At 43.5% G+C, this 60948-nt stretch overlaps 1 protein-coding gene across 3 annotated transcripts; it reads right to left on the bottom strand.

Annotated features, from left to right (window-relative positions):
• Window positions 1-291: 291 nt before the first annotated feature.
• On the bottom strand, window positions 292-41509 carry pmepa1 (prostate transmembrane protein, androgen induced 1). Of its 3 annotated transcripts, none has more exons than XM_010904506.5 (4): window positions 41111-41509; window positions 6990-7144; window positions 5528-5581; window positions 292-5083 (listed from the first exon to the last, which is right to left on the bottom strand). In XM_010904506.5, exons 1-4 carry the CDS (start codon window positions 41214-41216, stop codon window positions 4487-4489), a joined length of 912 nt encoding a protein of 303 aa, XP_010902808.1. In that variant the 5' UTR covers window positions 41217-41509; the 3' UTR covers window positions 292-4486. The 3 variants fall into 3 exon arrangements, with proteins under 3 accessions (XP_010902808.1, XP_010902809.1, XP_010902811.1); XM_010904507.4 differs by having other exon boundaries at window positions 292-5080; window positions 41111-41508; XM_010904509.5 differs by lacking the exon at window positions 41111-41509 and adding an exon at window positions 9641-9905.
• Window positions 41510-60948: the final 19439 nt, after the last annotated feature.

The raw sequence follows: 60948 nt of genomic DNA, 5'->3' as shown, positions 1-60948 counted from the left end.
TAGGATGATTCCTTCTTTGGAAATGCCTTTTTTCACACTGAAACCCTCAACAGTAGGACATATCAGAATTAGCAGATGATTTACAAATCAGCAAAATATGAACTTTGCATGTGATGCAGTAGAGGGACATAATATGGTGTACTTGGACAGGTTCTGTTTGCAATGTTCTATGTGTATTCATAAAACCGGGCCCTTACGAACATGTCCATCCCAAGCTTCATTGTTTTGGTTTACTTCAAGTTTGACATTTACTCTTATTGGTATGCATGCTGTGAAGTCTGAAATGATCTGATAATAAAACATGGACTCAATTCTCAATTGTATGTTTTTTTTTTGGTTTTGCAATAAAGAGGGTGATTGGTTTCATGTGAAAAAGGCAACAGAATCCAGAACAAAAGAAATTGCACTATAACACATTACAAAAAAAATAAATCAACCATAGAATCCTCAAAGGCACACATCTAAGAACTGAGCATAAGGTGGAGAAGGGAATCTATAGTCTATACTGATTTGGGTATGTAGACTGGTAATATGGCAGATTAGAACCTATTCAGGTCCAATATACTGTGTCCTTATACAATAGCCTTAATCTCAGATTTCTTAATGTGGACACTGTACGAATTACACTGATCAAGAAGATTGTAGTTGGGAGAGTGGAGGAAGGTCAAAAGGTTTCTTACCCAGGGTGATGCCTTTGAACCTGGCCCCATTCATGTCTTCAAAATGGCGCTCCCAAAAGCTAGAGGCACATATTCCGCGCAGAAAATTACAGGACATATCAAAGACTACTAATGGGTTGTCTATTAGTGAACAGGAACAAAGGCATAATTCTGGCACCTATTCACCTTATAGTAATACCAATCCAATCTACCAGTTTGACTTGCAGCAATATACGGCCCTGGATGCATTGAAACAGCCTTGTTTGGGGCATTGGTCTCCAAAATATCGCTAGTGAAGACACCTGGTGGTCAAACCATGGAATGAATAAATGTTCTGTTATTCATATGTGAGTTACACAGCAAAACCCTTTATACGTATGTAAAATGACCTTTTAAAAGTAAAGAAACAACAACAATGAAAAAAAAAAATACATTTCTCTAAGTTAAACAATGACTACATTATCAAAAGGCAAATAGTAGGTATATTGCAACGCTCTCTGCGACACCTCTATCAACATTATCATCATTATTATCATCCATACGTCTCGGTCACTATGTGAGTCAGTCTACGGCCAGTCTAGGCCAACTGACAGCGCAGACGGAGCCCAATCTGTCAACGCAGGCAGGCACATACAAACACTGAACATTTCCAAGGGGACTGAAAGCCAGCCAATGGCAGCACAAGCTGTGTGCACAAGTCTGTGTGGAACTCCCTTTCATTGGACACAGGCATCTCTATGGAATAGGAAGAGCTCATTTCAGACAGGGGTGTGGGTGGTGACATAGCCTACCCTAAAGGCACACCATTTGGAATCTTCTGGATTATTTGCTTGGCTTTCATCAGTGTGCCCAGTCTAGACGGTACAGTTCATTAGTGGGGCCAGGCTGTGTACATTAACCATACTTGGCAGGGGAGCATGAGAAGCACTAGAACTCGCTATGCTTTCAATTTCACTATGACATGCATTGTATTAAGAGATATGTTTAAAAGTGAAGCAGTTCTGAGGAGAAAGTAGTATTTTTACTTGATTCAACTTGACATGATACTCACTTTATGCATTTCAAGTATCAACAAATGTTTTATGTAACGTGAAGTCAGAACATTTTCCGACAGACTTAACGCTATGCTAATGACAGCCTCATGGACTGTCATATCAACTATATCGGTTACGCAGTGGTATAGTTCGATATGGTATGCCTTTTAGGGTCCTCTATTTCAGTTCCTTATGTGCCACTCCCCACCCTGTCTGCAAAGTAATCAGTCAGCAATGGTTTCCCTGAAGCAAAGACTGGAATCGAACCAGGAAACCTACCCAAGCTACCCTCTGAGGACATCAAACTGCATAATGGTATGTCACCAGGAGTGATAAACGGACATGCCCCTCAGAACAATCCTTTGCAGGGGTTAGACCTTTTAGCTTCAATTCAGTTATTTGTCCTCAAAATTAAAATGTAAACATATGAAATAGAGCAGACGAATGGGGCAATTGGACAGCCTTGTCTGGTGTTTTTTCTTTTTCTTTTGTGGACTTGTCCTCCCTTCCTTTCCACCCTTATTTGCTGTGATACCAGCGTTGTTTAGGGCAATTTGAGTTTCGCCTCAGAGGGAGCAGTTGCATAATATCAATAGGGAAGCGAGACCAATGCTGACTGAGGGAGATTGTCGCTCTCCTTTGTCATTAAAGTGCTAAGAGATGCCTGTTGGAGAGAAGCCCAGACGGTAGGAGGATTTGGGCATCGTAGTTGCCTGCTAAGCGCTCGGTCATGCTATAATGTACACAGAGCGCACTCTTTCTCTGTCCCACCAGGCCAACTCAAAGGCCTGATGATCAGATACAAGGCCAAGAGGGATTAATTGCTTTACTTTCTAAACCTAGATATGGCAAGGTCCGTGCTTTAAGAACCAACTATCTGTGAGTCAAAATGTAATATGGGCACTAAATTTGAAAATGTCTAAATAGGTGGATGACGCTATGTGCTTGATGACGACTGAGGTAGTTTGTCAAAATGAAATATTTGACAAATACGTTTTGAGCTAATATTTTATAGAGGTCAGCTGGGTTTTCAATTGCCTTTTGTAAAGGACCAGAAAAGTGAAAGAAAGTGAAGCCTATGACAATAATCCTGAATTGATATATGCACATCTGATGTTGGCCAAAAGTAAATGGAAGACCAATTATAAAGTAGTGAATTGGCCCTTAATGATTCAGCCCTACTTTACTGCTGTGTTGTGCAGTAGGCGTCTGTGCGCTGATCTCCTGTGGTGATCAGACGAGGGGCAAATATCCCCCTAGGTACAGATCTTGGATCAGCTTCCACTCCGACGATCATAACTAACTGGAGGAAATATTTAAAACTGACCCTGAATCAGCATCTAGGTGGAACCTCCCCCAACTTCTGGTCAGGCCATCTGAGCTCTCTGCAGAGAAAGGACTTGAGCTGGAGCTCAAGAGGTTGAGAGCTTTGTCACTCATGATACCACATGCACACAAAAACCAAGTCTCCTCCACAACAGAGGTGTTTTTTCTCTCGTTCCATTTCGTTATATTAAAAAATAGTGCAATTCTTTTCAACAATTATATAAATAACTCTAAAATCGTGCTTTTTAGTTTCGTTTTTCCATTTCCATATACGCGTATATATGCCGTATACACACATACATCGACACATACATACAGACGTACATGTATGGAGAGCACAATGTTAACATGTTTGAGTTGGCACCCCGACAGATCGCCGCTTTCATTTTTTATAGAGCAGACAAACAAAATGAAAAAAATCTCTTTAGAATCCATTTGTATAGAAAAATACCCCCATCTTACACTCATCTCTCGTGACACATGTTAAAGATGAATTTTTGTTTTCTCCCGATAAACAGTCTTGAATCTTGTGCAAACATCTCTTTTAAAAAGATTTAAAGAAAAAAAGAGAGAAGAAAAAAAAGAAAGACAATTTGCCAAAGATGGTACTGAAAGAACTGACTGGACAAAGACTCAAAGTACAGGATTAATCTCTAATGGGCCCGGATAGTAGTCCACAAAGGTGGATGTCAACTCAGTGGGTGCAGTAGTTACCTGAACTGATCTCGACCCAGTACTTGTTACATTGACACATGCAGCCTGACATTACAGGCCTACTCAGCTGTCAGTCATGTGTTTCCATGGACACCGACTCTGACCACCGCATCGCTAAGCTGACTAACCCTCTGATGCGGATTGATGAGGAGCGATGGGGGTCTGTCTGGCGCTAGGGCTAACTGGGTCATGAGCTAAGAGGCTAACTGGAGCTCAAGTTTGAGCCTCAATCTGGCATCCCATGAGAGCCTGAACCTGTTAGAAGAGCGCTATCAATGCCCTGTACAAGCCTGTACACGGACAGTCCTCAAAGCCAGAAGGGGGTTTCGGCTCACTAAAATAATCCTGCATCAAAAAAATCTAAGTAAAAAGGAAGACCTGGCCAATCTAAAAGACTCTCGGATCAACAGGAAGCTATAAGGAATTAGAAACGCAGCTTTTAGTAAAACCCAATGCAAAAGGATATAAAAAACAAAATAAACTGAAATAAACTTTTTCTGTTTTTGTCAGTATAGAAAAAAAGCTGTTAGCACAGAGACGACATAGAACACGTAAATATTTATACAAAGTAAGTCGGGGGGGACGGGTTTTAGTAAAGATAGCGACTGCGGGGTAAAGTTAAGAAGGGAGCGCGGCTCTGTTCCTTTTGGGTGCCTGTCTCCCACCCCTGCCACCCCAAAACAATCTAGCCATGACACCAACTGTTCAGATGAAGCACGGCCTTTGGGGAATAAACGGCGTCCAACACCGTCATCACACTGACTGAGGGTTTTGCTTCTCCTTGTTGTTGCGTGCATTCCTGCTCTCCAGGCTGCCCAGGTGGGCCTGCTGGAGTATTCCGTGGAGCAGAGAGGGTGGCGGCGAGGGACCTGGGCCCCCTATACCGCCTCCACGTCCTGTGCCCCCGCTAGGAGTCTGGTGGTGGTGTCTGGGCATCGAAGACGGGTGATAGTAATGCCCGATCACCTCGCTGTATGTCGGCGGAGCTCCCTCCACCCGGCTGGAGTACGTCTGGGCGGCCGTGGCTACAGTTGTGGCACTGACCCCCGGGTTGAGGCTGGGCGGCGGGCACAGGGAGGTGTCGAGGAGGTGGCTGTCGTAGACCGTGCGGTTGGGGGGCGCTCGCACCGACTCCCTGTTGAGCTCTAATTGCTGCTCGGGGTCACGAAGCTGAAGGGTACATAGCCCCTGGTATGGTGGGGGCTCCTCGCCATCAGACAGCGAGATGGTGGGTGGAAGGTCGATGATGGCGTGGGGTAGATAGGGGTAGGTGGGCTGGAAGCGGGCCAGGTGATCCCTCTGCAGGTAGGAGGGGACACGGTCTGGGGGCCGGGGGGTGTACACCTGCTGCTGGGAAAGGTGATGAAAGGGAGAGTCAGCACACACATTTACATTTGGGTCACTGTTTCAAAATTGCACGCAGAACTTTTAAACATCCCTAATTGTTCAGACCCCCCCCCCCGTGGCTGGACAGTATATTGAATGAACTGTTGTTGTATTGAAAGAGAGCTGAGCTACTATACAACAAGATACAGCATTGTACCTCTCTTCTTTATTTTGGAAGACAAATCCATAATTAATTTCCAGACAATTGCAATTAGGTGTTCCTGGGTAGGATCTTCTGGACAAGGAAATCCTAAAATGCGCCCTGGTCCCTATATAGTGCACTACTTTTCACTACTTTTTACTTGTCAAAAGGGACCTGTGCAGGTCCTTGCACTTTGTGATGATCCTTATATACCTAAAGTCTTAAGGGGTTAATGGCTAAACAAGATTACCCATAATCCACCTTACCTCGCTTATTCCACTGGAGGGCCCGGGGCCATCTGAGGACCACAGACTCCCGTCCTGAGAGGGGGACAAAACATGGGGGGGTAGAGAGAGCCGGGTAAGCAATTGTAATTTCATCAGATGTTGCGTTGTGCCACTAGGTGGAGTACTTTCCTATCCGTACAACCCAGTCAGAGCACAGGGGGAGTTGATGACATCCACCCCAGAGCCAGACAGACGATAAAATACCCATGTGGGTGATTCCAAATGGCTTCTACTGGAGGGGGTATTTGTAAACTTCCTTCTGTCCTAGCACTCGCAACCCCCCCCCCCCCCCCCCCCCAGATGGACTACGGGTATGACAATAGCTACCTGTAATACACAAGGGCTCTACACAACCCCAGACAGGCACATGGAAAGACACAGTGACTGAGGGAGGGAGGTGAAACAGAAAGACAGAGAGGCGGAAGGGGGGGGGGGGGGGGCGCTCTGTCATCTCTGACTCATACCCCCTCATGCAGAGTACACAGCCGTCTGCGTTGCCCAAATAAACACACACACGCGCACGCACGACATCATGCCCCACATTTCCAAAAGGATTAATCACGGAGCTGTGTGTGTGTGTGTAGATGATTCAGAAAGCAGCAGTGCAGTCATATGGTTCTAGAATCTTCTGATTGCTGCACTGTGTGATGTGGCAGAAGTGTGGCAGACAACCGGTCTCCCGTGAGCCTATGACTGTCTCACCAAGAGACAGAGAAAGAAACTTCAGACATTTAAATACACCTTGTATCAACATTTTGACATTCCAGGGGCAAAAATCAGTATTACAAAAGAATGAATGTATCATTTGAATACCATTGTCTTTGATCATATTTGTTTGCATTGAAGGTGGGGGGGGGGGGGGGGGGGGGGGGTTGCCAGCTCACCTAGTTTGGGCATGTATGGACCTTGGCTTGACTCTTTTGGAAGTACTTTATAGGTACATTTAAGCCCATATACAGTGTAGAAGCTGTCAAGTCCATTTTTACAATTTTATTTTAGTTTATTAGCGGGCATGATAACCCACAGAATTTAGAGGAACACTGTTTTGCCCAAGGACTGACCTTTTTTTTCACCGTGCTAGCCCTGGGATGTGATACAGCAACAACTACTTCTGAAAGTTGTTAAGTAGTTTATGTCCTACTCTACACCCTGGTTGGTAAGGAGCACTTATGAAAGTTGTTAAGTAGTTTATTTCCTACTCTACACCCTGGTTGGTCAGGAGCACTTATGAAAGTTGTTAAGTAGTTTATTTCCTACTCTACACCCTGGTTGGTAAGGAGCACTTATGAAAGTTGTTACGTAGTCCACTGTTTTGGGTGAAGGCTTGTGGTGGTCAATAACCTGGTGCGTTGTGATTAAAATTAACTTGGAGATATGCAACTTAGACCATAGTCTTTCTTAAAAACTACCTGTCAAGTGGACTGGGTGTGAAAGTACTTACCGAAGCCAGTGGTAGGTGGCGCCTGCGGGCCTGGTTGTGCCTGGAGATGAAGGAGCGTGCCGACAGGCGGTAATGGTTAAGCAGGCAGGTGATCACCACCACCATGACCATCATCACCACCACAATCACCAGAATCTGCACAAACTCCAACTGGGCTGTAGAAAGAGGGGGGGGTTGTATCATGAAACCAGAGGCGTCGTTAGGCCTGGGTGTCCGGGGCTATAGCCCTGCATCTTTTATGAATAGCCCCGGATGTCAAATTGACAAAAAACTAAAGTTAGGGGCGTCTTTAAGCTGTATTGTGATCCTAGCAATGCCTCAGCAAAAATTCTCTTCAAAATATTACCATTTTACAGTTTAGGTTTCCCTTGTTTTTATATTGAATGCATACTTTTATCTGACTGCACGATCTAGGAAACAAGACATGAACCCCTCCACAATAACCTATGCTAATGTCTATGCAACCAAGATCAAACATGAAACATTTGCAACTTTTGAAAACATACTGTCATCCTGACTGGCAAATTCCAGTGAAAAATGTAATCATGGTAGAAAAAAAAAACTAGGAGAATGATTACAATGCTTAAGAAAACAAGATTCCTGTATTCCAGGAATAGAGGGAAATCATGTCCCATTCCAACAGAATCACTTACATTTTGTTGACAATATGTTTGAATATCAGTAGTGATTATTTGCAAAGTGTCTGTGTACTGTGCCTTCAGAAAGTACTGAGGCACCTTTAGTTTCTCCACATATTGTTCGGTTATAGACCTAATTTGTAATTGATACCCAATACCCAATAATGCCAATTTATTGAAAATGAAAAACTGAAATATCTTATGTACATTTTGTCAGTCTCTCCCATCCTTGCAGATCCTCTCAAACATAATCCTATTTGATGGGGCGACATCAGGGAACTGCAGTCTTAAGATTCCCCCATAGATGTTCAATGGGTTTCTGAGCTATGGCTGGGCCACTCAAGGACATTCGCAGACTGTTCCCTGAAGCCACTCCATCTGAATGCTATGGGTTGTTGTTGTGCTGAAAGACTTATCTTCTCCTCAGTCTGAGAGCCAGCATGCTCTAGATCCCATTTTTTCAAGGACCTCTGTATTGTTGCTCCATATTTCCCTCCACCAGTCTACCAGTCCCTGCTGCTGAAAAGCATCACCATAGCATGATGCTCCCACCACCATGTTTCACTGTTGGGATGGTATTGGCCAGGTTATGAGCGTTACCTTTTTTTTTTACCAGACACACCACTTGGCATTCAGATCTAATAGCTTTGATTTTGGTCACATCAGACCAGAGAATTGTTTTGTTCATGGTCTCAGAGTTCTTTAGCTAGCATTTCATATGCCTTTACTCAGGAGTGACTTCAGTCTAGCCACTACTATAAAGGCATGTTGGATGTGGTGCTGCAGAGATGGTTAAGGCCCTTCCTCTTTGCTCTAATCTGCACTGTGAAATGAGGGACCACATAGTCCCTTTGTGTGTGCCTTCGTAAATCATGTCCAGTCAATTGAGTGATTGTAAGAGGTGGACTCCAATCAAGTTCTAGAGACATCAAAGATGATAAAAGGACACAGGAGTCACCTGAACTCAATTTGGAGTGTCATGGCAAACTATCTGAATTCCTATATACATATAAATCAGTTTTTCAATAAATTGGCACAAAATCCTAAAACGTGTTTTTCACTTATGGGTTCTGTGTGCCTATTGATGTCCAACAAATAAATATTTTATCACATATACATAAAGATCTAAACATTTGAGAAAGTATAGGGGTCTGAATATGGCTATGCTGAGTTTAATGAGTCAGGTTATTGGTCATCTCTGAGGCTCTATTGATCCAGAGACGATGGGAGCTCGTTCCCAGCAGAGTTCACAACAGTGTCGAGCCAGACAGACAGAGCAATCTTTGTTTGGAGAAAGGGCAGGACAGCCTGCCCTTCCCTTCCCCCATGTGACCCCAGGCAGACAGGCTGCACACACACACGCACGCACGCACACGCCCCAGAAGCACACAGACATACACATAAATGAGTAAATTCATTGTCTGACAAGTGATTGGTGTAGATGATTCTCCCTCTCTCTAAGTTCATGGACAGGCCTGGATAAGAAACCCAGCCGGGACTTTAGCTGCAAGCAGTAACTCCAAACAAACACAGACAGTCTAACTGAACATATAAGCAAAGCATAAGTTAACACAGTAGCACTGTGAAACAGCCTAACCTATTTTAACAGACAGAGATCAAGCTATGTCATGAGCATGCGCACATAACCCAGATACTGAAATGATCTCGCAGGCTAGACAGACCTGATAGTTTGTTCCAACATTCCAGAACTGTTACCAGTAAAAATTACACAACCATGTCTGACCTGCAGCTGCATTCAAGGAGTGTGTGCCGTCGTCAAAAGGCTTTTTATCTTGCTAGGAAACAGGCAACCAAACACTATCCAACTGAAACTGAAATTCAAGATTCGAGAGTCCACAAAATCAGCTCAATGACTCATTGCACAATCAACTCACTTTTTAGCTTGTGTAAAAACAATCTGCTGTAGGTAAAACATTTTATTCCCACCAATTTACACAATTGCTAAAATTCAATACACACCAGTATTTATATCCAAATATATTGATAACTCACCGCTACATGGAGTTTGAAAGCAGTTGTGATGGTGGTGGGGACCACCTGAAACCGGCTGCATGGTTTTACCCCTAATACCTCAGCTCTGGGGAGCTCCCCAACCTGTGTGCTTACTGAGCAAGAAAACACACTGCGGCTTGCAAAGTTGGCCGCCTTGTCAACACTTTTCTCACACACATTCCTTGACACACAATACACAGAGACACACACACCAGCTGACTGGCCCCCTACTGCTCAGAACAATGGGGGGCAAAGTGAGGCAGAAGAAAGAAGGGAAAGAACAGACCTAATTTCCAACGGGGAAAAGCGAATGGGGGGCAGTCCAGAGAAAGACAGATGGGTCAGAGATGCAGCGAATAATGATGGGAGCGAGACAGAAAGAGGGGTCGCGAGACTAGACAGCGTGAATGAGAGAGGACCAAGAGGGTGAAGAAGAGGGAGTTCTGATGTGGCCCAAGTCACTGAGTCTAGACTCGTTTGTTTGATTGAGTCAATTTATTATGAAAGGAAACTAAATGTTGGATGCATCACATAGCCCATCTTGCAAGTACAAGTATGCAGTGCACTGGATGTCATGACATGGTGTCACTTCAGTGCTCATGACATGATTACTAATGAAGGTATTACACACCCGCTTGCACAGTGTTCTTATTTTGCGTCCTTAAAATAAATAAATGTATTACTGTTTTCCCAAGTGAATGTGAAAGATAAGTTGATAGAACATTAAAAAATCTTCTCACACCAGATTCTACTCGACAGGATCACCTTCTGAAGAAATTACAACTATGAATTATTTGATAAGAGTCTGTTAACTTGGTAACTCTGAGGGCAACATGTCTAACCTCGTACAGTGCATGATCATGTGAGCTAACATTAAGTGATAGTTTAAGTTTGTGAAGAAAGTCTACAACATAGACCACTGTTAAAACGGCTAAAGCTATGTAATCATCATTGAATGACAAAGGATTTTGAAACCATTCTCCAATTTACAAACTAATTTCAGACAGAACTGAGATTGGACCCTTAAGAGACACTCAACCCCTATTAGAAAGCACATTTGTTGTGTCTTTGGCATTAACATTTTTTCCATCCCTTTATGAACCCATAGCATGAAGAATCACAATAGTTCACCATACAGAGAATTACCAACATTGCTCTTTATATTAGAGACCTTAGTTACGTTTTTGTAGCAGGCAATTACAAAAATGTTCATGCCTAAGACGGCAGATGGCTTTTCAAGGGGTGTTGACTTTGGAAAGATTTTACTTTTATATTTAGTTATTTTTAGATATAATATTAAGACAGCTAAATGCAAAAACTTTGTTTGTGTGTATATTTTATGTATACAAACAATCAAAGAAAATACAGACTTATAATAAAAGTATGTTACAAGAAATTAATCTGGTACGGTTAAGAAATCCAAATGGCTTTCTCAATGTTTATTCAACTTAAATGCATGCCTGTAAAACCAACACTCCCCAACCCTAACAAACAAAGGATGTTACTAGGGTGTCTCTACAAAAACATTGGGGTTAATATATGGCCCAGTAGCTTGTGCCAGCGACTGTCCGAATCTACTGTCTGGAACGGCCAGGCCCTGTCAGCTGGAGCAAAGCCTTATTCCCTGACACTGTGCCCGCAGGCACGCACGACCTGCATGAACACACACGCACACAAGATAGAGACACCCACACCCACGAGATAGACTAACACACACAGACACACATGGATGAGGCCGGCCCGCCCCACACAGATGGCACACTGGCAGGGCTAGCAGCAGGATGATGGTCAGTGTGTGTGCCAGGCGCGCAAGCTGAGAGGGTGGGGGATGGAGGGAGGGCAGGACTGAATGGCTGGGCACAGTGCCCTCTGGCTGGCTGGCTCTCTCTCCATCCTGTAGGCCCCCACTCATCCTATCCAGCTGGGCCTTGCCCCCCAGCCCAAAACACTCACTCTGTCCCCTTAGGAAAGGGGAGGGGGGTTCCGTAGACAGGCCCTGGTTCTCAGGTGCAAAACACAGCCAACTGTGCCCTTTCAGGTTCTACTGATATGTCTATCTGGATATTATGATGTGGACTGGGCCAGATTCTACTGATATGTCTATCTGGATATTATGATGTGGACTGGGCCAGGTTCTACTGATATGTCTATCTGGATATTATGATGTGGACTGGGCCAGGTTCTACTGATATGTCTATCTGGATATTATGATGTGGACTGGGCCAGATTCTACTGATATGTCTATCTGGATATTATGATGTGGACTGGGCCAGGTTCTACTGATATGTCTATCTGGATATTATGATGTGGACTGGGCCAGGTTCTACTGATATGTCTATCTGGATATTATGATGTGGACTGGGCCAGGTTCTACTGATATGTCTATCTGGATATTATGATGTGGACTGGGCCAGATTCTACTGATATGTCTATCTGGATATTATGATGTGGACTGGGCCAGATTCTACTGATATGTCTATCTGGATATTATGATGAGGACTGGGCCAGATTCTACTGATATGTCTATCTGGATATTATGATGTGGACTGGGCCAGATTCTACTGATATGTCTATCTGGATGTTATGATGTGGACTGGGCCAGGTTCTACTGATATGTCTATCTGGATATTATGACGTGGACTGGGCCAGGTTCTACTGATATGTCTATCTGGATATTATGATGTGGACTGGGCCAGGTTCTACGGATATGTCTATCTGGATATTATGATGTGGACTGGGCCAGGTTCTACGGATATGTCTATCTGGATATTATGATGTGGACTGGGCCAGGTTCTACGGATATGTCTATCTGGATATTATGTGGACTGGGCCAGGTTCTACTGATATGTCTATCTGGATATTATGTGGACTGGGCCAGATTCTACTGATATGTCTATCTGGATATTATGTGGACTGGGCATGCTTTTAAGGTAGGCCAATGACATATCTCAGGCGATAATAGATTACAGCAACAAATAAAACCAACCACATTGCAATAAACCAATGCTGGATCTGTGAAATTTATTTGACATGATATTACTGGCCTATTTAAAACTATTGGAACGAATACTGTTTCAACAGTTAATCTTTTAACCATTTTCTTTTGAATTATTGGGAATAAATGTTAAAGAACTGAAAGAAATGGATAATAGTGCTTGAGAATGGTAAGGTAAATGGGAGTTATTCCCCTTATCGTTGCTTGGCTTCCACTCAACTTTATGCTCCTGAAACAGCTTGCTGTGAGGAATGCAAATGGAAACGCTCAAAAAAAGGGATGGTCAGGTTTGAGGAGAAAATGGCCGCTGAGTAGTTGTTGCCAGACCGGACAGAGTTTACCACAGCTTTCCAATAAAGCTTCCAGAATAAATCCCCAGAAACGGATTGTGGAAAAACTGAGCAATGAGGAGACTTTGCAGTGGGCTGGGAAAAAAAGAGAGAAATGAAGGCAACAACAGCTCAAGCTAAATTTAAACAGATATACTCACAGAAATAAACCAAAAAATAATCATAACCATCACGCGCACGCGCACCCACACCCACCCACCCAACCCACCCACCACTGGTCAAGCTCAGCCAAAAGAATCAACTGACATGGAGGATATTCAGGGGAAGGGTCTTTTGTGTAATTGTGTGTGTGTATGTTTGTTCGACTCGGAGAGCAGCAGCACCCCAGCCGTTCTAAACAATGCAGCCTGTTGAGATACTCACTCAGCCCCCAAATAGGGAAGGTGAGAGGGTCATGGGAGCCCCCTGTCAAACAGGGAAGTCAACCCTGCCCTTCCCCCTTCCAGTGTTTTTTTGTTCCTTCCTGCCTCGCTCAGTGTCACGCCGGGGCATTCGCGGTCACTGCTGAGCCAGACAGCTCTAAGCACGCAGGCAGACAGGGGGGTGGGGAGGGCAGGGTTAGCAGGCCACTCGTTCTCTTTCTCTGTTACGGACTCAACACTCTGTAGTCTAGGGAAGTTAGGAGTGGGCACATAGCAGTGTGTGTGCAAGGAAGCAGGGAGGTTACATTCGTCTGTATAACTGTCTGCTCACATGGGCAAGCCGGAGGGGCATGTATGCGTGCATGTCGGTATGCATGTACTTAATAGACCAAGATGGCAGCCTGTGTACATCGCGAGGCTCAGCATCTACCCAGTTTTACTGCATTTCTTGTACTGTACTTATACTTGTTCAATGACAATAAAGTTGTATCTAATCTACTCTATGTATTCATGCATGTACATGTGTGTTTGTGTGTGTCTATGATGTTGCGTTTTGGATCAGAGGCGCACAGAATTTGCTTGGCAATTTCCATGAGAAAGGCAGAGCTGGAGGGGGTTGCAGTGCTCAGAGCAGACAGGGCAGGTCTGCACTGTGCAGTCACTGAGAAAGGCTGAGCAGGAGAGAACCAGACAGAGGGGAGTGATAGTGAGACAGTATGGGGGGGGCAACGAAACACACCCCTTTTCATTGACTTTGGAGCCATGGCCTCAGTACCAAGAAGGGTGGGAACTTTAGATTGGGACACTCACACTATTAATATGGACGGGAAAATAGGGGTGGCAAATGGAGACTTGAGCTAAGTGAATTATTAGCTTTTGGGTGACACCTCACAAAATTAGAACAAAAAAACACCAAAGAACCTGGGATTTTCACTCAATGCATGACATAGAACTGTAGAGAAAGGATTGTTGATCCATTTTTGCATTTGGTCTTAAAGCTAAATTTAGAAATGATTAACTAAAGTTGTTATGTGACATTATGGTCTTACCCGAGACAATGTTAAGAAACCATGATGTTTCATTCATATGTGTTACTGTAACAGAGTTAACAACTACACTGCAAAGACAGCTTCTAATCACAACTGGTACCTTATGTACAACTCAAACGGCTGGTATGTTGATTTGTCAGTATAGCATTCTTTGACAATTTGATTTTTGTGCATAATTCAGTTTCAATAGATCATACATGACCCTAGCCCTTCAAAGTGGCTTTCTCCTTGAATGTAGTAACTATCCCATAATTACATTTTAGAAGTTCATTCTTCTGACATGATGCCAACCGGCATACAGTCATGTTAAGTGCTACACTTTCTGCTGAAAGTATAACTTTTTCTTATTTTAGATTGACCTGCATGGAAACCATGCACCACCCACCCAGCTTATGATTGGACATTTGGTGAACTTTACAGGCGTTTGAATTTGTGTTCCTACATGTCTGGTGGGATAGGGAGTTTGGAGTTAGAGAGGGTGAGGAGAAAAATCCAAAGTAATGGGAAACCCTACTGGAGTCTTTGTTTGAACAAGTCTTGGGGGGGGGGGGGGGGGGGGGCATATGTTCAATAAACAAAGCTGGCGGTGCTTTAATCAAACTCAACCATAGTAATTATTTTAACCCAAACAACAGGGTCATGGAGTGGAGTCGAGATTGGGTTTGATAGAACAAGCTGCAAGTCCAGACAAGAGCTGTCGGAAAACAGGTCTAGTGGAAATATGGTTGTCATCTAGTTGGGAGGAAAGGGGGCAATTTTGACAAACAAAACCGGAATTGTTACTCTTTAAAATCTCTGCCGCGCTGTATTTTAGGCTCCTCAGATGTAGCTGAACATCTAGGAGCAAGTCTCAATTGCAACCCACCGTGTCTGTTAAGCATTTCCAGATGCAGTGGCAGATGCCCGGGTAACCCTTACACACCCACACTAAGTGGACAAAACACAAACACCAGGAGGTAAGCATACCACCAATAATTTCTCAAGGCTTTTTAAGCAAGCTCACCAAACTAATTTCTCGACTCTCAGCAGTCCCGCAGAGTTAGCTATGAAGATGAAATGTTAATAAAGCAATACAGACAAAATTAAAATGTCCAAAAAAAAATATCTTTTAACATTTAAGATCTTATAAAGAGGAATGGGGGACTGGGACCAGCACTGTAACCAAGTTTTGAAGGAAATGTTTTCGTAAAAGAATGTCGGAAGTATACTTATAACAAGGTTTATAATTGGTCTCTTTTCACTATCAGTGTGCTTGTTTCAGTTTCATAATATCAGTAAGATAGTGACTGTAGATGTGATGGATAATGATACATGAGGTCATAAAATCAAGGATTTACCACATTTTCTGGATGCTCAGATGTTTTTTCAGAAGCAGATTAAAAATAACAAATATGTCTGCTGAAATGCTTGCATAAGATTATAACAAATGTTTTTTGAAATGCATTTTTCATGCATGTCTGTATTTTTTTTTGTGAGAGAAATTAGAAGTGTTAACCCATGTGAGCAGACAGTGTGTGGGACCATCAATTAGGCAACACTAACACTTACGCAAAAAGTTACACCAGACAGCACAAAATCCCAGACCAATGTAGGGCAAACCAAGGCTGTGACTATAATATACTTTGGGGGGGGGGGGGGGGCATTCCCCCCAAATAAATTGATATAAAAAAGATTAATAAAAAAAAGCGTGCTATCCTACGACAGGCAACCACGAACCGCAGTCTAAAATAATTAGCAAATGTAATCATAATCATAACTAAACTCTGCAGTTCTGCGTGTGGTTTGTCCAAGTGGTGTTGCCGTACCCCAGCAGATGCCGTCGCTCGAGTGCTGTGAGTAGGTAAAATCAATGTCAAGCACTGTACTGTCTCTATTTAATTATTTTCAAAAATGTGAAAACTAAAATGTAATAATTGTTACGTAGGCTAGATCAGTGTCGATTGTGATAATTTTAACGACAATGTCAATACTTATTTTGCGCTGGAACCGTAGCCTAGTTGTGGAAATAAAATAATATTTTGCTAAAAAGTGTCAGTAAAACATTGTATGTGCAAATAAATGTTTTTGGTGAAATCTGCCCCCGATTTGCGAGTGCTAATCAACCATCACTAATGTTAGCTATCATAGCTAAGTTACCTGGAACGTTAATTAACCAGACATTCACCCTGCGAACAACAATGTGTATGCAACTTTAATTACGCTATTTTTGTCAGAAAGCCCAAGTGAAGTAAAGTGTCAGTCATTTATGTTGCGCAGCATGTGTAATTTATGTAGACAGTATTAGCTTTCATTTAGTGCACACTCATATAGTATACTGTACACACATGTACATGCTTATGATAAATAGCATTATTAATGTTTGTTTGATTAAAGTGCAAGCAGTTTTATTAGTGTTAGTTTTCATTCACAGTGAGTGTCATCACTAGCAAGAGGAAGGGTGGCAGTGACATTCATCAGTTTATTGGGCAGCCTCAGAAAAGTTGAGAGCAGTGAGAAAATGAGTGTCAGTCAGATGACCCAACTATACAGTAATACAAGAGATGAGTCTATGTTTCTTGACATAATAATCATTGCCATTTCGATAAGTTAGTAATCCATGGCAAGAAACACCACTTGTTTACTGATAATATTTATGTAATGTTCAATCCGCCTTCAGAGCAAAGAGAGAGCATGAGGATGCCGACAGGGCAGGGAGAGCAGGTGACATGGGGGTGAGTGAGAAAAATAGCAAATATTGATGACTTATTTGATATTGCCCTGTTGGTATTGTTCCTACAACATCATAATTGATGTTGGCACAACTGAGGTTAGGCTTAGGCACAGGTACCACTAAAGTTAGATTTAGGCACAGGTTTCTGAGGTTAGGGTTAGGTCAAAGGGTGGGGGGCAGGGGTCTTTGGACTGGCGTAACCAACTAACTACAGGTCAGTTGCAATGATGGTCCTGGAGCAACATTCATTATGGTGTCTTAGGAACAACATCAACATGGCACTATCAGATTGTGCAAATATTGATGGTTAAGAGTCCTTTTTTAGGGGAGGACCCATAGACCCCCAGGCAGATTTCGTTCACCCCAATGTTGACTCCATGGCTACGGCCTTGGGGCAAACAATAACCTCAAGAACCAAATAAATTCCAAAACCACTATGCTTTAAACAGTGCAATGCTGTGTGTCCATCATGGGACAGTGCTTTGTGTTAATTATTTTAAGTACTGATCCTACACCAGTGATGAGGAAATTAATCAACTTAATGCAATGCTGGGGCTTGAAAGAAAGGCCTACAGACTGTAAACTGTATGAAGAGAGATCCTTGGAAGTACAGAAGCACAGCCAATGTATGTGCTAACCCACTCCTGCAGATAGGATTGAATCCATCAGGTTTAGAAATAATAAAATTTTGGGGGCTGAATCCAGATTTGTTGTAACCAGGTCAAGGTGCCAGGGGCAAGAATAATGATACACCTGTGCCATTTGTGCCATGTCCGCCATGTCCATCCCTCTTCAAACACATTAAATAGGGCGAATGCGGAGAATTCAGCATTTCCTTGACAGTGTGTTAGAAGATAAATAAACACATTCTAATTTTTTTTCTCAACTAGGATTCGTCCCAAGGGAGGGGGGTGACAGACATTGCCCCTCCCTATCCTCTCTGACTAGACAAGGCTGGCGGCTTCAAGGAATCCTAGACTACGCCCCCCCAGCACCCCGCCTGCTCTTGCCCCCCTTCCGACTCCCACCTACTAGACACACAGGGAAGACCTGCTGGCAAATTACTGAAACAAACAAGTGAAGGGAAGAACAAAGGATTTGTCAGGCTACTGGATTAACTTGACAACTCCCACAGAATACAAGAGTGTCCTAAAGCAAACAGAAGTTATATGGGGGAAAGCAACTCTGGAAATGGGAAGAATAGGGATGCTTGATTTGGTGACTGCAGGAAATGATAGCGACTCGCATGAAGGTCCAGTTCTGTCTAGACAGATCATGGGATGGAGGGAAGGTTGCAGGTTAATGGCTTTACAACCAGGATGAGCGAGTGTGTGTGTGTAAACTTTTCTTCAAAAGATTGAAAAAGGAAGTACAAGAATGTGTCTGCACCCACCATTTTCAAGGCAGATTCTCAAATGGAGTTTCCTCTTCCATGCCATCCTTCACAGCTCAGTGACAATTAACACACTGGCACCTCTGCCCACTACAAGCATACGGTTGTCTCTCCCAGCAGTAGGTACCCTAAGACTGGACTGTCTGGAGTTTATGAAAATCTAACCTTATAATCAGCTGGCATGTCTGTGGGCTGAGAACGGGTGGCGGGGTGTTGAGGGGGAGTGCTCATTGTTATTCTAGGGAGCGTGAGCTAGCCTTAGCCCTGAAAACCCTGCCCAGTAATGATGGACATGAGTCTTTCTGGCTCTTGTGGCTCCATTATCCTAATTTAGCACCGGAGTGGCTTTTATTTAAAATGTTTAAAAATAACCCCAGAACAAAGTAAAAAATTGCATATCTCCAATGTTAAAGCAAAAAGGGTAGCCTAGAATTAAGTGTGAAATGTACATTCAGATAATTTGGACAGGTAAGAACCTATTTGTTGTTTTTTTTACCCTAATTGAACACAAAAATGCATTCTCTGCTGTTTGGATATGCAATATTGTGGCTATATTTGCAACTTATCTGAAACTAATCACTGGTTGAGCAAAAAAATAATATTACGAAATTACGAAGCCAAATGTTCAATAGTTCACCATAAAGAGCCGTTTGTGAACCATCCATCACTACTGTCCAGTGATTGCAAGTGATGGCATATACAGGATGGTTTAGGATTCTGAACTCTACACTTTGTCAGTGTGTGGCCGTGTTTATATTTGCGTTTGTAAACAAGAAGCTGACAAGGTTTCAACAACCACTGACTTTTGTTGGTCGCAGAGGAAAATGTTTAAAAACTACTGTGGTGTAGGGCCGATAAACTACAGATATCGCCTTGTGAAAAAATTCACAAGACACACCATGATCAGACTTAAATAAATACATTTCAACAGCTGAAATTATGAGATAAGTACCACAAACAAAAACATAAACATTATTCCTATAGCAAAAGCAGAATATGGTAATAATTTTACACATTCAAGAAGACCTTTTTGGGAGTACTAAATGGAAGCTATTTCATGAAAGCAGTATTTATTTTTCATGGTTTGAGTCCTCCATGGCAAGGAAAACACAAACATAAGACTATTCTAATAAGGGCTTCATTTTTAGGTTATAAATAGAAATAACTGGAAATCAAACAGATATACAGTTGTGATCATAAATTTGCATACCCTGGCAGAAATTGTTAAATTTTGGCATAGATTTTGAAAATATGACTGAGCATGCAATAAAACGTTCTTTTATTAAAGGTTTGTGATCATATGAAGCAATTTATTATCACATAGTTGTTTGGCTCCTTTTTAAATCATAATAATAACAACAGAAAACACTCAAATGGCCCTGATCAAAAGTTTACATACCCTTGAATGTTTGGCCTTGATACAGACACACAAGGTGACACACACACAGGTGAAAATGGCAATTAAAGGTGAATTTCCCACACCTGTGGCTTTTTAAATTGGCATTAGTGTCTGTGTATAAATAGTCAATGAGTTTGTTAGTTCTCATGTGGATGCACTGAGCAGGCTAGATACTGAGCCATGGGGAGCAGAAAAGAACTGTCAAAAGACCTGCGCAACAAGGTAATGGAACTTTATACAGATGGAAAAGGATATAAAAAGATATCCAAAGCCTTGCAAATTCCAGTCAGTACTGTTCACCACTTATTAAGAAGTGTCAAGATCTCAAAACATGTGGTTCATGCAAAACGACCAAAGACTTTGCATGATCTGGAGGCATTTGCCAAGACGAATTGGCAGCTATACCACCTGCAAGAATTTGGGGCCTCATAGACAACTATTACAAAAGATGATCATTGATGCTAAAGGGGGCAATACACAGTATTAAGAGCTAAGGGTATGAAGACTTTTGAACAGGGGTCAGTTCATTTTTTTCCTTGATTGTCATGATTTGTTTTATGATTGTGCCATTCTGTTATGACCTACAGCCGAATGTGGATCCCATAAGAAAAAAATAAACGTGTCTTGCCTGCTCGCTCAAGTTCTTTACAAATGGTACATATATGATCGATTCGCCAAGGGTATGCAAACTTTTGAACACAACTGTACCTTAATCATATTATTGTTTTGAGGTAAAGGCCATTGATAATACTGCTGTTGTTCATATTCATATTTTTTTGTTGCTTTATTGGATATAAACAGAGGGGAAATGGTTTACCAGGCTTCAAACCCCTATGTCAGCTATATATCTGCACCCCAGGCAGCAGTTTACATCTCTTGACCACCCTAGGCAACACTATTTTTCTTCTATTATCTCCTAGGAATAAGGAAAGTAATCAAAAAGCAACTGAAAGTGAGATTATGTCAGTGAATTTTGCTAATCCAGATGTAACGTTACTAATTACCCAACCCTGACTGTATCACATTACACACTGATGGAATGTGACGATATTGTGGCTGAACAAAGTCCTGAAAAAAAATCATACATAGAAATTGTATTGTGCACTGTTTTGAGATGTTATTATTTGTTGACAACATTACATGACCAGACTTTGTAAATACAATTTATTGATTTTCCCAACACTCCTAAATATGAATGTGCACCTATAAACAAAATATGGCAATTGTGTGTTTGGGTTCATTGAGGTTAGAGTCTATAGCCAGCATCCTGACCATGACTCAGCAAAGCAAAGGATGGGGGAAACATAAACATGGTGTTCACTGCTGAAAATGTGTATGTGTTGATCACTAATTGTAATTTACTATTAACCAAAACCTGTCACTAAAACTGAAAGTAAACTGTATACAATTAAAATACAAACATATCTAAAAAATGGAAAGTTAGTTAAACTAGGAAAAAATACTTAAGAATTAAGTTTTGCAGTTCGGGTGAAAATGTATCATGTTAACCTTGATAATGAAAATAAAACAAATGTCAGCTATGGTGTTGTAATTAAAAGCTTGTGGGAACAGACAAAACAGCTAATGACTGCCTGAAAGGCAGATAAAGAGTGGCCATTCCCAGGTGCTTTTGCAGGTGCTGGGTTTTATGTTCCAGGTCTGTGCTGTGTAAACTTTCTCTTGGAGGGAACACAGACGTTCGCCAGCATGGCTGCCTCATCTATAAACAGTTGGCTGCCAAGTTCCTCCAGCACTGAAAACTTGCCATACCTGTCAACTGCAGCTGTAGACAGACTCAACACTCGTCCAGACATAACAATGTCTGTGTAGAGCGAAAACACCAACTCCACCACCACTGTCAAACTTGTCTAACAAGAGCCCTGGGGCAGGAAGCCAGTTCATTTTCATCCGGGAGGCAAACAGACAAAACGAACCTAAACAAAACCTTGCTAAACAAATCCCAGTAAATGAATTCAAGTACAAATAAGCGAGGCTGAAAGGAAGATGATGATCTGAATTGAGGTTATAATTGTAGACACTGCTCATACCAATTGAAAAGTACAATGTAATTTTTTCTTAAACACAGATGAGAGATTAGAGGATAAAAGCCTAGTTACCTAAGTATTTCATTAATTGAAAAATATTTTTACAATTCTGACAACCAAAATCCAACAGAAAACATGATTTCTCATGATTCTTTTCTTTTGGGCAGAAATGTAAACTTTTGTCATACTATATTGATAGTAGCCTCAATCCCGCAGTACGGTAAACAAAACAAACACGTTTTTACTTTTCCTTTTTTCCCCCTTGTTTTTTATAGAAAGAATGTTAGCAAGCGGAATTGTTTGAGAGAATACAATCTGCTAACTAGTGCTTCTTATTGTTTAAAGTACACTACAGATTTGGGGTCACTTAGAAATGTCCTTGTTCTCCATGAAAACAAACATTAAATGAGTTTGAATCAGAAATACAGCAAAATGAATAGGAAATATAGTCATTGACAAGGTTAGAAATAATGATTTTAATTGAAATAATAATTGAGTCCTTCAAACTTTGCATTTGTCAAAGAATCCTACATTTGCAGCAATTACAGCCTTGCAGACCTTTTGCATTCTATTTGTCAACATGTTTAAGTAATTTGAAGAGATTTCACCCGATGCTTCTTGTTGGATTGTCTTGAAGGGCATTTCTTACCTAGCATATGTCAAGATGCTCCCACAGTTCAATAGGTTTGAGATCCGGTGACTGTGTTGGCCAGTCCATTATAGACTAGACCAGCTGACTGTTTCTTCCCTAAATAATTCTTGCATAGTTTGGAGCAGTGCTTTGGGTCTTTGTCCAGTTGCAGGAGGAAATTGGCTCCAATCAAGAACCGTCCACAAGGTATGGCATGGTGTTGCAAAGTAGTGCTAGCCTTCCTTCTTCACTTTTACCTACCACCAACACACCCCCAGCCCAGACTCACATTGACTCATTTCTTCATACATTTGTCTCCCCCAAAGAGGCCGGAAACCCATTTAAAATCAACTGTGACCTAACTGAGAACCTCTGCAGATTACACTGCAAATGTGTTTTTCTGTACTACACACATCTGTGCTATACTTATCACTTACATTAATATGTACTCATATTGGGATGTTAGTGTATAGTGGTGACAACTGAAAATGTGAACATTTGCTCCCCTCACCCAATTTACCTAAAGTCATGAGATTTAGTACACAGGTCCTGCTACTGAAAAGAAACACATTTTTTTGAGACTAGCAACATGGGCACCCCTGACCAATACATAATGACATGGAAGTTATCTTGAACGTAACGTCAAACGACATCAGTTAAGGATAGCCTTACATCATTTGGTAACAATGGCAAACAATGCCATGACTTATAGAATATTCACATCAACCACGCAGTGGTGCTACAGTGGGCTCGTTTAGATCTCTTGATCTGTTGGATCGTCAGAGAATGTGTATCATTTGTGGGGGACAGCATGTCTACTGTCATCTTATTTCAGGATGAAAAATGGTTTGAAAATGTAATTGACTTTATTTCTCAAAATATAAAATTGGACCTTTCATTTGAAAACCTGAATCAATGTTCTCTTATGGGTCTTTTTACATGGCCATTCGTTGTTTGTTGAATCCAAAACGTTGGCCTGTGATGCCACACTCAACGCAATTTCCTCTGGGATCTGCAACAGTTTACACCATGACTCAACAATATTGTTCTGGATATTCATTTTATGAGCCATGTCCCTCCAAGTACATAATGTAACGTTTTTCAAATCCAGATATTTTGTGATGGTGTGCTGCTGGGACTTGGCTGGACTTCTCTTCCTTGCACCTAATCAAGTTGGCAAGCCACACCACACACACACACACAGCTTGGTACTAGTGCTAACTGGAAAGCCTAAAAAGCAAGGATGTGGAGGAAAACAAAAGAAGAGTTGTTTGCTTTGGTCAGGAAACCCAGCGAGCTGAACACATGGCATACAGCCACAAGGACTACTGAGACACACGGGGCCTTAGTCCCCTCAACATCAAAGCAACTAGCTTTACACCTAATGGGAAAACTAGTCATTATATGTCAAGGGCTTATCAGCATTTATCCTATGGTAGCTCAAACAAGTCCAACAAGTCTGAAAATGTGTTTAGACTACAAGGTCAACGATGTTAAACTACATCACTGCTGTAGGGAAGCTTTGTGCAACATAAAGTTGCACTTACTAACAGACTCTTGCCCAGCACCAAGGAGGTTTGTTGAGTCTCTTAAGGAGATCAAGACATCTGCCAGGATGGAGAAATTACAATAACAACAGCAATAGCTCCATGTGTTGGGTTATAATTATGGCTGTAGGCAGGAGTAGGCAAGACAGAAAAAATGAGCGATGAAGGAAGTAAAGCCACCCCCCAAAGCCAGCAAGTGAACACAGGTGCAGCGGAGCCAGTGTGTGGCCAACACCCTCCCAACATCCATCCACACTGTTCTCTACAGACCTCTGGTAGCAGCCGAAGCCTGACCCCAAAGAAAAAGGCTGCTCTCAAAAAGGTACTTCCATGAAGAGATTTGCTGTTCGACAGAGGCCTGGATTGATGGTTTACAGCTGCACATGAGCTGTTAATAGCTGAATTCAGTCTAGATGAGGCATTTCTTTGTCTGAGCACAGTTTTTCTGGGTTATGGATCCACGTCCTTTTTTAGTCCAAAAATGTAAGAGGAAGCTATTTGGCTTTTTAAAGCTCTCTGGTTTATGTCACATCTGCTCCCTGGTTTCAGGTTGATGAACCCACAGAAGCATTACAAGTGTTGACAGGTGGTCCTCATTTACCTTGCATTTTTTTCCAGTGTGGAGACTAATGATAACTATACAGAAACCAGTAAAGGAGAAATATAAGGTTCAACATGAGTAAAACTAAGTAAAGAAAGGAGGTGACTAATTAACAAATTGCATTACAGATTTACATAAGGAACGAGACAACAGTCCCCAGCACCCTATAGACAAACACAATAGCAAGTAAATCTTGTGTGCTTATGTGAATAGGCCTGTCCCAGCTGTTTCCTATTTCAAAGATGGAAAAGACATGGACACACCCCTTTTATCATAGTCCGCATCAGCAGGGCGGGGCGAGGGGGTCAGGTGTCCCTGCCGGGCCGAAGGGGATCCCTTTGTGGCCACACACACATAAACATTAAGCAGTAGCTCTCTATATTGTTTGATGCCTGCATCAGCAAGCGTGCTGGCCCGGCAGTGAGTCTAGACAAGGCCACTAACAATGGCCACTTTAGACCAGAGAGGAGCCTCAATTCACAACATAAACATTCAAAATCTTTAACAACATGGCAACAGGTGTCAGACACAGACTGACTTCATTCCATTTACTCTACATAAAAAATTGTCTTCCACAACAATCACATTAAGTTAAATGTAACTCTAAACTAAACTTTGTTCCCATCGTCTGAAAAGTATATTCTAGACAGAAGCAATGCAGACAAACCAGCTTAAAAGTGAGGGGAAATAAGTCCTCGATACAATAAGCTTTAGGCCTCTGTCTGCAGTTAGTAAAACATGAAAGTAAAAATGACATAAATCCAGGAGATTGCCTCCAAAACAAACACTCAAATATAGTAAGCATTAGAATAAGTAAGAGGTGAAGAAACAAATATGGACATTTACCTTATGCTAACTGCTCCAGCCTCATTACCTGTGGATATTCTTTTCAGACAGACAATTAGTAATTAATTTAGACAATGGCAAAGCCGGCTATGCTAAACAGTCATGCATAATACATGTACAGTTATCAAGCTAAGACCTTTGGGACCTGTGGTTGTGCAAATATTATTACACATGTCATTGAAGATTTCCGAGGACATTATACTTGGGTGGTTGAACTAAACAATAGGTTTGAACAGTCATGTTGCCCTTAAAAGAGGCTAAAAGATTCATACAGACCCCTATTTCGCTCCTTTCCATTTATTCACTTAGAAATAAACAAGGCAAATTGGTCAAAAAGATTTATGGTGTTGTTGCATCACTGGAAACAGCCCAAAATGGTCCACGTAAGCTCCCCAAGTGAGTCACAAAGGGCAGAGAAGGCAGGGAGTGGATGTGCAGATGACTATGGCTAATGAGATTGATCAGTCGCACGGGATGCAGTCAGCAATGCATGCTGTACTGTACAATGACAGGATGGGCTGGGTGAGTCTGTTCAGCTGCAGTCTGCACAATGCTTCAGCTGAGAGGGACATACTGTACTCTCTCACACGCATGCACGCATGCACACACACGCGTGCACACACACAAGCACACGCACACAGCCAGCAGCCCTTCTCTGGTCCAGACAGAGGCACATCAAGCAGCCATGAGTCAGTTTTCAGGAAGAGCACATCAAGCCCAGAGGGCTGCTTCCTGGGTTTAAACTTCTATAGCTCAATTCGAGTGGAGAAAAGGGGCTTTACTTTCAACTCTGTCAACGTTTACTCATGCCTGTGCATCAGGTTCAGATTACTTCAGTCTGGATGCTTCTTTGGAAGTCAGAGGTAGACAGGAAAATACTTTAACGACTGACGCTATCCTCATATCTCCTGCAGACTTGTTTCGAGGAACGATTTGTGCCATGTTATGTATCACAGGCAGCCATTGGAAGGACCAAATTGAAAGGAAAGTGTAGTATGTTTCAAACAGATTGGGAGGGGGAGCAATTGGAAAAGACAGATTGGAGTGTGGACTTCAAATTAAAGTAGTGTCATTTAAATAAAATTATGTCTGAAATGAAGGCCACAATTGTATGCACGATATATAAAGAACAAAATAAGCATGGGTGTGGAAGGTAGTGGGGTTGATTTAAAGCTAGCTCTGTTGTCTTAGCGCAATAATAGCTACCCCCACCACACTGGCACTGTTGTCCCCCACCCTCAGTCTCTGTGACAATGAACCCTTTGCTTTGTGAAGCCCCATAACAAACAATGACCTTTCCCCTCTGACCTTCACCACAGACACTACGAGGTTGCCGAGAGACTCCCCCTCTCCCCACGTCCCTTCCAATATTCTCTTGCAGATGCACGTCGAGCCTGGTTTCATATGCAAAACTGCAATATAAGACAATTATTATTGTGGGAATGGTGGATGGGACGTGGGATTTGGGGTTACAGCTCTGGTCTGTGTGACCAGCTGGGTTTTATTAGGGGACAGCCCCCACAGCTACACAGAAAAGAAGAACATCAGCAAACTACTACTACACCATATCAAGGGGCTGGGAAAATTGGACAGGCTTTACAACTCAGCATTATATGTTTTTATGGGTTAATACAAATACATATACATATACAGGACTTAGGTACAGGCTCACCTCAGTAAAAAGAATGGCTATGTCCTATTGACATTAATTCATAAATTCAATTTCTAATAGTAATTTTAAGTTTCTGTGTACAGCCAGATCAAACAGGAATTATGGCATTTGAACACATTTCTTAGGGACTTAAGTAACTGGTTTCAAAAGGCTAAAATATTACAGTGGCAACAACAAGATGAATGGCTGCAATCAATTGGTGGGCAAAACGCTGTCACCGATCCAAAGCTTAGTTTCCCATTTTACCTCATTTGGTATGCAGATTACGCATAACACATATATGACCCAATTCCCAATGTTCCTGACCCCAGCACACACACACACCCGCACGCACACCCGCACGCACACACGCACGCACGCACACAACCAGATGACTTTTGGGAGTGACAGGCAAGGGGTCAAAAGGTCTTTCTGTGGCAGTCTGTGTTGCGGTACAACTGTATTCGTCTTTGCATCATGTCTAGACTTGGGAACAAAGGCCAGTGAGAGAGCAGCTGGGAGGAGGAGACTCACTCACTGATCAGATAGAATAAGCACCATTAACAGCTAATGTGATGGAAATTGCGCGCCAGGTCAGACTGCACTGAGCAGAACTAGCTAAATAGCCTCTATACAGTATTTACTTTGGTGATTTACACAAACATTGATTAGTTTAGTTCATGTCTGCACCAAGGTTTTGTGGTTCAATTAGACACGAAGGACCTAGGCAATTGGGGTTGGAAAGGCAGAGTGAACTTTACAAGGTCTTCCGGTGATGACAAAATATGGACAACATTCATTGACGTTTACTTTAACTATGATTAGCCATAACATGGTGTGTGCTTGCCATGAAACAAACACTGACCATTTGTTTTTATGTACTGATATTAGATTATGTGGGGATGTTTTGTTTGCTACAGTGGATACAAAAAGTCTACACACCCCTGTTAAAATGCCAGGTTATTGTGATGTAAAATAATGAGACAAAGAAAAAGTATGTCAGAACTTTTTCCATCTTTAATGTGACCTATAAAGTGAACAATGCAATTGAAAAACAAACTGAAATCTTTGAGGGGGAAAAATAAAGAATAAAAAAAACTCAACCTGGTTGCATAGGTGTGCACACCCTTAAACTAATACTTTGTTTAAGCACCTTTTGATTTTATTATAGAACTCAGTAATTTTGGGTAGGAGTCTATTAGCATTTATATAGCAATATTTGCCCACTGTTCTTTGCAATAGTGCTCCAAATCTGTCAGATTGTGAGGACATCTCCTGTGCTATAGCCCTCTTCAGATCACCCCACAGATGTTCAATTGGATTCAGGTCTGGGCTCTGGCTGGGCCATTCCAAAACATTAATCTTCTTCTGGTGAAGCCATGCTTTTGTGGATTTGGATGTGTCCCTTTTTTGTCGTTGTCATACTGAAAGATGAACTTCCTCTTCAGGTTTCTAACGGATGCCTGAAGGTTTTGTGCCAAAATTGCCTGATATTTGGAAATGTTCATAATTCCCTCCACCCTGACTAAGGCCTGGGTTCCAGCTGATGAAAAACAGCCCCAAAGCATGATGCTGCCACCACCATGCTTCACCACCCCATAGCCCATTCATTTGAAGAATATAGGAGATTGTTGTCAAATGTAGCACCCAGCCAATACGTGCCAGAAATTCCTGCAGTTCCTTTAATGTTGCTGTAGGCCTCTTGGGAGACTCCCTGACCAGTTTTCTTCTCGTCTTTTCATCAATTTTGGAGGGACGTCCAGTTCTTGGTAATGTCTCTGTTGTGCCATATTTTCTCCACTTGATGATGACTGTCTTCACTGTGTTCCATGGTATATCTAATGCTTTGGAAATAGTTTTGTACCCTTCTCCTGACTGATATCTTTCAACAATGAGATCCCTCTGATGCTTTGGAAGCTATCTGTGGACCATGGCTTTTGCTCGGAGATGCAACTAAGAAAATGTCAAGAAAATCCTACTAGAACAGCTGAACTTTGTTTGTGATTAATCAGAGTCACTTTAAATGATGGCAGGTGTGTAATGAATTCTATTTAACATGAGTTTGAATGTGATTGGTAAATTCTGAACACAGCCACATCCCCAGTTATTAGAGGGTGGGCACACTTATGCAACCAGGTTATTGTAAGGTTTTTATTTTTCCCCCTCGAAGATTTCAGATTGGTTTTCAATTGAATTGTTCACATTAAAAGTGGAAAAAAGTTCTGACATGATTTATCTTTGTCTAATTTTTTACATCACAAAAACCTGGCATTTTCACAGGGGTGTGTAGACCTTTTAGATCCACTGTAGGTGGATAAGTAACATTTTCATTGATATGGACACCGGAGCAATGAGCAACGCATTGTTGAACTCTGCTTTCAGGCTTTTGCTACTATAGTGCTGCTTTCTCTAGGTTACTGTGTAGACAAATGAACCAGGTGTGGAAATGTCATGGGTGTCAACCAGCTGTCCCAGGATGCTGAGAAGTCCCTTTGGAAACTTGTCAGCTATCTCTGTGTCTATAGACCCTTTTCATGTCTTTCCTTTATACACAGTATTTTTGTGTAGAAGTCAGCTGGGTCTCCAACTTTTCCAGTACTTCCAGGTCATTGCTCTGCCCTTCCTTCAAATAAAAAATGCTTACAAAATTATTTTAGAATCCAAAACACATTTTAGTCTTTGTTGCACATACTCTAAACCACACACATAAGCTTACAGTGGTTTCATGTGTCCAGAAAACTACCTGTTGCTTGAGCTGGAAGCTGCATCTAGTTCAGCATCAAAGTTGTTTACGTGGGATTCTGGGTGCCAATAACAGTAGCTACTGAACTGCGTGGTTTACACAAGCCATACTATACATGGGTTTAGTTTTGGGCACAACAGTGGGTTAAGATGCTGTTCTTATAATCCAGTTGATCCCTTAAATGAACTGGGGAAAATATATCCAAAAAGATGCCAAATGAAGAGACCATGCTTACTGTTATTTAGTTGCCTAACTTAGTTAGCACAAAATGTAGCTGACTAACGTTACATAGCTACAGTTGCTAGGTAGGTAACAAACAGCAGATGTCACAGGATATTTTAAATACAAAAAAAACATGCAAAGGTGACAACTAAACATTATCAACCACAAATACTTACCAGTTTATTTTGCTGCACAGTCCCAATAGCCTTGAAGTAGCAACTTTTAGTAGCATTAAGAAAAAAATGTTTTTCTTAATATCGAGTTTGAGTTTATCACTAATTTGTTTTGAGATCCTTCGACTTGTTGGGCCAACTCAGCAAATAGAGATCATTCTGGAATTTCTGGCAAATAGTTGCAAAAAAGTGGCACTGTTGAACCAAAATGGTTCCCAGGAAAATGTACTGTATCGTATCGTGTGTGTGTGTATATATATATATATATATATATATATATATATATATATATATATATATATATATATATATATATGCCCCATATTACACATTCCCAGCCCAATATGGGAGTTTGAAAGAAATATTTTTAATTCTTGTAATTAGAAAAAGTCCCATACCTTTAGTACACCTTTCATTTAAGCAGTTCTTTTTACTATTTTCAACATTACTGGTTAAAAAGTTAGTATATGTAGATCATTAGACAGCAATAAATAACATCCCTTGATTTGAGATTAGATATCTGCAATGGAATGTGCCATTGATATTTAATAGTTACTTTCTATGGATGTGAACATTTGTTAAAGCATTCTTTTGCCAGTGTGCAAATATTGTATCACATCGACACAAAATAACATATTAAAGACACTTTTTTGGAGAGGATATCATAAAGAATTCAGTAGAGTACAAGAAACAGTAAAAAAAACATTAAAACTTTGCTGCCCCAAAATTGCATTATTTTTGGTCTGGACCATGTAACAATGTGTTCATTTAGTCAAATAAATATGGAGCTCCTAAGGATTCTGGGTTAAAAAATTACATTTTACACAAGGCTTGTCCTGAGTGAAAAAGTCTGCAAAAGAAGTACAAAGAGTTGTCTTTCATTGCATTTGCATTTCCCAGATTTTTAAGTGCAGAAATAAGAAAAAAGTAACTTAATGTTGAGCAACATATTTTCATGGGAAGAAAAAATGTGCCCAGATTGAGTGACAATAATTCCTTTCTCAGGAAATTTTCTACAGCAAACCAGGGCAGCATTACATATAAAGACACACACAAATTTAGATGCCAGATGCCAAAAGTTTACATAATAGTCTAGGAGGATTGCCAGCACTTAGCTAAGATACATCATAATTTCATTTAGATTACTCAGAGCTAAAGCAACCTCCTGGGATGTGAAAGAAACATTTTCTGCTGGAGTGGTAGACATTGTTTTAGGCCTTTCCAGACGTGAACATATGCAATATGCAGGGCCAATATGTTTCAATATGACAGACAGACAGACACGGCAGACCCCCAGTCTCAGTGGGGCAACCAGACATTGCGAGTGACTAGCTGCATGACTAATGAAGGCCCGGGAAGGGGTTGTTCCCATGCACCACCCCACTGACCAGGCACTGCAGTGAATAACCCCTTTGTGGCAATAAATGACTTCAGTTTAGGGTAATATTTATATGGGTGAGATAGCAGACCCTATAAGGTCTTGGTCTCAATGAAGAGCGTGACTGACCAAGATCAATTATGACCTATAGGAAAATAAATACACAAATGAGTCAAAATCTTTGCTAACACTAACATAACTTCAAGCCCTGAATAGCTGAACTAAATAACGTGCACGTAACTTACTATAAAAAAAGTTATTTGTGCCCTATCACAGATGATGGGAATATCAAAACATTTGGTGTGCCTTCTTTTTCACAGACCATGCCAAAAAATACCCCAGACTCCAGCCCATAAAAAACCTACAGGGTTTGCCTTCAAATTGACTTTGACTGTAAATCCATAGGCGGATGCCAGCAGCCAGCTCAAAGTGCTGAATAGCACAGAAACAAAGCTGATCTCCTTGGAGCTTTCACACTGGCTGCCAAGAACCAAAGTCACTAGGAGAAAGGCATATGGCTCAAGGAGAATCTACTACAACGCAAAGAGGAGGAAGGGACATACACTGATAGAGCGATAGAGACAGGATAAGAGAGGCGGTGTAATGAATGAGTGCTCACAATAACAGCACCACTGGGCTCTATTTGTAACACATGGTGTTCGGTTTATTGCTTGACTCTGGGGACCAGCAAACCACTGATTGAGGGGCCAAAGTTGTTGTGGCCAACTAGCATCCAATGAGGGGAGCTGGAGAGCATATTGACACTTAGCCTAGCCATGCTAACTCTATGGCAGGTCATGCCCATGAAGAATGTACAAGTTTACAGTAGCCTATATACCTCAACACAATCCAGGCCCTCAACAGGCTGTAAAACTCTAACCTGGGTTAGCCTACATAGCAAAAGTGGCCATTTGTCAAGGAAGATCCAGGCCCAGTGTCAGACAAAAGCCCAGGGCTGCCTGCCAGTCACTGTGGTTAATAATTAAATCACAAAAATAGACACCACCTGTAAATGGGTATAAAAATAGCAAGGGACCCCATGTGATCTCAGTGACTTTTATACTTGGTGGCAGAAGAAGGTTAGTGTGACTGCAAGGCTGTAGAGGGAAGGTGACAGAGACTGGGATTGGACGGGAAGGGGGTTTAGTATTTATAGAGGGAGAACCTCTGCTTAACGAGTGAGAGAACTCGAGCCAGATGGGCAGTGTGGGATCCTTCAGTTTTAATGGGGCAGAGAGGGGGTGGGCACTGGCACTTTACAAAGGGTACCATGCTGAATATAGGTGCCCTTGTATCCTCAGCTGCAACTGTTCCGTTTCCTCCGGCTTGTTTTTATAAACTTCCCATGAGGCCGCAGTGTTTGGGGACAGGATGTATCCTAGTACAGAACTAGAATCCTTTGAGCTAAGAGCCCAACCTAAACTGAATATAACAGGGCCAAATGACTCTGAGCTCGTCTGGGTTGGCGGACTAGCTCCTACACTAATCCTGCAGATAGCGATCTGAGAGGAGTGAGTCGAAGCACTGCCAAAAGACAGACACAAATAACTAATCCCTGTGATACGTAAATTCTCCAGGTGATTATGTTTTAATTTGAAAAAGTGCCGCAACAATAGTATGTTTCCATCTGGTATCTTTGAAGTATTGTCTGGGAGTAATTGCAACCAAATGATAGTAGATCAAAGAAAGTCTCAGTGAGAGTTAGTTAACAGAATAAACCCTTCCTTTAATGTTGATATTTTCCAAATAGGCCAGATGTGCTGGTGGGACCAAACTAACCTTCATAGAAGACTCTGGGGGAAAGCTAGACAAAACTTGAAGTCGATTAATTCAATAAGACAATTCGCTAGCACAAATATACATTCTGACTCGCCAGCACATGCTCCCAAATTATTTGCACAATTGCTTGCCCAAGCGTTCACTAGGGCCAGACAGTTTAAGTCGCATTGCCCAGTATGCTTAGTCAATTCTTGCTCAATGGTCGTCAACCAGGCACAATCCAGTCTTGTAAACTTGACGCACTCTCTCACATTATTTCAGAGAGTCAGCCATGTTAATACTGCTTCTCTCACTGGGGCCGCGGGCTAGAGAAAGAGAAGCATCTTTCTCTTAATATTATGGATCTCTTCCAAACAGGTTGGCAAGCTTCTCTCAAGTGTGTGTGCGCGCAAGTGTGTGCAAGCAGGCTAAATAAAGCCAGACTTGCAGAGAAGAGCGGCCTGTAAAACAGCTGTGTGCAGCTAGCGAAGGGCCTCGATTCCTTGGCCAAGGGAAGTTTACAAAAGCTTGTGATGTGGTTTGCATGCTTCTATATAAATATAGTAATCCAAAAAAAAAAAAATTGTAAAATGGAGGCCCTTGTTGAACACAACAATAAAATTGTGCTCTATGGTCTCTGGGCAGGTTGATATCACTCTCCTTCATTCCTCCTTCTCACTCTCATTCTTCTTCCTTTTGGATGTTTTAGAGAAACGTAACTATTTTACTGAGAGGAAGAGGGGAAGGGTTGTTATGGTGTGGAGTGGGCTGTGCACAACAGAGAGAGCAAGAGGCAGCTGGTGGAACAGCCCAGTGCTTCTCATTGTTGTGGTTACTGTGTTGATGGTACAGTCCCAGATCCCACAGCTCAGAAAAAAGGCACAGAATGTTCAAGGGTGGAAAGAGAGAAACAAAAACGGAGGATGAGTGGGTGAAGAAATTATGGGAGTTTTTGCAGAGTGGAGGAACACCTGTGTTGGCGGTTGATAAAGCCCAGTACGAAAATACGTTTTTCATAAAAATTCCCAGACGGAGAGTTGGGGGGGGGGGGGTGAGCTTGAAGGTTGTGTGTGTGTGTACGCATGTGTGTAAAAGACAGCGTGTTTTTAAGAACCAGACACAATGACCATACATGATGTGGTTACACAGACTACCCCCAAACCCGTTCTAGCATTCCCTCGCACATCCACAGGCACACACAAACACTAAGGTGTGAGTAGCTCCGGCCTGTCTGCTACCCTGAGGGCTTGGTAGACAGACAGACCCCTGACAAGTGTCTAGGCTCCAACCTAAACTCTGAACACACACTCAAATCACACACACACACGTCCACATAGACACACACACACAATTAACCAAGGTCTCTGACCCAATTCCATCCCATCCCCATTGCTCAAATTGCATTAGCCCTGTCTTCACGCAACCACTTACATGCCATTTAAAGCTCCTTAAGCAAGATGAAATACATATGAACCTAGGCATGTGCCTACTCAACACATCCACAATACACTGGCCAAACAAGCTCCCAACGAGATTTCAAGTGCGGAACTCAGGCACAAAGCTCCACACCTCTGACGCTGTTTGGAATTGTGAGGTAACTGGCCCCCAAGTTGATGGGGGGATGATCCTAAAAATAGAGTAGGTTGTTGTGATGTTTGTGAACTAAATGAGTCTGATGTGCGTGCGCATACTCACACACACTTACAACTACACGTACAAGCATCCTAGTGCATGCCCTATCACAAACCCACAATCAAACGCTCAAATAAGAAGAACACTCCTCACACACAAATAGCACTCTCCTTCTTTCAGTTCCTCTTTTCCCAGAACTGAATAACCCAGATAAATGCTAACTAGCAAAAAAAATAAAAAATCTGTAGTCTGGCACTCTGGCCAGCGTCAGACAACAAAGGACACGCATGTTAGTGCCTATCCCCTAGGGCTGGGGGTGAGGGAAACGGGTGGTGGGAGGGATGAGGGAGGTGGGTGGATGGGAATACAGACGGGGACTAGAATGATAACAGGCGGGGGGGCATTATACAGCACGGCATTAGAACTGCTTTTAGAGCCCTTATCCCCCTACTGAATACAGGCAAGTCTCCACAAGTGCCCGACGGAACCTGCAGATAGAACCGTGGGGGAAGAGCTGGGAGTTCAGGCAGAAGCCTGATAGGCTTGAGAAGTAGGGCCGAGGGAGTGAGTTAGTAAGGTCTGCGGTCAGGACTCCCTTTGTGATTTTTTTTCACCCTGTGTTGCTGTCAGGTTTTGTGACTTCCACCTCATTTCCAATGCAAATGGCTGCCGGTTGGCTAGTAAGGTTGGGCGCAGCCGGTGTGTCATTGCAGGCGAGCGAGGACTTCAAACGCCAATGGCCTGTGTTTTCTCTATGACTGGGTAGTGAGTGGTACTGATGTGGTCATAGGTTTTGGCTGCTGTAACCCACGGATGGCTGGGAGGGTGGGGAGGGTGTGCACAAAGAATCATGGAGAGTGACTAAAAGAATCTTACCCTGCAATTACAGCATGTGTAGGATCCGGGGTGGGAGTACATTTGAACGTATGAGCAAACACTAGTCCACAAAATTACATTCCTTCAACCTGAGTAAGATATGTAAATGAGGGTTTGATAAAAAAAATAATAATAATAATCACAAGCATTCAGACACTCCAGTATCCAACACCTGTAATCCCTCATTTCGACTCTCCGTTTTAGAGCATTTAAGTCAGTTTCATGCCCAATGAACATGACACTAATGTTCTTTAGGGTAAATTATAATTTAACCCTCTGTTGGGCCTTGGTAACCAGAACATGCCACTTTTGACTGAGATCAGACAGGAAAAAACAACATACTCCATTTTCAAAAGAACAACAAATACAGGAATATTTATAATGAACTATAATGAACAGGTGATTGAGAACATCAAAATATAAAAATTCAAACACTTTTTTCCATTTTATTGTGTAGGATTAGCCCAACAGCTCATTTGATCCCAATCTACCCTTTTAAAATTATCTCAGGGGAAATCAACCAACTAGCATAATGTTCTGAATTTAGAGAAACGTTTGAATATTTTGGAAACAAAACCCACTTAATGTCCTAGGAGGAATATTTCCCATGTTTCCTTTTAAGTAAGAGCAGATTTGATTCCCTGTTTTAGAGGAATTGGGGGACTGGCAATGTGAATATCCTGGGTGGTCTCTCATCAGTGCCCGGATCAGTTCTGTGCTGTCCACAACATTATCATTTCCTTCTCCAAAATAAGTAAATAGAAAGAAATATTTAAATAAACACAATATGGTGGGTTTCCGCCACAATAAAATGAAGGCACTTGATAGTCGTGAGGCAACTTCCGTATTCTCATTCCAACACAATCCCTGTCTCCAAATTAATTTCTAAATTAGTACACTTTTGGCGTAGCCTGTACAAGCAGAGTGGAGAAACAAAAATATGCACAAACACCTTTTTGGGGAGTACAGGATCCTGTGCAGATTGCCCAACTAAAGACCTGCCAGGACAGGGAGAAAGAAAGAGGACAATGTTGAACGAAGGAGAACATTCCTTGGTGTGTGTGGTTGGTTATGTTCCCCACCGGCTGCTTTGCCGCCTGTCTTCAGAGCGAGGCTGCAGGAGAATTATGTTGCGTGCCAGACTCACAGCGTGGCTTACAGGTGCGTACGTGTGTTCATGTGTGTATTTGCTTGAGTGTCTGTCTACTTCTGGTGAGTGTATTTGGGTGTGTTGGTGTGAAAAAGCCCCTTCTCTTAAATACATGCAGATTGCAGATGCAGATGGAATTTGAGAGGGTACAATGCTAGGCCTTTTTTACTTTGAATTCCTTACAAATGATTAGGCCTACCATCCATGCACTGGATCCATCCTTTTCTTCTGATTTTTGGGGCGAGAATATGGACAGAACCCACAGTGTATCATATTCGTTGTCTTAAGAGTAAACTTCATTGAGAAATTAATTTCCCATTGAAAAAAGTGACACAACCATATCTTGCCCAAGGCCCTTCCTTGTTCCCAAATCTCGGGAGCGTTTAAGGTGGATTTAATGTCTGTAAGCCTCATTAGCTTTGGCGAGACTGACTGCTTTGTTGGTTTCGCACCTCCAAGGCTTTCTGACGTATACCCCACACTGCTGTTAGTACATTGGTTGTACAGCAGCATTATAGCCCTGGTAGCACAGACACGTCTAATGAATGTGGAAGTGATCAACAAATGAGGGGAAAAAAACATGACTGGCCAATCCGTAGGATGGTCAACCTGAGCACCCACAAATAAAGGGTGTCAATTCCCACACAAAAAATATCATTAAAAATGCATTCTGGGATTACATAAATGTCAATGTTGGGCCAAAACGGGTTCCATAACATTGTATACTATGTCAAGTATATGATGGAATGCTCTATGTAATCAAAACCACTTGCTTTCAAGCGTGGAATTTCACAGCTAACTAAAGAGTGATAGCAATTCTACTTATAGATTATGCAAACAAACAATACATTTAAAAAACCTATCCAAAATGGAAGGTTTAAAACAAGTCTGCTACTCGCAAAAGATCCTGACTGCACATTTAAAGGGATAGTGCAAGATTCCTAGAGCCACTGTTATGTCTCTGCATGCAGTTTAGAGATTATTCAAAGTATTAATTTAGCACAACTGCTATAAGTAGCCATCTCCTCACAAAAAAGAAATTATTCAAAACTGGAGTCCACCTCACTCTTTTCCCTGTTGTGGCAAAGTATTGAGATTGCAATGTTGTATCTATGTATAGCAGCTCTGACTGACATATGTATGACAATATGTATGACAATATGTATGACAATATTTGGACATATGTGTATTATTTTTGAAGATGTGTACTATCTACCACATTCATTTCTTATGTTTTTGTCATTATTCTATTGTTTGCGTTATGATATGTGTAGCAACCAGCCTTCCAATGTCCATAAAGGTGGGTTGGCAGTACAGGCACAGCACGTATAGTCTCATTTGAATATTTCAGAACAATTATAATACAAAGCATGTAGGTGTTTATATTTAAGAATATTTAAAATTATAAAACGTGTTTTTACTGTAATTGCTTTGGTAACCAGTTTATGATAGGAATAAGGTATTTTAGGGGTTTCTGGTATATTATCAATATACCTGTGGTCCAGGCATTCTGTGATGTGTCGTGCCAAAGACCAGCTCTTAGCTGTGTTATATGGGCCATACACCAAATCCTCTCGTGCCTCATAGCTTAAATATACAAAGAGGAGAAAAGTGCCTATTAGGGTGTGGTAATTTTCAGGCTACCTGTACTTAAGGTATGCCATATTCTGCAATTTAACATTTCAAATGACAAGAATTCTTACATTAATAACGTTTAAAAAATAACATTAATCATTTGTAAAGCACTTTTCGTTATGGAAGAATAATATCAACCTCCAGAGAGTCAACTTTTCAAAAATAAACCGTTTTGGTGCTATTGCATTTCCTTAAAAATGGCTATCGATGTTTGATCCAAGACGTAGAAAACTCACAGAATTTTGCTAATACATTCAGTCTTCCCCAAAAAACATCCCTAACACTTCTTATTTGCTTATTTCTCAGACAAGCTAAAGGTTTCTTCTACAGAAGTTCATTTCTGTGAGACACTGAAGTTATGATTTTACAGAGTCCTGGAATTGCCCTTGGTGTTTGAATAATGTGAAAGTATTACATTGCAATGAATTATAATCTTGGGCAATCTCAAGATGTATTACTTTCTTTGTCTTCAAAGCCTCTGCCATAATGAAAATCATAGCTTTGACAGAATGACAGTATCCTCAAAAGAAATGTGTCACATCAAGCACAGCAAAATGTTTTAGATTTTTTGTTTATTTGGCCTTTTCCAGTTTGGGCACAGCAAAATAACCATATGAAAGGTCAAATATATGATTGACAACATGGTATAATGCACCAAGAGCTATTTTCCACAAGTTTTCTGTTCACTGCACCATGTAAAGTGTTGAGCAGTGTTGGAAGCATAGGCTAGTTTCACTGAAGAAATTTTGAGGTGTGCACTGAAAGTGCATTGTATCGGTTGACGAGTACCATTGATATAAAGAGTGTCAAATAGCTTTCGTTTTGTCACCTCTTGTAGAACTGTACATATTAGCTTTCTAAATCTGCATTCTTTAGAACACCAGACGACACCAAATCGAAGCTGGAGATGAGCTGCATGCGCCCCCACCACCCACACAGTCAGATAATAAGCCTTGAAATTGATTTTGAAAAATTATAATGTCAATGCAAGAAAGAGGTGGAGTGTGTTCCAAAATAGCCTGAGATTTTGGTTAACTGGAAAACTATGAGAGAATAATCTAATTCAGGCATTTTGATTTTGCATTCCTGTTCATACCATTTTGAAGCTTGCATCCACCACCTCTTGTTCTAAAGGTAGGATGTATGTTAAGGGATGCTTTCTAGACAAAACAGGCGCTTCACAATGCATTTGTGCCTGAAAACATGAACACATTTTAAGACACGCAGCATACAATTGATCTTCAGTCAATATTTCACTACCACAGAAAAGCAAAGATTCAATTTCATTATGGGGGAGCCAAAAAAAATAACCCATTCAAATATCCATAATCTTAGCACAAGCACTAAAAATAAATTAAGAGAAGACAGTACAGAGAAGGAGACAGGCTCTCAGCACATTGCTTTGAAGAATACAAAATCCCCATAACTTTCCCTAAGATATCAAGACCGGTTGTCACTTTTGGGAAGGTATATCTCATGAATCCAGGGAGCTTCGCTCTCATTTTTATTCCCTCAATCTCTAGACAAAACATGAGGCATTTATTGCAGATACAGCTTTGCTTTTTGTTTGTTTTGGGGACTATAGGGTCTGTCAGCACAGTATTCTCTAATGCAGACATACCTTCCAATTGTCAATAAAAGAACACATCATACACATGCACACAATTCAATGTTTTGTTAATTGAATCATGAATCTCTGACTAAAAAAAAGTATCAATTTAAATGGAGATCATCTTAGACAATGCCTCCACATTCCCCGTTAAAGACATTTATTTCACTTAGGGAAAAAAATAAACAAAACATTCACTCCAATAACCTGAATTAATAAATGTACTCTCAATGCCGACAGACTGAAAATTACTTTCGACGGTTTGCATTATAAAATGTATTCAATAAGTCACCTACGGAAATAACCTAACTGACCTTATTTACGGTAAATTACTGGATAACAGCGATAGCCAGACGTCTGGCTTACACAAGAGTCAACTTTGTTGTGACGACCAGATAAGCTTTAATTTCATCATGCCAAACTATGGCAGACGCAGTTAAGCCATTTTCAGCTGAGGAAAATCCCAATGTTAATCACAAAAGGTTACCGAGTGTTAACTCGTGATAAGGCGCACAAACGTTACACATTAAAACAAGCCACGTAAAAAATTATTTTAAGTAAAAAGCTGCGATAACAAAAAAGCTATTGTAGCTAGCCTACCAGCCTTGGAGGACAGCGCGAAGTAACAGATCCCACCAATCTTGGTCTTGCAAGTGAGAAAGAAAAGTGCATAAAAGTATCAATAATTCGCTTTATCATAATAAAAAGTACTTACTGATCTCCATGCTTTGGAATGAAGTCGAGCGTTTGCAGTTACATGTACAGGATACATTGGTCTGTATGGCCGCTGTACCGTTTATTAGACCCATTAAGTTGAACATTTAAATCTGGAAATCTATTAGAAAAACGTCTCGAATATTTCTCTCCAGTTGACTTGTATCGCGCACGCGGCGGGTTCGAAATCACATAAAAACAGACGATATTTTCTTTCTCTGTAAAGTCTTCTGCGGGTGGAAGTCAGGGGTCTAAGGTTTCAGTTGCCTTCGTCCTCCCCCCCCCTCCCCGGGCCGCAGCCTGCCGTCCGTACTCCAGTATCCCTGATGTTTGTGAACAGACAGCTTGTGCTACTTTGTATCCGTCTGTCTGACCGGCTTCTGAGCTCACCTCATTCAAGTCCAAGTCGGCTGAGCTCCTCTTGAGGCGGGGCTTGGATGCAGACAGGATTACGTCAACGCCAGACTACTGGCAAGAGTGGCAGAATATCCGTCCAATCGGATCGCAGTCTCAACGTCAACAGTTTATATAGAAACTGGATGTACGTTTCTTTTTGAGAAAGAACATCTACAGTGAAACACTAGTGTCATACTGATTTTTCCAATATTTTTCCATGATCAAAAGGAATTACTCCAATCAACAATGCATACGTTTTATCCAACTATCCCATAGCCTTAATGTGTTTCTTGTTTACTCTAATGCCTACACCAGCGTATTATTACATCTACATTTATTTTTGTCATAATTTATTCTATTACAAACACCTTAATTCAAAATGTAAAATTATAATATAACATACATTCTGTATTTTAGTTTGAGACTCCTGTCCAACGCTTTCATTTGGGTCAAACATTTTTAAAAGGGTAGATATAGTTTTTCAAAAATTCCACAGTTGCACACAGCTCCAGAACCATGCCCAAAGTCATCAGTGATTAGATACTTTGTAAATGTCTTTAAATGTTCTTCACTCACATTCTATTATATCGATTTCTGGGACCGATCAGATAGAAACCGATCAGTTTCTGGGACCAATTTTTAGGAATCTAAAAATCATCCTGGCCCTACTGAGATTCAGGGAGAAGAAACTAACGTCCGTTGGAGTGGAGTTCTGTTTGTCTGGAGAGAAGAGTTGGTGTAACCAGGCAAGACTTTCAGGGAAGTGCCAATAAGATTGTGCACATATTATGGCTAACCGGTAGCTTCAATGCCTCTGAGTAATCAATACATACCATCAGCAATCCATGGGATTTACATATCATTCTTCATTTAAGGAACAGCTGCCCTCCAATGGACAAATATGGAAATACAACATAAGACCTAATAAATGACCGTGACATCATTATGTAATTTCACTTGAGTTTGGTGCATTTTATCGTTAATAGGAAACATTTTCACTGCTGACAAAAATGATTATTGTTTCTTACCTGTATTCCCTGGGGTGTTCACTAAGTTTCAAACATTCGCAAACAGGCTGAAACAGGAAAAGGACAAACCCAAACTTGTTGCAAAAGGTTTTCTGTTTCAAAATGTTTTGCAATGGTTTGCAAAAGTATGCAATACTGAACACACCCCAGCGACTCATTGACATTATCGATCTCAACCAGCAGGTGCGTTACCATCTCTCGGTTGTCTAGTATTGCCTAATTGTTGTATTAAGTCTTTGTTGCTATGCTATGGATGTCAAACCATTTTTGTAATGTCCTATTTATATTTAACAACATATTTGCAACATGCAGTGTAATAAACAGCTATTACCTTTTATATTAGGTCAGTTACACCACAAATAATGCCACCTTCCTTCATATTTCAAGCACGGAGAGCTTGCTTCAAATGACATGAAATAAAGCATTGCATAATGTATTACAATAGATATGTAACGCACATTTGGGAAGAAGCCTTTGTTTATATTTTTCATATGACACACCAAGTCTAGACAATGTAAATACCTCCTCCAAGCGCTGATAAGTACAAAGTTTAATTTGTAGGTTTGGCTGAAATAGTTAATCACAGCTCCATTTTACCTAAGGGCAAACAGTTTTCCTTGAACTCCTGTTTAGGTAAATACACTATCAATGCCAAAGATGAAAAATAAGTATTAGTCATACTTATTTACATTTTTATAAAGTGTCTTTGTGCTTACCAACATTGTGTGTTTGTGTGTGAGCATGCCTGTGGTATTATGTGTATGGGTGTGTGCAATGGTTTATTTTCTAGTTACATTTTTGGGGTTGATTTTTTTCTGTATTTCAGGTGGCACTAGGTGATGTAAAATAATATAATTGTTGGTGTTAAAGGAGAAATCCAGACCCCAAAAAGAGTTGGACCTTTACAACTTTGTTTCACAGTTTGGTTGACTTGTAACATCCAACCATATGTACACTATATGGCCAAAACTATTTGGTCACCCTACTAATTATTGAGTTCAGGAGTTCCAGCCCCACCCATTACTCACAGGTACATAAAATCCAGCACATAGCCATAAAATCTCCATAGACAAACATTGGCAGTACAAAGCGGCATACTCAGTGACTTTAAACCTGGGACTGTCATAGGATGCCACCTTTACCACAGGTAAGTTTGTGACATTTGTGCCACACTAGATCTGCCCCTGTCAACTGTAAGTGCTATAATTGTGAAGTGGAAGTGTCTAGGAGTAACAACAGTCCAGCCATGAAGTGGTAGATCACACAAACTCACAGAGCAGGGCCAGTGAGCGCTGAAGTGCAGAGTGCATAAAAATTGTCTATCATTTGTTGCATTCCTCACCACCAAGGTCCAAACTGCCTCTGGAAGCAAAATCAGCACAAGAACTGAGCTGTACCCAAGCCCCACAATGACATGCACAATGCCAAGTGTCGGGTGGAGTGGTGTAAAGCACGTTCTCTGGAGAACGTGCTTAACACCACAAACTTGTTCTCTGGAGTGATAAATCACGCTTCACTATCTGGCAGTATGATGGAAGAATCTGGGTTCAGCAGATGCCAGGAAAACGCTACCTACCTGAATGCATAGTACCTACTGTAAAGTTTGGTGGAGGAGGAATAATGGTCTGGGGCTGTCTTTTAAAATTTATGCTAGGTCACTTAGTTCCAATGAAGGGTTATCGAGACTCAACGTATATGTACTTCTAGAGCTACTGTCTAATTCTAATAAATCTAAATTTTGTTGGAATTCATATCAAATGAAATAATTTTTACTACAAATCTGATAATAAATGTTTTTGTATTTCATACACTGAGGAGTATCTGCCTACTGTTTTATTTTATTTTTACAAATGTGGATGATGCTTTGAAAGAACTATAAGCTTGTAATAAAAAGCTGAAATGTCATTACATTCTTTATTATTTATGCTTCCCCCTGTTGACCAGCTGCTCATGCAAAAATATGTGGCCTAAAAAGTTAACATGCTCTGATAATCTTCATATCACTTTGTGACAACTGCTGATGTAAAACATGCTTTATAAAAAAAATGTGACTAATTCATTGATGTTGACCCTGCTCAGCTGCCAGTTTCCTCAAATTGGAGAGTTAGACCTTTGAGTCTAGACACTTGAGTGGCTAACACTGAGGACAGAGGCCTGCCCCTGAACATCACTGAGACAATTGTCTAGCAAGCAAGCATGTTTATTTATATAGTACAATTCATACATAGAAGCAATTCAATGTGCTTTAAAAAGAAACAGAAAAAATATAAAAATACAATAGCATAAAAACAAATACTCAAAGGAAAACATCAAAACAACATAATAATAATAAAACATAGAATAATGAAGTAGAAAAATAATGAAAAGGGGATAAAACATGTTGTAAGGCTGTAAAAGCTGTAAGGCTAAAAGCTGTAAGGCTAAACAGTGTGGTTAAATAAAAGTGCTCAGTCATAGGCGCGTGAAAAGAGGTGTGTTTTTAACCTGTATATAAACATTTATATGTTTGGGGCACGTCTAAGATCTTCTGGTAGTTTATTCCAGTTGTGTGCAGCGTAACTGCTAAATGCAGCTTGGCCATGTTTAGTTTGGACTCTGGGCTCTACTAGCTGACCTGTGTTCATGGATCTAAGAGCCCTGCTCGGTTTATATTCTTCAAACATATCAGAAATGTATTTCGGGCCTAAACCTTTCAGAGATTTATAAACTAAAAGAACCACTTTAAAATATATTCTGTAACTGACTGGAAGCCAGTCCAAAGATTTAAGAACCGGAGTGATGTGCTCTGTTCTCTTGGTCCTGGTTAACATTCTAGCAGCAGCATTCTGAATGAGCTGCAGCTGTTTTATACAGTCTTTTTGGGGAGTCTAGTTAAGAGGCCATTACAGTAGTCAACCCTACTAGAGATAAAACCATGGATGAGCTTCTCTTGGTCTTTTTGGGACACCAAGCCTTTGATTCTGGCTATATTTTTAAGATGAGGGCAATGTACACTACCGTTCAAAAGTTTGAGGTCACTTAGAATTGTCCTTGTTTTCCATGAAAACATACATGAAATGAGTTTGAATAGGCAATAAAGCAAAATGAATAGGACATAGTCATTGGCAAGGTTAGAAATAATAACTTTTAATTTAATTAGTTTTCAGCAGTTCACTGGTGAAACCCTATTGTGTTTGTTCCGGTTCATTAACGCTTCAGCAAGCAAAGGCGCTGAAGCCCTATTGTGTTTTTGGCATTCATTATTACTGTTATTATTATGATTATTATTCTGCCATTTTGTAAATTCCAGTGAGATAAAAGGCTGCACTGGGTCCATAATTTACATGACAGTACAAGTCCAATGGCCTCTTGGTGGTGTTGTGACTTGCCTCTGGCATTACTTCCAGTGTGCCATAGAGAAAGGTCCAACTAACAATGGCTCCGAATTCACTAGGTCGTTTTTTGCCTATTATTGTTTTTATTTTTGTTCATGCTGCACTGTTGCTCATACAGTGTGATCGACAAGCACTTTTTGACAGGGTACAACGGCGGACTCAAATGCACGACTCAGAGGGGTGTCTTTATTGGCTTCCAAGAACAAAATGCAGGCAGAGTTACAAAAACGGCAGGCAAAAAAATCGTAGTCGAGAACCGAAGCAAGAGGTCTAGTAACACGGGACAACAAACACTGGAGGAAAACGCTGGAGAGAGTGACATAAATACAACTACAATCTGGCACTGGGAAGTGGGACTGGTGAGTATTTATGAATGGGGAAGCTGAAAACAAACAGGTGAAACACATTAGGGGCGGGGACAGTAATCAAACAGGCGGGAAAGCAAACGATGGGAGGAAGACGAGTGACCTGGGATAAGAGCGACTAATGATGTCAAAATAAAACAGGAAGTGCAGATGAACAAAACAACACACAATAAAAGCAGGAACATGACACTTTTGGATATTCGTTCATCATTGAACACGGACTTAACACTATTCACCAGAGCGATTGCTGCAATTCCTTGGTTTTGTCGCCAACCTGTTTATTAATACGCCGATGGAAGAGAAAGATGAGGGGCAAACATGCAGATCTCGAACGAGATACTGCTATCAGCCATTACAAGCATTTTACTGGCAAATGTTCAAGCCTTGGACAATTAAATGGACAAACCACACGCACATATTAACATTCAGCAGGACATTGCAAAATGTTGTGTGGACATTGCAGGCCATTGCAGGCTTTTCTATCTACCTGTTGGGCAGAATGTCAGAGTCAGGTAAACATAAGGGTGCAGGGGGTCTGCATTAAGGTTAACCCTCTCTGGGGATGTTGCAGTGCTATCAACACACGACCCACCAGACCTAAAGCTACTGTAAAGATATGGCCCTTCTACCTTCTGTGGGAATTCAGCTCAGCTATTGTCACAGCAGTCTATATAACCCCCAGGCGGATAAAACACGTGCACTGGAAGTCCTATATGGAGTAATTAATGGACTAGAGGACCTCCACCCTGAGGCAGCTGCTATTGTTCTTGGCGATTTTAATAGAGCAGATATGAGAAAAGTTCAACCAAAATACCAACCACACATTAACTTTCCTACCCAGGGTAATCAGTCTCTTGACCATTGTTATTCACAAATATGGAATGGTTACAAACCCCTCCCCGGCCTGCATTCAGCAAGGCAGATCATACACCAATTTTGCTCCTCCCATCCTACAGACAACGCCTAAAACAGGAAAAAAACTGTTTCTCAGACAGTTCAACACTGGAATGAGGGATCTGCTCTACAGGACTGCTTTGAAACAATGGATTGGCAGATGTTCTTTGATGCAGCCGACGGGAACACTGATGAATACACAGACATTGTCTCAGTGTATATCCTAAATTAATCTATGATGTCATCCCAAGCGTCAATGTCAGGACCTTCCCCAACCAAAAGCCCAGGTTAAACAGTACTGACCAAGTTAAGCTCAGAGCACGGTCCTCCACCTATAGCTCTGGGGACCTGGAGGCTTGGAGGAAATCCAGATATGACCTACGGAAGGAAATAGCAATGATGCTTGTCTCGCCGCCTCGCTCCCTGATGAGCTCAACACCTTCTATGTATGGTTTGAGGCGACCAACACAATTCATTCAGTGAGGCTTGCTGAGGATCAGGATGACTACACTCTGTCCCTAACCACAGCAGACATGAGGAGATTTTTTTTTAAAGTGAACCCTCGGAAGTCACCAGGTCCAGATGGCATTCCAGGCCGTGTCCTCAGGAGGTGCGCTGACCAACTAGCAAAGGTTTTCACCTCCATATTCAACCTCTCCCTGTCCCTGTCTGTAGTCCCCTCCTGCTTCAAACAGACCACCATCATCCCTGTACCGAAGAAACCTTCCATCACCTGCCTGAAACACTAAGGCCCTGTAACATTGACCTCCACCATCATGAAGTGCTTTCAGCGGCTTGTCAGAGCTCACATCGGCTCCACACTTCCTGACACCTTGGATCCCTTTCAATTTGCATACCACCCCAATAGATCTACAGACGATGCCATCGCCCTGACAACACACCTGGAAAATGGCAACCCACTTGAGGATGCTGTTCATAGACTACATCTCTGCATTCAACACTATTGCGCCCACCAAGCTTTTTCCTAAGCTCAGGACCCTGGGACCTAACAGGCAACCTCACCTCCTCTGCACTGACCCTGAGCAATGGAGCCCCCCAGGGCTACATACTCAGTCCCATCCTGTACACCCTGTTTACGAATGACTGCGTGGCCACACACAGCTCCATCAGTGTCATCCTCAAATTCACAAATTAATCTCCAACAACGATGAGGCCTCTTACAGAGAGGAGAGATAGTGTCAGAATTCAAATTTCTCTGTGTGTTCATCTGAGATGTCCTCACTTTGTCTAGAGAAGCGAACTTGGCAGTGAAAAGTGCCCAAAAACAACTAAACTTCCTCAGGAGACTCAGTACATTTGGAATGTCTTTAATAACTCTCACCAAGTTCTACAGATGCACAATTGAAAGCATCCTCTCAGGCTGCATTACTACCTGGTACGGAAGCTGCTCCGCTTTAGACAGCAAGTCCCTCCAGAGGGTGGTAAAGTCTAGGGAGTGTGCCATCGGCTGCTATCTCCCCTCCGTGCAAGGTATCTACCATACACGATGCCTGAGGAAAGCACAGAACATCATCAAAGATCACAGCCACCCAGCCTATGGTCTGTTCACGCTGCCATCTGGTAGACACTACAAGAGCATCGGGTACGCATTTCCAGACTCAAAAACAGTTTTTTCCCTCAAGCCATAAGGCTCCTCAACCAGCAACACAAATCCATGATCAAACTGATCACACATGAACTTTCCAGATGCTCTGTTGTCCTTTCAGGTACTTTTATTGGGCATTAGAATATTCCTTTCCATGTACCATTCATAGGCTTATTATGCTCATATGTATCTATATTATCCAATACGTCTACCATACTGTTCATACTACCCATCCTAGATATTATATCCTTACTTTCCATATCAATAATTTCAATACCACTACCAATATTGCTGCTAATATACATTACTCTTTTTAAACTGCTGCTAGTTTAAAGTGTTTGTATATTATAAATGTATCTTCTTGTTATATTTTTGCTCTGTTTATATTTTTCTTCTTAATTCTCACTATGTAGTTGTGTAGTGTGCTACGACACCATTCATACACTTATTACACTCATGTATCTATAATATTCAAAAAGTCTACCATTGCTGCTAGTTTACACTGTTATGTACAGTGGATATAAAAAGTCTACACACCCCTGTTAAAATGCCAGGTTCTTGTGATGTAAAAGAATGCGACAAAGATAAATCATGTCAGAACTTTTTCCACCTTTAATGTGACATATAACGTGAACAATTCAATTGAAAACAAAGAGCAATCTTTGAGAGGGAAAAAAAAAAACTCACAATAACCTGGTTGCATAAGTGTGCACACCCTTAAACTAATAGTTTGTTGAAACACCTTTTGATTTTATTACAGAACTCAGTAATTTTGGGTAGGAGTCTATTAGCATGGCACATCTTGACGTGTGTCACGGTTGTGGGATGAAGAGGACACAGGCGCAGAGTAGAGGTAGGTAAGGTAATCCATTTAATACAAAATAAAGAATGCAGGACTCCAACAAAACAAAAAGCAGCAACCAGTGACGTGGGTATTCCTTACACAGGATAAACAAAACCAAAATGAACCACGCCTTGGGGCCTACAAACTAAACTTAAATAGGGTCCCCAATTGGAGGCAATGACTAACACCTGCCTCCAATTGGGGAAACCAAAAAAAGGAGTAGAGGTGGCTAAAGGCCACCTCCTGTCCTGTCCTGGCTATGCCCCGAGCCCAGCGCAGAGATGGCTAGGGGCACAGCCAGGACGTGACAGTACCCCCCCCCAAAGGCGCGGGCTCCCGACCGCAAGACCGGGATGACCACACCCGGACCGGCGGAGGCTCAGCGCCCGGAGCCGCCGGCACAGGCCGGGGAGGCGGAGCCGCAGGGACAGGCCAGGGAGGCAGAGGGTCAGGAGACGGGAGAGCCGGCGGAGGGACAGGAACCGGCAGGAGAGCCGGCGGCGGGTCGACAGCCGGCGGAGAAGCAGGAGCCGGGGGAACCGGCGGAGGGTCGACAGCCGGCGGAGGAGCAGGAGCCGGGGGAGCCGGTGGAGGAATAGGAGCCGGCGGAAGAGCCGGCGGAGGAGCAGGAGACGGGGGAGCCGGGGGGGGAATAGGAGCCGGCGGAGGAGCAGGAGCCGGGGGAGGCGGCGGAGGGTCCAGAGCCGGCGGAAGAGCCGGCGGAGGAGCAGGAGATGGGGAAACCGGCGGAGGGTCAGGAGCCGGCGGAAGAGCAGGAGACGGGGGAGCCGGCGGGGGAATAGGAGCCGGTGGAGGAGCAGGAGCCGGGGGAGCCGGCGGAGGGTCCGGAGCCGGCGGAAGAGCCGGCGGAGGAGTAGGAGCCGGGGGAGCCGGCGGAGGAATAGGAGACGGGGGAGCCGGCGGAGGGTCAGGAGCCTGCGGAAGAGCCGGCGGAGGAGTAGGAGACGGGGAAACCGGTGGAGGGTCAGGAGCCGGCGGAAGAGCAGGAGACGGGGGAGCCGGCGGGGGAATAGGAGCCGGTGGAGGAATAGGAGCCGGCGGCAGGTCGGCAGCCGGCGGAGGAGCAGGAGCCGGGGGAGCCGGCGGAGGGTCCGGAGGCGGCGGAAGAGCCGGCGGAGGAGTAGGAGCCGGGGGAGCCGGCGGAGGCATAGGAGACAGGGGAGCCGGCGGAGGAATAGGAGCCGGCAGCAGGTCGGCAGCCGGCGGAGGAGCAGGAGCCGGGGGAGCCGGCGGAGGGTTGACGGCCGGCGGGGGAGCAGGAGCCGGCGGAGGAGCAGGAGACGGGGGAGCCGGCGGGGGAATAGGAGCCGGTGGAGGAGCAGGAGCCGGGGGAGCCGGCGGAGGGTCAGAACCCTGTGGGAGAGCCGGCGAAGGAGCCGGAGACAGGGAAGCCGGCGGAGGGTCAGGGAGAGCCGGCGGAGGGTCAGGGAGAGCCGGGACAGGCGAGGGCGCCGCTGAGGCCGGGACAGGCGAGGGCGCCGTAGGACGATGCGGGGGCTCCTGGGCAGGTGAAGGCGCTGCGGGACAAGGCGGCCAGTCCACCGCGGGCTCGGGCGGCGGCCAGTCATCCGCGGCCTCGTGCGGCGGCGGCCAGTCATCCGCGGGCCCGGGCGGCGGCGGCGGCCAGTCATCCGCGGGCCCGGGCGGCGGCGGCCAGTCATCCGCGGACCCGGGCAGCGGCGGCCAGTCATCCGCGGGCCCGGGCGGCGGCCAGTCCACGGCGGGTCCTGGCGGCGGCGAAAACAGGGCAGCGGGAGGAGCTGGCGGCTGAGGCCACTGGGCAGCGGGTGGAGCTGGCGGCTGAGGCCACTGGGCAGCGGGAGGAGCTGGCGGCTGAGGCCACTGGGCAGCGGGAGGAGCTGGCGGCTGAGGCCACTGGGCAGCGGGTGGAGCTGGCGGCTGAGGCCACTGGGCAGCGGGTGGAGCTGGCGGCTGAGGCCACTGGGCAGCGGGTGGAGCTGGCGGCTGAGGCCACTGGGCAGCGGGTGGAGCTGGCGGCTGAGGCCACTGGGCAGCGGGAGGAGCTGGCGGCTGAGGCCACTGGGCAGCGGGAGGAGCTGGCGGCTGCGGCCACTTGGCAGCGGGAGGAGCTGGCGGCTGCGGCCACTGGGCAGCGGGGGGCGCTGGCAGCGCTGACTGCGTCTCCCAGGCAGCCTTTAGCCACCTCTACTCCTTTTTTTGGTTTCCCCAATTGGAGGCAGGTGTTAGTCATTGCCTCCAATTGGGGACCCTATTTAAGTTTAGTTTGTAGGCCCCAAGGCGTGGTTCATTTTGGTTTTGTTTATCCTGTGTAAGGAATACCCACGTCACTGGTTGCTGCTTTTTGTTTTGTTGGAGTCCTGCATTCTTTATTTTGTATTAAATGGATTACCTTACCTACCTCTACTCTGCGCCTGTGTCCTCTTCATCCCACAACCGTGACAGAATGAACCACCACCAAGAGACACAGCAGAAATGGACGGTAGGGGAACTCCTCGGTTGGCCGGACAGCGACACCGAGGAGGAGGAGAACCCCTACTGTCCTCTGCGGCACACCGGGCCTCCACAGCATCCACCCCGGAGGAGACGTCGACGGAGGCGACGTAAGCAAACCTCCGTGTGTCCGCCCCAAGAATTTCTTGGCGGGGTGCTGTGGGGGCAGGCGGAATGGAAGGACGCGGCCGTGCCACCCGTGCTCACGTGTGGGGTAGTCCAGGTGCCCCAGCCCTGCCCGGTGCCAGCTCCTAGGCGTCGGGCAACAAAGCCGGGGGGGCCTATGAGGGCTTTCCCTGATGTTGGGAGATGTGAGGACTGGTGGGGCTATCGGGACCCTGGCTGCGGCTCCCAAGCAGCGGGGGGCGCTGGCTGCGGCTCCCAAGCAGCGGGGGACGCTGGCTGCGGCTCCCGGGCAGCAGGGGGCGCTGGCGGCACTGGCTGCGGCTCCCAGGCAGCGGGGGGCGCTGGCTGCGGCTCCCGGGCAGCAGGGGGCACTGGCGGCGCTGGCTGCGGCTCCCAGGCAGCGGGGGACGCTGGCTGCAGCTCCCAAGCAGCGGGGGGCGCTGGCTGCGGCTCCCAAGCAGCAGGGGTTGCTGGCGGCGCTGGCTGCGGCTCCCAGGGAGCGGGGAGCGCTGGCTGCGGCTCCCGGGCAGCAGGGGGCGCTGGCTGCGGCTCCCAGGCAGCGGGGGGCGCTGGCTGCGGCTCCCAGGCAGCGGGGGGCGCTGGCGGCGCTGGCTGCGGCTCCCAGGGAGCGGGGAGCGCTGGCTGCGGCTCCCGGGCAGCGGGGGGCGCAGGCTGCGGCTTCCGGGCAGCGGGGGGCGCAGGCTGCGGCTTCCGGGCAGCGGGGGGCGCAGGCTGCGGCTCCCGGGCAGCGGGGGGCGCTGGCTGCGGCTCCCGGGCAGTGTGGGGCGCTGGCGGCGCCGGCTGCGGCTCCCGGGCAGCAGGGGGCGCTGGCTGCGAGAACCGGTACGGCGGGTCCCGATAGCCCCACCAGTCCTCACATCTCCCAACATCAGGGAAAGCCCTCATAGGCCCCCCCGGCTTTGTTGCCCGACGCCTAGGAGCTGGCACCGGGCAGGGCTGGGGCACCTGGACTACCCCACACGTGAGCACGGGTGGCACGGCCGCGTCCTTCCATTCCGCCTGCCCCCACAGCACCCCGCCAAGAAATTCTTGGGGCGGACACACGGAGGTTTGCTTACGTCGCCTCCGTCGACGTCTCCTCCGGGGTGGATGCTGTGGAGGCCCGGTGTGCCGCAGAGGACAGTAGGGGTTCTCCTCCTCCTCGGTGTCGCTGTCCGGCCAACCGAGGAGTTCCCCTACCGTCCATTTCTGCTGTGTCTCTTGGTGGTGGTTCATTCTGTCACGGTTGTGGGATGAAGAGGACACAGGCGCAGAGTAGAGGTAGGTAAGGTAATCCATTTAATACAAAATAAAGAATGCAGGACTCCAACAAAACAAAAAGCAGCAACCAGTGACGTGGGTATTCCTTACACAGGATAAACAAAACCAAAATGAACCACGCCTTGGGGCCTACAAACTAAACTTAAATAGGGTCCCCAATTGGAGGCAATGACTAACACCTGCCTCCAATTGGGGAAACCAAAAAAAGGAGTAGAGGTGGCTAAAGGCCACCTCCTGTCCTGTCCTGGCTATGCCCCGAGCCCAGCGCAGAGATGGCTAGGGGCACAGCCAGGACGTGACAACGTGGCAATATTTGCCCACTCTTCTTTGCAAAAGCGCTCCAAATCTGTCAGATTGCGAGGACATCTCCTGTGCACAGGCCTCTTCAGATCACCCCACAGATGTTCCAATTGGATTCAGGTCTGGGCTCTGGCTGGGCCATTCCAAAACACTAATCTTCTTCTGGTGAAGACATGCTTTTGTGGATTTGGATGTGTGCTTTGGGTCGTTGTCTTCAGCTTTCTAAAGGACGTCTGAAGGTTTTGTGCCAAAATTGCCTGGTATTTGGAACTTTTCATAATTTCCTCCACCCTGACTAAGGCCCCAGTTCCATCATTTTGGAATTATGGCCAAAAAGTTCAACCTTGGTTTCATCAGACTAGAACACATTTTCCCACATGCTTTTGGGGGACTTGATGTTCGTTTTTGCAAACTTCAGCCGGGCTTGGATGTTTTTCTTTGTAAGAAAAGGCTTCCGTCTTGCCACCCTACCCCATAGCCCATTCATATGAAGAATACAGGAGATTGTAGTCACATGTAGCACACAGCCAGTACTTGCCAGAAATTCCTGCAGTTCCTTTAATGTTGCTGTAGGCCTCTTGGAATCCTTCCTGACCAGTTTTCTTCTCATCTTTTCATCAATTTTGGAGGGATGCCGAGTTCTTGGTAATGTCTCTGTTGCCATATTTTCTCATTTCGATGATGACTGTCTTCCCTGTGTTCCATGGTATATCTAATGCTTTGGAAAGTTGTTATCTTTCCACATTGAGAGCCCTCTGATGCTTTGGAAGCTCTCTGCGGAACATGGCTTTTGCTCTGAGATGTAAATAATAAAATGTCAGGAGAATCCTACTAGAACAGCTGAACTTTATTTGTGATTAATCACTTTAAATGATGGCAGGTGTGTACTTACTTTTATTTAACATGAGTTTGAATGTGATTGGTTAATTATGAACACAGCCACATCCCCAGTTATAAGAGGGTGTGCACACTTATGCAACCAGGTTATTGTAAGGTTTTTATTTTTCATTTTTCCCCCTCGAAGATTTCAGTTCACATTATAGGTCACATTAAAAGTGGAAAAAGTTCTGACATGATTTACCTTTGTCTAATTTTTTTACATCACAAAAATCTGGCATTTTAACAGGGGTGTCCACTATATACTGATAGAATATGGGCATGAGGAACTTAACACAACGTATATGTGCTGACTAACTCTGAACAAATTACAATAGATGGGATGTGGTACTGGGCCTGTTATTGATGAGCCCCACACACCCTACCCAAGCACCCTGTCCATACCTCCTGAGTTTTCCATGTGACTGTCATAGACTATAGGTTGGCACCACCATTGTGAGGAAGCCTGTCTTTACCTGATGATACGCATGTATTTTAATTCTATTCTCTTGTTAGAGGAGTGGTACTTCGTTATCTTGTGCTATATAAGGTACTGTATCGCAAGCAGTTGGTATCCATTATTATTAATAATAATAATACATTACATTTATATAGCGCTTTTCAAAGATCCAAAGACGCTTTACAATACATACATAACAAACAACTACGGGTAGAGCAATGAGACAAACGGTAGCTAACAAAACAAAAACGGGGAGTGGGTCAAACAACATAGGGCTGGGATTGGGGATAGGTTTGTTTGAACAGATGAGACCTGAGGTGATGGATGAAGATGGCAATAGATTTGGAGTCACGGATGAATTGTGGAAGGGCATTCCAAAGTCTTGGAGCAGCCCGTGAAAAAGCCCAGTCTCCAAAGCTCTGCAGCTTGGATCGAGGGATGATAAGGAGGCCAGCAGTGGCAAAGCGGAGTGACCTGGAGGAATGGTATTGGGGAATAATATCAGAAAGATAGGGTGGAGCAAGTTGGTGGAAGGCTTTATATGTGAGAAGAAGAATTTTGTCTAGAGATTGGGAGCCAGTGTTCTTGTAGGATGGGGGTGATGCGCTGCCATGATTTGGTGTGTGTCTGCCTGGTATATACTTCTTTTGAACTAGTTGTAGTTTAAGGAGAGATGAAGAGTTAATGCCAGAAAGGAGAGAATTGCAATAGTCAGGACCGGCAGAAATGAATGCATGTATTAGGGTTGCAGCAACAGTGCGGGACAGGGAAGACTGTAATTTGCCAATATTGCGAAGGTGAAAGAATGAGGATTTGACTGTCTGTTTTATATGTTGTTGGATGCTGAGTGATGAGTCCAGTATGACACAGAGGTTTGTGTGCATGAGGGGACGGAGATACAACAGAGTCATCAATAGAAGGTGTCGGCATTGGTTAGTGTGGAATTTGTACCAAGTAGTAGAAGTTCAGTTTTGCCACCGTTAAGCTTGAGGAAGTTCTGCTGCAGCCAGGTTTTTATTGTTGCCAGGCAAGTTTTAATATGAGACAGAGGAGTGTTGCTGAGGTAGATCTGAGTGTCATCTGCATAGCAGTGGAAGTCCAGTCTAAGGTGACGGAGGATCTGACCAAGGGGATGGATGTAGATGATAAAGAGCAGGGGCCCAAGAACGGAACCCTGGAGGACACCCTGTGTGACTACAGCTAAGTCAGAATTATGACCATGGACCGAAATGTTGAGTACGGTTGGTGAGGTATGAGCGTAACCATGAAAGTGCGGCTCCCTCAACACCCAAGGCTTTGAGTTTGGTGAGGAGGATCTGGTGATTGACTGTGTCGAAGGCAGCACTCAGGTCAAGCAGGATAAGGATGTTGAGGGCGCCAGAATCAGTAGAGAAGGTCATTAACAACTTTGAGGAGGCAATAAAGATTCTCCCCTGACTTGTTTGTTTAAAGACTCTGTTCATGGATCAAAAGTAGACAGAAGCTAACAATATTACTTCCATACTTGTCATATCTAAATGTTCAATAATACTACCCAGATTGCTGCTAGTTTATAGCACTCTTTTTTTAAACTGCTGCTAGTGTACAGTGTTATGTATATTGTTACTTTATTTTATAATTTTTTGTGTCTATATTTTTGCTTATTTATTATTCTTAACTCTCACTACTTAGTTGTCGGGTGCCATGTCACAATAATTTAATTGTGGATGATGCTGTGTTATTCGGTGCATTTAACAAATAAAACTTGAAACTTGAAAATCCAAATTGATCAATTTTGGAAGCTCACAATGCCCACCCTATGGGACGTAGAGTCAAGAAAATTGGTACATGGGTCAATCTCCACACAAGGAAAATGTTTGCCAATGGGACTCATGAAGTCTGCCGTATTGGATTTTCCTCCATTTGGATTTTGTCAAAAAATCATGCTAAATTACAGTTTTTCACATAGCTGGATATTTGGCATCTATGGACCAAGCACTTTCAACTCAAGTCAAGCTAGACATGTTCGTTGGGAAACATGGCCACCATGGACCAATAAACATTAGTGTGGGCGTTGCCTGGTACATAAATGCATATAAATAAGACATGATATTCATATTGCAAAATATGCATTGGTACACATGTTCATAACAATCTCAAGATATGCAGGAACTTTCGACCATACGAGGGTGCTATAAAACAAATGTTTATAATGGTTCATATCTTTTGATCCGTTTGACTCAGAGTGATGATATATCACACCCATGCTGAGGGACATGAATCTAGCTAAGCAGTAAAGTATGATTCAGTTTTGTTATGGTTTGCTCTCTCTCTGGCCTGAGTCGGGTGGTTTTGTCCCCGTTTGTCTTTGTGTTGTCTGTGTTTTCCCACCTGGAGTGCTGGAGGTGTGTTCAGAGGAAAGTAGGTCAAGGGGCGTGGCCGAGTCTTCACTGCACAGCCATTCTTCACAGCTGCATGTCACGATACCCGGACTCAGGACCAGGATCCAGAAGCAGATACAGACACCGGGGTAAAAGGACAATGATGATGATTATTGTAGTAGTCGGAGATGACAGTGGAGATACGTAAGAATTACGTAGGTGGGTATGAATGTATTGTTGGAGGGTGGATAGTGGGTAGCAGAGGTACGAAGTCCGGGAGGCAAGAATGGTCGAATGGTCAGGCAGGGTTCAGTTAACAGAGCGGGGAGTCAATACAGGGGAAGGTCGATAACGGGAAGGCAGATAAGTGATCCAGTTAATTGGAAGGGAGGTGCAGGACGGGTCTCGGAACAAGGGTGTGGCTGTACAATAATCCGGCAGAGACTGAAAGCAGAACTCTCCTATTTATAGGGAGAGTGGCAATCAGCCCCCCAGGTGTGTAGACTGGTGCAGGTGCTCAGGATCAGTGGTGATTACGGGTGCCTTCGTGGAGTGCCAGCAACAAGGAGACTGGTACTCGGGGAGATGTAATGACAGACAAACAGCTCAGGAGGGTTGAGTCTTGACACTGCTGCTCATCCACATGATTCACTCCAGCACTACTTAAACCCAGGCTGATCACCTCTTTGGTGCCAGTTCATTATCTACTACCCATGTAGTACTTGGCTCTCAGTTCTAGCTGTTCCCTAGTATCGTCCATGTATTCTTGTGCACTTTAGTTTTGCCTTTGTTCCCTGAGCTCGTACTTACTCTGTGTCTCTCTCCTGTTCCCGCTCAGACCTGCTGCTTCCTCCGCTGCGCCTACTAGCTTCAAGCCTCTCCATCCAGCCTCCACCTTCGAACACCATCTGTGTACTCCTCTCCACCTGTTCACCTCATGTCCAGTAACAACTCGGACTCTTTGCCGTCAACTCGCCTCAAGCTTCAGACCAGCCAGGAGTTTCTCCGCCCTGACCCTGTACTCAGAGTTTTCTCTGAGTACCCTTTGCTTCATTAAACCTTTTGTACCTGCCTTACGTTGTCAGTGTGATTTCCCTGTATTCTGGGTCAGACGAACCTTACAAGTTTGGCCTAATGGTTGCACTGTTGGAACCGAAAAAGCATAAACAGTCTAGGTATGAGCAATTTGGTTTGTTTGCATGCTAATTCTGCTTACACACTAGCTAATGTTGCTAACGTTGGTCCATCATGTTTACCAGCTTTGTGGTTGCTGCTGTTACTTATCATTTGTCATTATTCTTATAACTACATCACTGATTTCCCTGTGTGATTAAAATTGGACAAATCTTTGCCTGATATGAAATGAGCACTGCAGAGACGAGCATTCCGGATGATTTCATCAGACCAGTCTGTTTAATGGCTTGCAACCATAAACATCTGCATTTAGCTTCAAACAGTGGCTTCGACAACAGTATTCTATAAAAATGAAGGCCATATTTTTATCATCTTATTCTAACATCCAACGGCACAACATTTTTTTTTTCTTTAGTTCAAGCATCTTGCCCATTTCCTTACACTTGTTCCTGCAGTTTTGTGCCACCACCAATCTTCAGTGACGTAACCATGACATCCACTCCAAATGGTTCTATTCAAACCACAATGTGGTAATTAAGACAACAATGACCACCATCCTTTGCACGATCAAAGGATCCGGAGAGTGGAAGGGTTGGTGTAGGGGTGTATGTGCTGTAATTTAATGTACAGATGGCTCAGAGAATGACAGACCAGGTGTCTGTATATACGGCGTCCGTTCCCTCACGTGTCTGGGAAAAGTTAAGGTTTTGGAAGCATTTAACCTGCAAGACATATTTTCATTCCAAGTTTCAAATTGTTATTACATTTTCAAATTCACCTGCATGCTTGATGAGCTTATAAGGGACAGCCTCCCAGGTGGTGAACAAGTTCTGGCAAACTTGCTGGTGATGCTGTGTAGTGGCCAGTAGCAAACTCCCCCTTTGAGCCACAGGCGTGAAACTTCTGCCACACAGTCATTAGAAAAGAGGTTTAAAAAACCGGCAGCATAAGACACACACAGGCTAGCTAAGAACAATGTGGATACACAGGCACATCAGTAACGGAATTGTAACAAGTACAGGTTTAGCTAGTCATGTTAAATGTTGCTGCCAAGAGTAAAGTTATCCACATTATGTGGATAACGTTATACAAATAAATATGATTCAGCTAACGTTACGTATCAGTTGATAAAAGTCACTGTATGTGAAAATCTTGATCTTTTGTTTCTGGAGTTCAGCAAATTGTATAAAACAATCATTTTATACAGTCATAATCCACATGTTGTATTGTCCAATTCAGAGCATATTGCTTATACGTTACACCATTTGAAAAAGAGTTGTTCCTTTTTCTTAATGAGACTTAAAGAACCAAGTCACTAAAATGATCCAGTTTTCACATTACTAGAACGTGGGATTCCTAGCTTGCAAAAATGGCGATTGTCTTGCCAAGTGCAATTCACATTCACTACAGCACCATCTATGGACACGGCGGTGTTTAAACACCGTAGAGAACTGTCCCCCATGAAGGGATTAAAGTCGAGGCTACAGGTGAGTAGTTGAGCTGGTACCATGTGGAAAATGGCCATTAGTTCTGGGAAAAAGTTATGGTAAGCAATGGCGAGAGACAGCTTTTTCTATGTGTTCACTGGACAAGTCTACACAAAGGTCCTTTACACAATAAAGTGCAAAAGTCAAAGTCAATTTTATTTATAAACTACCAATGTTGACAAATTCGGTACACTAAGATATAACTATATTAAAATAAAGTTAATACAAATAATCAGTACAAGAATAAAAGGGGTACAATACCATCTCTGCTAGAGTAAAATGGCTACACAAGCAGATACAGCAGATCACAGCGCACGCCCTCTCTTCGACGTCTAGACGCCTGTGTAAAGCAGTCGGGACGCTGGTGGAAAGCCGCCTGAGATGCAAATTAGCTTATGCAAATTGAGATCAGGAGAAAAGCGGCAAAAGCTGGTGGCCCGCTGGCTGTAGTAAATTCTAGCTTCCTGTGGCCCGCCAGCAGCAAAACGCCGGCAGGCCACAATCAATTGCTCACTGGGGCGGTGTTAGGCAGCTTACAGACTGGAAGGTCAGACAGAGGTGACTTGTTGGTGGAGATGATAGTGTTTTTGTTGGGATTGGAGAGGATGGGTGTGGTGGTTCGGTTCTGCTGGGTGCCAGCTCATGTTGGTGTGGAGGGTAACGAAGGGGCTGATAGGTTGGGTAGGTGTGCGTGTAGAAAGTAGGGGGTGGGTGTACAGGTACTGTTAGGACGGGGGGAAATTAAAACGTTGATAAAGGGGGTAGGTGTTGACTGTTGGCAGAGGAAGTGGGATGGTAGCAGGAAGGGGAGATGG

The sequence above is a fragment of the Esox lucius genome, chromosome 17 (genome assembly GCF_011004845.1).
Source record: "Esox lucius isolate fEsoLuc1 chromosome 17, fEsoLuc1.pri, whole genome shotgun sequence".
Lineage (NCBI taxonomy): Eukaryota > Metazoa > Chordata > Actinopteri > Esociformes > Esocidae > Esox > Esox lucius.
The sequence above is the reverse complement of the archived record's forward strand: the minus strand, read 5'-3'. Positions and strand labels throughout refer to the sequence as shown.

What these genes read in the sequence shown, in the direction of transcription:
- pmepa1 (XM_010904506.5), bottom strand. Translation starts at nt 41,216, where the DNA reads ATGTTCAACTTAATGGGTCTAATAAACGGTACAGCGGCCATACAGACC. An exon ending in ATTCCAAAGCATGGAGATCA is followed by an intron (nt 7,145 to 41,110) that starts GTAAGTACTTTT and finishes CTCTTTCTACAG; the next exon opens with CCCAGTTGGAGTTTGTGCAG. An exon ending in GCCACCTACCACTGGCTTCG is followed by an intron (nt 5,582 to 6,989) that starts GTAAGTACTTTC and finishes TCCCCCTCTCAG; the next exon opens with GACGGGAGTCTGTGGTCCTC.